This window comes from Ylistrum balloti, unplaced genomic scaffold (genome assembly GCF_031769215.1).
Source record: "Ylistrum balloti isolate Yb309-2 unplaced genomic scaffold, AGI_CSIRO_Ybal_v1 Utg371394, whole genome shotgun sequence".
NCBI lineage: Eukaryota > Metazoa > Mollusca > Bivalvia > Pectinida > Pectinidae > Ylistrum > Ylistrum balloti.
This window is the reverse complement of record NW_026782734.1, coordinates 1-69,674: the sequence shown is the minus strand read 5'-3', so window position 1 is coordinate 69,674 and position 69,674 is coordinate 1. Positions and strand designations below refer to the sequence as shown.

The window sequence follows — 69,674 nt, the reverse complement described above, 5'->3', positions numbered from 1 at the left end:
AGCAGAAGTTGAAACGTCAATATAACGTAACAAGACAGTTCAATTTAACACAGTGTGCATATACATCATTGTTCTTTTCATTTAAAGATTTATGGCAAGTGAATGTACACTTGAGAATAGATCAAGAAAATGTAAGTACCAACATGTAAACAAATTCTTGACACAATTCGATGAAGCGAGGGTGAAACATAAATAAAAGAATAAGTTGCGCAGGAACTATTAAAAAATACAAGGACAGAGTTACTACCAGGTGTACCAGAAGGGTACGCGTACATCGCTTCGTCGACTATACCAAACATTGAACAACTTAGTTATGACTTGTTCTCAAAGGAACGCAAGTTTAACAACAAGGAAACCACTTGTCATAGGATCGATAGACTTATATTGCACACTGAAATTGGTTATTTTCCCATGAGGTCATGGTTGAAATTACAAGGATTCTCAAAGCCTTAATCAACATGTATCTCTCGAAACCTCTGGTAAATTTATCTGTCAGTAGTTGATATATTTGATATGGAAATGGTGATATTAGGAACAAGACCGCGCAACTTTTATATGTAAACGCTACCGGTCGGGGATGTAGGGACATTACTATCTGGAAATGGCAAATTAACAACAGGGAAATACATCTTGTCAAAAAGGTGACGAATCTCTTGTGTGTTACTATGATGAGTATATACGATGGACATGGTAAATAAATATCCTGTCTTCAGGAAATGTATTACATATTATACTAAAACATTTTCATAGGCGCTGCAAAATGCAACATGCATGGATCCATAATGCCAGCAGTCTACTCTCATGCTCTAAATTTCACAGACCATTTCAGCAAACAGGTCTAGAACTGGTTACCTCATCATGCATATATGCTGCTGTCAAGTGGAACCTGTAAAGCAAAATCCCAAAGCATATTATTTAACTTTTCTTCACGACATGTCAATTTTAGCTCTTCTGTTTGGTCATTGTATATTGAACACAAATTCTTTAAATATTATGTTTTAGAGAACATTGAAAAATAACATTACCCTCAGTTCTATACTAAGGGATTTTCAATTTTAAAAAAAGTGCTTTGCGTTTCACTCCTACCCGGGCGTCCAGTCCTACCATTGTGACAGCAAAGAAAAATATCACAGCCCAAACATAAGGACCGTGAAGGTTAGTCAAAGCTCGGCTTCTTTCCCGGTTCGGACGTGACCTGAATAGGTATTAGATATGCATAGTGTTGACATGTAATTTTCATGGTAATCTCGTTTCAACGTTTTCGCGGTGAAAATATTGCAATATTATTTGTATGCATTAATAACAGTTTCTACATACACTAAAAATCACCCAAATAATATATACTAAAACGAAAAAGAAAAGCCGTGTAACCTAAAAAGATTCTTTTAAATGATATAATTTAATGTTACATTATTTCATTCATTTTTGTATACAATTTCATCTGTTTGGAACCATTTGTTGAAGGTTCTATCGATTATCAATACTTATTATGCCAAAATATCCCCCTTTTAGCGATGACCCTACTTGTATTGCGCAACACGGCCGGACATTTCAGTATCTTGTGTTGTCCTCCATGCGTAGCTGTCGCATCCCTGATTCTTCTATGCATGGAATTCATCAGGGTGTTAACCCTTGCAATGGGGATGCTATTCCATTCTTCATGCAAGGCACGTGTGAGCTGGACCAGATTAGTGGGGGCATTTGGACGTCTCCTAACTCTCCTATCCAATTCGTCCCACAAATGCTCAATTGGAGACAAATCTGGACTGAATGCTGGCCAATCGATTGGGATTACGTTATTGTTGGCAAGAAATTGCTGACAAACTCTAGCGACATTGGGCCGGGCATTGTCTTCCTGGAATATCAGGTTCCGTGCTTGCACACATGGCACGGCAACTGGGTGATGGATTTCGTCTCTATACCTTACGCCGGTTAAATTACCGTCAATCACGATCGGGGTGATTTAAACCCATAGGAGATACCGCCCCAAACACATACTGAACCACCGCCAAACCTATCCCGCTCAGCGACGCACGCGTCGGTGTAACGTTCCCCTCGACGTCGATATACACGACGTCGCCCGTCCGAACGGTAGAGAGTGAACCGGGATTCGTCAGTGAAGAATACCCGTCTCCATTGCCTCATAGGAAAATTTCTGGGCGAGTGTGCTTGTAACCAAGCTAATCGGCGTTGGCGACGCGCAGGAGTTAGGGGCAGACCAACATAGGGACGTAGGGCTCGTAGGCCATTGACGCGTAATCGGTTTCGAACCGTATCAGGATGAATATGGCGGTTATGACTACCTATAGTGTTATTTGAAGTTTCGGTAGCTGTGAGATGGCGATTACGTAAGTGAGAAAGTCTTATAAACCGATCCTGATGTGGCGTCATGACGCGCGGACGTCCACTTCGCGGTCGATCGATGACCCTCCCCGTCACTCGCACACGTTGGACAAGACGTTGAATTGTCCGAATATGCACACCAAAATGTGCAACAACCTGAAGTTGGCCCTGACCCTGCAAAAGCATTCCTATAGCCTGTCCCCTGTGGCATGGATGTAACAGATATTTTAGCACGTGCCTCGCACGGAGCGCGGAGATCAGGTATTGTGTGATTTTGAACACGTGTACCTAGTGACCAAGAACAACACATCAACCTGACCGAGTGTCATTATTCTAGGCCAAGCAATAAATCATTTGTAGTATATTTAGTGTACCCGGCATTTCTTTTTCGTGTTAGTATACATTACACAAAATAACTATTCGCTATTTTTTCTGTAAGTGTACGTTAAATGCCGTACTACAGATAACGTGCTTTACACTCTAAGATGACCCCTGCAGTATTTGTTCCACGTTTTCTATGAATAATGTATAATCGTTACAAAAGCTAATCTTGGAATCAAACAATGATTACTGGTTAGTCATATATCAGCCAATGAAAAATAAACAAGTTCATTGTAACATTTTACTGCGTTGCGATTATAAAACATTGAAAAAAGTGAAAAGCGTAATAGGCAAGTCCGCTTTTCTCGATATTCCAATCACCAGCAAATTAAAATCGAATTCATCTAATCCGTGTTGATTATTTACATAATAAGTAGATCTTTATCAAACGCAAATCGAAAATATCGGGAAAATCCCATTTGCATATTTAAATAACTCATTTAAATATGTTGTCAAACTTGGACATAGCCACCTTTAAAGGCCCTCTTTTTTCAAAAGCAAAGACACGCCCACCATCCTACCTTTAGTGCATTTCTTATAATGGTGTCATGACGTCGACTATGTGGTTTTAGAGTCATTTGCATACATGGCGAAAAAAACTGAAATATGGTGATATTTTGAAGCTATTATGCTCTGGTGTTGGGGGTCTCTTTCACATACGTTCTATATACGTTACCTATCCCGTGATACCTAATGATAGCAGGTAAAAATGATGAAATAAAATAAGTTAAACGGAGGTGAAGACCGAAATTCATGACCACAATTTAGAGAAACACAATGCCCGACATTAGTTCACTGTCTGATTTCATTGGTATTCTGAAATGAGTGCATTTGAAATGAATAGTTTGGAAACACCGCGATTAAGATTTGTCCTGTTGTATAAATACAGAATACAAGAGCATGTTAAACACGTTTTCAAAAAGAAGGCAAGTGTGATTTTCCTGTCAAGCATGGGTTGTCACATGAACAAAGCTCTCTGAAAGAGTGCTCCGCTTGTGCCCATTCTTAATCGCTTCTATAAATGCGGTCGTGCCATGTGCGGTACGGTATACTGAGGTTTTGTGCTCTGTTAGGGTTTCTTTTTATCATTTGTTGTAAATTGCATCCTGTCGATATAATGTATGATCTAGGGCCCCTTAATATGAATGTCAAGGTTATATAACTCGGATTGATATAACCTTAAGAAGCAGACGATCATGACAGGTACTTGTTTTCAGCAAATACAAATAGACTTCTCGGACAGTGGAAGAAAGTCAGTATGTATCCAGTTTCGATCAAAAATAGTAATAAAAGTCTTCACATGGGTTGCTGCATCTACATTCAGCCGTATTACCATTTTTCTGAAGAAAAAAATCGGGATCAAGAGATCTGGCAGGATTTCTCTAACGGAAATGAAGTATGTTTTAATTACGTAAATCTCATACCTAAAAGCATCTGTCATGTATCATTTCTGTCTTACTGATAATTGATTTAAGTGTATTGAGAGAAGGAGAGTTCCTTTTAGAAATATCTATGTCATATCACTTTTTTGTTATTGATGAGAAAAAGAATTTCGCACGCTTAAGAGATAATCTAAAGTTCTAGTGTATGAAAACCACGTGAGAATTAAAAGATTTATGTTAAGATTAAATTTCATATCTCAAACAATCAACAATTTAATTGTTTCATTATTTTTTTAATGATTTCTATAGAAACAAATTAGAAACAATGTCGTGAACGTTTCGATATCATGTAAGTTCCCTTTGCAGTTAAAAAAAAAAAAAAAAAAAAAGATGTCAATTGAGAATTCGATCCATGCACCTTTGGAGTCGAGAACGAAGAGCTCGTCACTGTCCTATCGCTACGTTACACATGATGAAGTGATCATTTAGAAATCTTATTAAGTATGTAGTTTTCTCTATCTATTGAGCATATTTTGTTTGTATTTGTGTATCATTCAAAACATGTGTCAAGAAAAACAAAAATGACAATGATATGGTCAGTATATTAATGACTGATTATGCTGAAATACCAAAAATTCAAATATGTCCATATCATCAAGCTCTGCGCCCCTTCTCTTACACTAAAAATCACCCAAATAATATACATAACACAAGTCTGATGTTTATTGAGGAAACAAAGTCACTTTTCGCAATTCGAAAATTTAGTAATCTTATTAAGTACATAGTTTTCTCCATCTATTGAAAATTACGCAAAGAAAGCAATGCCCAATGGTTGTCTGAAGTATTTTGAGCTGATTTGTGTGTGTGTGTGTGTGTGTGTGTGTGTGTGTGTGTGTGTGTGTGTGTGAGAATTGAGTAACTAACCGAATATTCCTAATACAATCACATCATCAAGGTTTATAGAAAATCGATTGTTTGAACAGTGCACATTGCTTCGATGACATTGGGTGTAATTAAAACAATGAGCTCAAACCAGTTTACTGATGAAGATCTGGTAGGCCTACACGAGTTTTGTCATGTTTGACCGCATCGAAACAAACCGAGCCGTGTCACAACACTGGAATGACGTTAGATATGCAAACATTGCACGTGAAAATACGATTACATTTGTGGTCATTTTTCAAATGTTAATTATATTTTAGCTCGTTGAGTACTACAAACATATATATATATTTTTTAAAATTTTTGTCTCGACAATTTCCAAGAGAGCACACGTAAATTCCAAGTGAAGAAAATTAGTTTTGTACTGCATCACTCCTGTAAGTTAGGTTAGAGACTAGAAGTGAAACAGATCAATCAGTTCACACGATTTGGATCGAAAATGTTTAATATATGAATTGAAAATACTTTTCAATCTTGTTAGCAGTATTGAGTTTGTTGGCGGGCTTCATGGCACATGGTCGTTACCTATGAACCTCCGAAATCCCTGTGGCATGGATGTAACAGATAAAGCGTAATAAAGCTGTAAAGGTTCATTTTGACTTTCAATTACTATTTAGATATAAATGAAGCATAAACTTGATATATTGACCTTTATTTACCAGTTGATTTATAACAGTTAATATAATCTTAGTGACAAAGGCAGCAACCAATGAAACACTGAGAAGCAATTGATTAAGAAGAAATACAAAAATGTACGATTCATGAGCCGATATATTCATGAATTAACAGAGCGCAACAGTTTCATAGTGCCTTTTGGTAGGATATCTTAATCTACCAGTCAAATTGTAGTACGCGATGTCTGTAAATGATCGTTTAGTATGTAACCATTCCATTAACTGACTTCGCTGAGCGCTGTCACTTGGGCCCCATGTACTGCTTGGCTGTGTTAGAGTTGTCCATCGCTGTATAAATATAAATCATATTAACCTCGTGATCCTAATCATTGATAAATAAATAGGTTATTGAAATCATCTTTAATGCCCCTTATATCTCATGCGATTCTCTCCATAGAATAGAAGCTTTTATAACACAACCAGTGGAAGATTGAGGTTTGACGTTTTTTATGATTACCTTCATCAGACACTGACGTACGTAGTGTGCGACAGGGTAAGGAATCGACCAACCTTTCAAGCTGTACTATAATTCTGCATAAGGTACACTAAGGTCCAAAGTTGTGCGACGGAATAATAAACAGGTCATAGACCAAAAATACACAAGATTGTAACAATAGTAATAGTAAATTCGGCTAGGCTTTGTCAGTGCTTGTGCGCTCCACGCTGGTCATTTGTCTGATGAAGGTGACCGTGTAGTCATCGAAATATCACGCTCTAATTTTCTAATGGTTCAATTATTAGAACTTCTAGTGGCATTACCGACTAGAATAAAATGTTTCCAAATATCCAAATAAGGATTCTCTCAAGACCGCAATATATATTTAGTATTTGAGTTAAAAAAAACTTGCTGGTATCGGACGATGTAACAATTGTAGGCTACGTAAGGTAATTTTATCGTTTTAAACTTCAGATTCAACCTATCTTCTGTAATACCATTACCATAATTTGATGGAAGTTAAAATACGCGTTACATACAAAAGCATCAATTACATTACCTGTTTGAGGGTTCCCTTCAGTTTAGTTAATTGCCAAATGATGTGAAGAGGTATGGGAATGACAACAGAGCACGAGATCACCCAGCCAATGACGCGAGTGTACTCTGGATATTCGTAAGAACCATACTTTGGAGGTCTGTACGTGACAAAGCTAGTCAAGAGGAGGAGCTGAAACGTCGACATAGCAAGTTATTTCAGTGTCATCCAGTGTGTATATGTGGCATGGTTTCATTTAGTTCGACATTTAAGACATATCCATGTTTATTTTTTTTAAAAAGAAGAAAAAAAGTAATACCAACAGTTTAACAAATTTGAAATTCAAAATCGATAGAACGAGGGTAAATCATAATCAAAAGGGACGTTTACGTTTACTCTTCCGGAATATTTGGTCTCACATTCTACACTATTTTTTCATGAGTTTCTGTGTAAGTATTTTGAGCTTTGACTATGATTTTGTAGACAAATTGATATTTTCTTTGTCTTTATTTACGTTCAACAGGCGATAACTGAACAATACGAGACAGTTATGACTAGTTGTTCCGGAAGAGTACGCGTCTTTTGCTTCATGGACGACACCCGATATGGCAAACCCAAATATTGCTATGAGCTAGAATGAACAAACGGGCATAGAAAACACTCCACACGGAAATGGAATATCTTTTTAAATGAGATTATGTTTGCGACCATAACTCGCATCTCTCATCTTTATTTGCCTGCTGTCCATATCTTGAATACAAAGATCCTCATATCGGAAACAAACCCGCACCAATGGAGCAACTGCGTCGCAGGTCGTGGAGGCAAGGGTATTACTATCTAAAAACGGAAAAATAAGCAATAGGGAAATTGAAATCATCACGCTTACATTACAGTTTGGTGGAAAGTTGCCGTTGTTGCCTTTCAAATGTATGTCTGTCGACGAAGACATTTGATCAGCTTCACGATTTCCACCCCAATGTATTTCTTCCTGGCTTCAGACGTACTTCTAACGAAACATGTTCTATAATTCATATCCATACACAAAATACTTGCTGCGAACTTCACATTTTTTAGAAAAAGAAGATCTTCTATTAACCAGATAGTGAAGGCGTTCCTGTAGATTTGCGTTGGTATGGAAGTGTCAACAGCGTAATAATCAATTTTTTGTAAATCATTTTTTTTCAGTAGAAGATATACAAGAGTCACGAAAAACGTTTTGAAATGTCTGTTAAATCCACATTCATTTGATGCAGCTCTCGAGTAAACAGTATCACCAAAAACGACTGTTGAACGCACTACTAAGAATGGTAATAGTTATTATCACAACTCCGGTTATTTAAAGTTACTTGTGTCATACAACTGAGACATAAACATCATTGTTGTGTTATTGTATTGTATGATACCAGGTGTCTTGATGAAACAAACACGACGTCATCAGTTTGTGCTGTGAAATTAAATTTCCAACATCGACTGGCACAACCAATGAAAAACGCTCCAGGGTATGTACCACTAGATATACCTACACAAAAATATCACATGGATGAATCCAATAAATAACAGGCAAATAATGTAATAAAACGTTTCTTTGTTCAAAATAAGAACACATTTTTCTATTTTCAACAGTTTTTAGTTAGTAAACATTTAAATGGCCACAACGTTTTATATAAAGCTTCATACCAGACACAATACCGGCGATATATAAGCTGCTGCCACGCGGAACACGTGCGGCATTTTTCGTCCAATCATATCTTGTAGGCCGTGGTCAACTCGATGGCCTCCTGCAAAGCATAGTCACAAATCCTATTAATTTTTTTCACAGGCGTGTCAATAATTAGGTCTTAGGATTGATCATTGTATACGAAGCAGGAACTCTTTCGCAACTATTTAAATTAAAGTGAAATTGATCTTGTAAATAAAGATAAATATATACTAGCGGTCAAAAGAAACGCAAGTTTATCTACGATAGTTAATATTTTTCATGATTCATTGATGATTAATCCATTGTTTGGGTTTCTCGATTATTTCATAATTACCGAATACATTTTGATGATTTTTGTTGTCCTATCACTGACGACATGGCCAGCTTTAAAAACAGGTACCCTACCTGACCCAAATCAGTAGCGTATGTGCCCACCCTTAGCTTCAGTCGCTGCCCTTACTTTCCTTAATATTAACCCCATCAAGGTGTTTATAGTCCTTTGAGGGATATTATTTCACTCCTGAATAGTGTCATGTGTGAGTTGAGCGGCGTTGACGCACTTCCTAACCTTCATGCCAAGCTCGTCCAACAAATGCTCGATTCAAGACAAACCTGGACTGTATGTTGGCCAATTAAGAATTGGGACGTTGTTTTGAGCCAAAAGTCACGACAAATCCTCGCAAGATGGGACCTCGCGTTGTCCTGCTGCAACGTAAGGATACGTTGATGGATTGGAGGAAGGACGTCTGATCTCAAGACCTAATTCTGATATGTTACTGCTGTAAGATTGCCATGGATAACCGCAAGAGGTGTTTTCACGCCTTGATATATCACTGCCCATACCATGTCAGACCCGTTCCTGAATCTGTTGCTTTCCGTAACGCAAGCGTCAGAATATCGCTCACCACGCCGTCGATAGACACGTTGCCGTCTAGCTGACTTGAAAAAGCGTGAAGAAAGCCTTATCAGTGAATGACATACGTCTCCAATAAGCCAAACGAATCCAATTGGAAGCAAGTGCAAACACCCACTGCATTCGACGTTGGCGTCACCTCTGTGTAAGTGGAAGACCATTATAGAAATGTCGTGGCCTTACACAAAACTCTCGCAACCGATTCCTAACTTTTCTAGGACACTGGCCGAATATGAGTGCCTATAATTTGGCGTGCCGTCTCCGTAGCCACATGAAAGTGGTTAGACGTATGCCACTATTTTGACGTCGCGACGTAACGTAAGGGCATCCGCTCCACGGACGGTCACCTTATCTTCCTGTAGCTGTGAGACACGGTCGTCTGCATTTTAACTGTAGAACACTTTCATAGTGCACGGAGGAAACTCAGTGTCAAATTTGACTGAATTTCGTCCACGTGTCAAAAAATAAAATTTTCAAAGACCGAACTTGCGTTTCTTTATTACACTTGTAGATTTACGTTAGAAGAAGCAGTGTAGATGGAATTTTTCATATCGACCATACTCTCTGTCTAAATGCGCATCAATATCAATGTTATGAATGTTCTGTTTTGGTTCTCATTTTAGTCTCAAAGGTATGAGGTAAGGCACTAACCATAACACCACATAATGGCAATAACCTCCAGAAGTGCAATTACTACAACTGACCATGTTGGCAAGTACCAGTCTACTAACTGGAACATGTAAGGCCCCGCCTACAAAAACAGAATCATTTTAAATTAAGATATTTTTGTCATAAACGTACTAACTTAGTAACATCATAACTATTCAGCCGCTAAAACTTTCGATCGTATTCTTTATTATTAACTTATTTAAAGGATTTATATTTACTATTCATTTTCTTAATTCAAAAGCGATGTTTGTTAGGTACATTAACGTAAGTTACTTACTGACATTTACTAATTATCAACTGTGCTCCTTTTGCCGGAATTTCATACCAAACTTTTTTTCAACTCTGCCGGATCCAACATTTCTTTTAATTGCTGCATCTCAGATTTGTATATTCTAACACCTATTCTTGGCATTTTACCTGTGTACAAAATGGGAGGTTGATGAGAAGCATAATGGCGTTGACCAGTAACACCAGGTATAGGTGACGATGACGACCCAGTCTATTACTAAATCCTTCCAGAAATGATACCACTGTCTCTGTACAAACGACCTATAACAACATTAATATCATATTTTAGAGAACAAAAAAAATAGCATTACCCTCAGTTCTATACTAATGGCTTTTCAATTTTGATAAAGTGTTTTGCGTTTCATTCCTACCTGGGCGTCAAGTCCTACAATTGTGACAGCGAAGAAAAATATCACAGCCCAGACATAAGGGGCGGGAAGGTAAGTTAAAGCTCGGCTGTAGCCCACCAGGCCGATAGACATACCTGTAACACAATACACATAAAATTAACGGGTGAATGCATTTACAATACCTTCATGATAAATTATGAGATATATGATATTGTATATGGGGATATCATGCTTTGCTTCTTTCCCGGTTCTAACGTATCATGAATAGGTATTAGGTATACATACTGTAAACTTGCATATCTTCGTGGTAATCTCCTTTTAACGCGGTGAGAGTATTGCAATATTGTATTATTACATTAATAACAGATTAAAAATGAACCTATCATTGTTTATCGTTGGACTTAAATTAAAATTTTATTTTTCCAAACTAAGTTCATCGGAATCCTTTTCACACGAATATGAACTAAATAAAAGTGTTTTAAACATATTATAAACATTTATTCAAATTCGTCTAATCTGACCCCAAAACCTATCTCAAAATGTGTTTTTTTTTTTAATTTCCGTACATATATATATATATATATATATTTATATAAACGATATATACCGGACTTAACAACATCCTGCACCGGTACCCCAATCTCGTTCGCCATCACACCAATGATAGAGAAGAGGACAACACTGCTGAACAACGCTATAAAAACATCCCCAATTATGCCTATCACCACATTTCTGCAACAGAAACAACACTATATTTTTAAATATTGAAGCTCAGGCACTAATGATAATTTTTGTTTATTGGGAGGTCGGAGAACAAAGTCATTTGTACGATGCTGTATTCCATAGTGTGTCTTATGTTATATATAACTTTATAGCAATCCGTTTTCTCGTGACAATTTTCGCAATAAAATTTTAGAGAGTAAAAATACTTCTCGTGATCTGAATAACAAAGAACATCTAATTTTCAAGAATTTTACTCCGGATGTCAAATTTCACATACGTCATTGATACTTTATTTATCGAACAAAATTCATAAGATGATCCATGCTTCCAAATGTAATTTTTAATTTCAATACAATTATTGATCAATTTTTTGCAATTTCCTTAATGGCTCTCGTATAAACCAAACATGTCTTCCCGCGGTAATAAATTACTATACGATACTTCAGTATCAAACATAATATAAACACTTAATTTACATTAGCTAACTTGTAAGATTTGGAATTTTCAATTCGATTATAGTATTATAGGATGCAAACAGAACTAGGGAAAAATTAAGAAATTTGGAGCCTAGATAAATGCACTGACAGTGTCATGTCAAACAGTGAAATGCCTTTCCTTATTCAAAACTCTTAAACCAGTTCCTAATGTTGCAATCCTTTCTGACAAAGGGATGAGTGAACCATTATATCATTTTAAACTATTTCAAAAATATCAAAATGTATCATTTTAGTAAAATCTCATATTTTCCATTTAGCAAAATATGAATTATTTGGACAAACTTATCGTCATTATGCCCAAAGACGGATTACATAGTTACATGGCAGAGATACATGTTGCTTTAGTTAATAATGCCAAGTAACCATGCATAAATGGTACCAATGTTATATCATATATTTCATAAGCTAGACATGTTCATTCGGTATCCAAGTTCGAAACATAATATGATCGGACTTTCTTACCTCAAACAGTTGGTGTGATATTTGGTATGACTTCCCATCATCATAATTCCGCCCCAACCTGGACCAAGACTGTAAAAGGCCATGAATGTTGCCTCTATCCATACCTGTCATATAAATTGGTCAGTTATTCAGTGTCAAAGTAGAATGGTAATATGTTTATTTCCACTGACAATAGTTCTTTCATTTAAAAATACTTTACAATAAATATATAATGTGTTTGCAATGTAAAGACATCTTATATGAGTACATGTATACAAATAAATGCAAACCTTTGAATTGATTAGTTTTGTAAAATCTGGCGTAATCAAGAAGAGTAAGCCATCAGCGGCACCATTTTGAGTGAATGCTTGGATCAGCATCGCCAAACCGAGTAGAGGAGGGAGGGCTGTAGTAAACAGCATCAACTGTAAAATAAGAGAGCAGAATGTGCACTTGCATTGTCTGATTAACGAATTTGGAAAAGGGAAGTATCTGCGAGTATTCGTTTTTCAGATGAAATTGAAAGGAAAACAAAGACAAACATTTTAACATTAACGTACAAATTCCTGTTATCCCTATCAAGCATATTTTTAAAGCGCATCAAATATAGATATACAAACCTTTCCAATAGTTTTCACACTCTTCAAAAGACTTAAAACAACAATGATTTTCATAATAATTGCCCACATCACAAGGAACCAGCGTACAGATCCAACCTCGTCTATACTTCCAGAAAGCAATAAAATGTTGTTCCTGTTAGAAGCAAAATCCTTATTTGACGGTTTGTGACATCTTTTACATTGCATTAATATTTTACATTAATATAGCAAATTTTTTTTGTGATATAACATTTAAATGGCACTTTTTAAATAGGTGTAATGAATTCATCATCAAAATTATGCAATAAGGAGTTGACTTGAGCGCTTACGATACTGTTATTATTCTTTTAGGAAGAACTGTTGCTATTTCAAAGGTGACGTATGTCATGCGATTGTTGAATTCAAATTCTGGGTTTTCTGTCGATTGTAACAAACACTATTGTATATATGTAATCTGTATATATTTTATCAGGAAACAAACGAAGAAGGTGGCACGTAATAGAAATACATTTGTATGTCTAATGTTATATAAGGAGAACAATTTAACGTATATCATATCAAGAATATTTAATCACGTAAAACATTGAATATTGTAAGATAATATTTCATGATAAAGAATTATCAAATCTTATTTTATTGCTGCATCTATCGTCTCTACCCCATAGCATAACATCAATCCAACAATGCCCCGAGTGTGTTCTAAATTAGACATATTTGATATATGTTTTACAGATATGTAAATGCTTTTTTCAGCACACTCACCTTGCGCTGTGGCGATGATGCACACAGGGTCAGATGTTATGTATTAATGTCTTCAGTTGACGAGAGATAATGCCACTATAGGGAATCAAATTATCTTGGCAGGGCACAGGTTAAGTATTTCATGTGCAAGTATAGGATTGTGCATGGTCATCATATCACTTATAGCCAATACTTTCACTCAACAGTCGTACTTTACAACAGCTTATTTCACAAGTATATAACACAAATACACACAACACAATTATTTAAAGATATTTAAAGACTAACCAATCGGTCAAAATATGATTGAATTATAAATATTAAATTCTGACTACCATGCAACCATCATTGAATAATTCAAGCCTACATCTGACTCTTATTCTTAAATATTCTCCGGCATTTACCTTCGTCTTATATATTATATATAGCTTAATTGTCATGTAAATCACCGACCATGTACAGTTATTTCAATGTTTGATATATTCAGAACTCGTATGATCATAACATTTAAAGAATTTTCAGAAAACGTGTTAATACTACCAACTACTTTTCACACCCGAATATATAATTATAATGCATGATTTTTTTTTCAGCTGCGCAACAAACAGATAAAAATAACTTACTGCCAAAATTCTTCTTCTGCTGAAACATCTTTGATGTGTTCTGGGTGACTGGTAGTATTCGCTGTTGTATTCAATAGATCGTCGTTGAAATGTGAAGACAAAAGTGTACGGGACACTACACATGAATTGGTGTTCCATGTGTTCCCACACGTTGTCCATGGTAAGTCGGTCGTGAATGACTGTCTTAGATACTCTAGTAGCCAGTAACGCATTGTAGATACGTAGCTGGTGTAACCTAAGTTTAGTAGGGCGATGGAAATACCTATACCTGTACGAAAGTGATAATAACATAACTCATACTACCATAAGTATTCGTCATATGCCAGTATTGTAAGTATATATATATATATTATTTATGACTAGAAGATTAACATTTTATATTACAAAAATACTCACCTTTGAAAATGGGAGAAAATTCCCAAATTTCAAATAATCCTTTTCCAGAAAATTGTCCCAAGAACACTTCAAGAAAGTATAGGGGTATGCCACAAGCAATAAACATTGTGGCATATGCAAGTAAAAATGCTCCTGAAAGAGACAAATATGTAATTGTAATGATGAAGGGAAGTATTTTTGTGACGACAGAAATGATGTTGTATTTAGTAAATAAACGATATCAGCTGAATAACTATTTCAAATGTACTTGATCATAAAGTTTGGTAGGCAATAGTATGATGTTATTTCAATATTAAATATTTCTGAAAGCGATATGAGTTATTTATTAAATGTTTTGATGTTTGTTGATGTTAGGTTACTTACCTCCTCCATTTCTCCATACAAGATATGGAAATCTCCAGAAATCCGACATCCCTGTAGAGTAGCCTATAAGTGAAACCACAAACTCGAGTGTGCTGCTCCATGTTACCCTCGGTTTTGTCTCACTGTCCTCAATTATTTCACCATTTGTATCCACATCTGTAGCTTGTTCGCTATGGCTGCATTTCATGTTGATTCACTCAGTATGTAGGTCTATACTGTATATTTTAACACCGAGTATGAAATAAGTTGTGAAACACACAAACTCAAATTGTAAAGTACATTTGTTTTCCTTATTTCACGTTTTTCTAATAAGATTTTTGATTTCATACTTGGTTATCTAATTGGCTATTGAGAGAGGTTCAGACAAAATTGAGAGACAATATATATTTGTCTTAAATGCTCTTTCCAATTTGCCTAATTTACACAACTCTAAAATTTATCACAGTCGTACTTTCAATTCCGTTCATGTTTCATATAAAACGATACATTAAGTTGAGTTATGTTTTTTGGAGTCTTTTGACAGCTTACAAAATTAAGTCATCATGATTTGGTATTACCATATATAAGGTATACCTAAAAACTTAACGCATCGTCGTATCCACTAGATAAAGTTTTGTTACAATGCTAAAAACAGCAAAATATTTCACACACACATTTAGAGATATAAAGATATACTCATATACATGGTACTGATTATTTCTTACCTTCAGAAGTCGTACACGTATTAAAGACCTTAGTAAAACACCAGTATTTTGTACACGAAAGCAATATCCCCCTTAGAGTATCCTGCTATTGTGAGTAATGATATTGGATTGAAATACCTGTCCATGGTTAGGTAAAATGAATAAAGATGATATCACGAACGCTGGGTGTTTTTGTGTGGAAGTGTAATGGAGTATAAACAGAAAAAGGTAATGTATTCCGGATTTGTAAAGGGTGAATTTGATATAAAATGTCACCTGCATTAAAGGGTGTAGAATGTCGAAACTTGAGAGCGTTCATTTTGGCTTTGTGAGGATTAAAAAGTTATCGTATTATTTTTGGAATAAAACATGAAGTGTTTCATGAAACAAATATTCCTAAAAGTATCCATAAATGGTTGAAATTAAGGAATAGTAATTTACTGACATAAATTACGTTTGGAATACTGTCAAAACATTAAGTTAAATTGCAATTAAGATAATCAGATTGTTTATAGTTATTTGAAATATACTTTGAACAGAATATCAACAAATTAGCTGTATATACTTGTCAACACTTAAGATAAGGCCTAAGGTATTGATAGTTTTACTTATTAACGTTTCTAATACTAAATAAACTTAATGACTTAATGATTTTCAGACATATATATAGTAGTTGTATATCATCATTTCATTCCAATATAGCTCTTAACCTAACAGAACGATCTTACATCAAATTAAATTGCCGCCCCCTTTTGATAAGTGTCAAACATAATTAAAATCTGTAACAAAATGGGGTCACTTTTAACGTATAAACTTGATATCCTGTTAAAAAATTGAAATTTGAGACGATTTTTTTTCTTTCCATATCAGGCAGCCAAGCGCTATAAAGCAAAGCTGAAAATGTCAGGGCTGATATGGGTCATCACTGGGTTGTAAAAGAAAACTGAAATCAAAGCAGAATCTGTCAAGTGTGTGGAAACATTTTATTTTTCAAAGTCAAGCTGCATAAAGTGACAATAAGGAGGACCTCTCATACACTGGCAAATGAAGACTTCATTCCCTGACACATACATTAATCGACAAATGATGATTTTTTTTACACACTTACACCTGTATAAGTTGTCTGACAACAATATGCAACGCTGACAAAAATATTGTATAATGTATTTTAACAAGACTCACAATGGGCATAGTAGCTTTCATATATATTTGAGGAGGAAAGTATTTTAGATCTGATGTTTTGTATAGCATGACCTGCTTTCAAGCGAGAATGCTTTTTTTTTTGTGGTATCGCGACGACTTTCTCGTCGTTGTTTACGTTGCTATCTGATTTTATCCCAGATGCCCGCCTGTACAGTATGACAGTGTTTTAACCCCAAAACCATATCAACTGTTAACTAAACGAAATACAATGAGTCATGATATGGATTGTTAAAATCTTGTTCTTAACGTTCTTAACGATTTTTAACGGTGGCAATACCTATGCCTTCCACTTATACATATTTTCGTGGGGTAAATGACTTGTAACATCACCAGTGATCTCCCTTTAGTTGTCGCTCACCGTAATGCTAGATATATCTTAAAATAAATATGGACTGCGTCCACAATTAAATACTTCCGGAATCTGGTCCAACGAATAAAGTATGTGTATTGTGAAAATTTAATATTTCTCTTTGAATTTAATGTTTTAAATTTGATTTAGATCTGTTAAAATGATAATCTAAATATCAGTGTTCAATCATTCATACTGATCATGTATTTTGTGCTGAAAAGAGAAAAGTCCTGTTTTCACCTCTATCGCATAACCCGTATGTATATGATTAACGTTGGTGACACACATGGAAGTGTATCTCCAGAAAAACGCCGAATATGCTAAGTTGAAACTTTAACATTTTGCTTCTCAGATGTTGATCTTGACCAGGCGAGATGGAAATTTGTAGATGAAACTTTGGGTCTTTGTTATTATTTTTAATATTACCATGAAATGTAAATTAAATTAATTGTGATCTCGGTCCTTGATTAGTGATATAAAGGTTTAAAGAGGTAGATGTGATATCTACCAAACATGATATACACTTAAGTTGAAAGTGTTGAATAATCTAAAGGGGACACATTGCATTATTTACATATTACATAATCTCCTTCAGTATATATATACTTGTGTCAGCAATGTTTAAGGGCCTACATTCCACTTTCAGAGAAGTGTTTTCTTGAATGTTCAGAACGTCTCCACTGCATGTATGGCGTCATCATCTGACCGAAAGAGGGTACCGGAAATGGATTAAAGATGGAGCGAGATCAGCCGAATAAGGCGGATGCTCAATCAATCGTTAATTGTAGACATGGCAATAATAGACTTTTGAACGGAGACATCGTCCTGCTGGAACACCACACCTTTACTGAGTTTTCCAATGTGATTAAATTTGATATTTCCTCTTAACTGCTTAAGCGCTGCCTAATATGTGCCATTGATATTTTGTCCCTTTTGCAGACAATCTACCGTCAGAATACCATCAGCATCACAGAAAATCTAACTGTACTGGCCATACATCTCTCGGTAACTAGCCTGTCAGCCCTTCTTTCAGCGCTATTTTCCATTTTTGCAAAAGTCGCTTGCCTTTTTTACTAGAGTGCAACCACTTCGACGTAAACTGATCAAATGACACCAGTCGTTGGGCAAACAGCCTTAAATAGTCAGGGAATAATAGCGCTGAAAAAGGACATCCATACTTATCTTCTTCAATTCAACGCTCACAACTCATCAATCAGAATTCGTACCTTATATGGAAACATCGTCTGTTGAAAAATTGCATCATTAAGTTTGCTTTCCTCTACCCGCTTCGTTTATCATCACCTCAAATCAAGTATGGCTACTACTTTTATTTATTGCTTATTCAACCAATGGCTTGGAATTCGCCAGCTGCCCATTCATCTATCCTGATCTTTAAATCTAATCTATTACAGGTCAGTCGTCTGTTAAATCAGAATCATAATTATGCGTACACCGCTAAAAGCTTCAAATCATATAAAAAGAACCTCAATTGATACTTCTTTATTACGTTATAACAAATTGTAAGAAGACAAACAAGAGAGCACAATGATAACGCCGGTTTTCTTTGCCATTCTCCTGAAGTTGTTAGGGGAAACGGGATGGATTTAATACACACAAATAACTTAATCACAATACAAATAAGTATACCATATCATTGTCAGAACTGCTATAACACACTGTTGCATACGATCCGCAAACAAAGGACCCTAAAGACACCGGTTGCGTTACCTACAATGCTTCCAATTTTCTAGCAGGCATTCATTCATACCACCATATCAAGATTTCCAAAGAGATTTTAAAGGTATATTCACACACCTGCTCAACAACGACTGTCCGTGTTATAATGTCCAATTTGTTTACATCGCTACCTTAGTATAATGTGATAACAAATACCGTCATCAATGAATATCATACTTGTTAAAATGCTGAAGATATTTAAAAAGAGTTGGGGGGAGGTCTTTGAGGGCCTTTTTCTCACTATTCTACCGTGCACTAGAATTCTAGAAACTATCCGTATTAACATGAAATGACAGAAATAATTGCCATGCCATCCATGTTTTATACCCATCAAGTAATGTATTTGTAGAATATGCGATTGAAGTATTCATATTGTGTTAAAATATATAACACTTCTACTAAGTATAAATCTACATAGGCTTTATTTCATACTTCAATTAAATATATCATGAATTTGGCGTTTTCTTATCAACACTGGTAATAGATTGTTTGCATGACTTGCAAAGAAACCTAGAAATATAGATAAGTAAATAATACAATTTTCGAAAGCAGAAAATTTTGGATAACGCTTAGCTAACTACAAATAATCGAATTGGTGAATAATGATATTATGTGCGATAGTAACATACGGTAAACAATTAATCTGGCCACGCAATAATTTTATATGCCATATTTCGATACACTAGTGTTTCGAGAATATACCACAATCAACGTATTATTGGTTGACATCATTTTTACGAAAGGAAAGAGTGACAAGCAATGACAGCTTTAAAATCCCAATGCCTGCCGATTACCGCACGAGACGAACGACGTTCATAACTCTCATTTTTTGAACGAACATCATCCCATTTGAAACGTGAACTTCCTGGCGCTCCGAGACTTCTACGCCAACATGCTCCGTGCTGGCAAAAGTACTCAGTACCTGCCCGCTTGACGGAGTGGTAGCCACAGTGGTTGGATAACTATTTCCGCCATCGTCATCATCATCATCATCATCATCATCCTTGGATGCCTTGTAGCAACCGTAGCACAGTAAGGCCATCTAGATAAATATTTACGTAAATGATCACCTTATTAATTTCTGTCAGCAATGACATCAAGCTTAATTCTCCCTACTCGTACAGTTAACAATTACAACTTTGATTCCTTTAACATGATTCCCTTTACATGTTCACTTTATTTTTCTCGTAAAAGTTTCAAGACCTATCACACATGTATCCCATATGTGCCTGACAAAAGTACCAGAAAAGGAAAACGTACCTGCAAAACAACATATATGCCACTTATAAGGCACATAATGTACGAGCTTCCGTAGGAAAAGTCAGACACATCAATGTTTGACATCTTGCTACATCCGACTAACGACAGAATACCTGCAATTAGACATATACGTGTGCATTATTATAACACACCATGTATTCAGTTATTTTGAAAATCGGCGTACATGTAGATAGCGCAACTAAATATGACGACTAGTATTATATAAGCACAATGCCGGAAAAAAAAAGAAAACTGCATTATGCAGATGCTGTGGCCTTTTGTACTCTTCGGTTGTGCTTAGGATTGAAGCTGTAGAAATACAGACGTAAAGGTAATCCTAAGTCTATTTAACAGACTTAACTGATAAATGATAGAAGATGCACCAAAATCATACTTACATTGAATCTAGAACCTTCAGTCATGATATCAATAAAAAATAAAATTAACATATTGTCATTTTTTGTTTATTAAAAAAAATGGAATCTACAACATCATATAGACATACTCCCCACAATGGCATTTAATAATCGACGAGTAGGTGGTGTAACAATGGATAAAAATGAAAACAAATTACCAGCCACTGGATAGAAAACAAGTGTACATCTCATGAAGATTTCACACTCGTCATCGCAGTCACAACAGCAGACAGAAAAGATTATGGCATTAAACACTATCAGGTGAAAAACAAAGGCTATGGCTTCCATTGTCAAGGTAGACTCGCTGATATCTGAAAGGGAAAAGCGCCTTAATTCACAAATACTTAACGAAGTGTTGCTTGTGACAAAGGAATTGTCGGAATCTCTCTCTAGCTGAAAACACAGTACCTGTAATGATCAACTATTTCTCGAGGTAATATAAAACTTGTCCATATAGACCAATCTGAGTTATATAACCTTGACATTCATACTAAGGGGCCCTATCGACAGGATGCAATTTACAACAAGTGATAAAAAGTTCAATAAACGAATTAAAGACAGAACCTTTTGTAATCAAGCATTTTCATATAGATAAACTTACGGACACGGACACGGACAATAACGGAAATTTATTCATAAATACCATAAAATAAAGACACGGTTAATGTGACAACCCATGCTTGACAGGAAAATCACACTTAGCTTCTTTTTGAAGACGTGTTTAACACGCTCTTGTATTCTGTATATATACAACAGGACAAATCTTAGTCGCGGTGTTTCAAATCTATTCATTTCTTATGCACTCATTTCAGAATTCCAATGAAATAAGACATAGAACTAACTAATGTCCAAATTTGACAACCTATTTAAATGAGTTATTTAAATATGCAAATTGGATTTTCCCGATATTTTCGATTTGCGTTTGATAAAGATCTACTTATTATGTAAATAATCAACAAGGACTAGATGAATTCGATTTTAATTTGCTGGTGATTGGAATATCGAAAAAAGCGGACTTAACTATTGCCTTTTCACTTTTTTTCAAGGTTTGATCATCGCAACGCAGTAAAATGTTACAATAAACTTGTTTATTTTTCATTGACTGATATTTGACTAAACAGTAATCATTGTTTGATTCCAAGATGAGCTTTTGTAACGATTATACATTATTCATAAAAAATGTGAAACGAATACTGCAGGCGTCATATTACAGTGTAAAACACGTTATATGTCGCACGACATTTCGCGTACACTTACAGAAAAAAATCGCGAATAGATCATTTGTTTCCTCAATAAAACATCAGACTCTCCTTCTCTCAATACATTTAAATCAATTATCAGTAAGACAGAAATGATACATGACAAATGCTTTTAGGTATGAGATTTACGTAATTTAAACATATTTCATTTCCGTTAGAGAAATCCTGCCGGATCTCTTTGATTACGATTTTTTTAGAACAAATGGTAATACAGCTGAATGTAGATGCAGCAACCCATGTGAAGACTTTTATTACTATTTTTATGTTTGTCCCCCTATACATTCACAATCGAAATCTATCACAATAAGACAGTTGCAACCTCTGTTTGAGAATTTGATTAGACTTACACGTATACGGCAATCAGAATATAAAGAAAGATGATGGCATCTCTTTATTGAAAAAAAAGTAAAATAGGGATTTGATTGAATTTGACTCTCTCTCTCTCTCTCTCTCTCTCTCTCTCTCTCTCTCTCTCTCTCTCTCTCTCTCTCTCTCTCTCTCTCTCTCTCTCTCTCTCTCTCTCTCTCTCTCTCTCTCTCTCTCTCTCTCTCTCTCTCTCTCTCTCTCTCTCTCTCTCTCTCTCTCTCTATTTCCACTTAAGATATAATTTGATTGATATAAATTGCATTTTGATATTTTGTTCGAAACTTAATACATACCGACTTTCTTCCACTGTTCGAGAAGTCTATTTGTATTAGCTGAAAACACAGTACCTGTAATGATCAACTATTTCTCGAAGTTATATCAAACATGTATATATAGACCAATCTGAGTTATATAACCTTGGCATTCATACTAAGGCGCCCTAGATCTGAAATTTAGGGTAAGAATAGTACAAGGAAACAAGTTTAAGTTCAAGCCCAACTGTTTTCTGAAAAGAGATGAAATTATGTAACTGTTTACCTCTTGTACCTTTGCTATCAGCACTTAATTGTTTACAAACGTTTGATAACATCATTTTGTGTTAGATAAAAAGTTATGTAAGAAATATTCAATATTTGATATGTATGCTCTGTAAAACATACAGTGCTGGGGTGTACATATTTTGTAATAATTATACAACGCAGCACTCTCACAGAAACGCGTTTTTCGTAATGTATGTCTAAATTCTTAATCCGCCAGTTCTTCTGTCAGATCATGGTCAGACAGAAGCTTTGATTTGAGGAACTATGTTGGTTTACGCTAAAAAATGCTTGTCAATGGTGGGTATTTTGCAATGTTTCGACGAATTCGCTATGGATCCGTGAAGATGGTGTCTTTAAACGCTTATCCTGTGCTCTTAAACTAACACTTAATAAAGCAACGCGACATTGCGACTCAGTTATGAACTGTTGTCGCGTTTTGAACTGAAGTGTACTACATGGCATTAAACTTTACTCAAACAATTTCTCATTTTAAACACTTTTCCCAACTCCCGTCTTGTAAATCTTGGCTAATCCAAGTAATTAAATGAGAATAGGGTATACAAGGAACTCACCAATTTGACAATTTGTGTGATATAGACCATTGTTTTACATTGTTCTCATTTGAGAACGTGACACTTGCTTCGATTGACCAAGGTTTACATGGCTGACGGTGTCAATTAAGCAGAAGACACTTACTCTTCCTGAACACATTGTCATATGATCCTTGTGCTATTTTAGAAGTTCCTGAGTACTTTGTCCATAGTTTGCCTTTGTTTTATGGAATTTGAGTTTGAATTATGATGATGTTGGTGTGTTCTTGATTTTTTTTTCTCTCTAAAAGCGTAGCCTGAGTGTAATTTTATATTTAGATATAAATTGGGAATGCCGTAAAAATAATGATAATGAAAACCCCGTCAAAATCCGTCGCCCCAGTGTCGCGTTATTAAAGCTCAAAGTTGTCGATTTTCACCTGTCCGCTCAGACCTAATCAGCGTAGTCGTCATTTCCGCGGAATCGAGGCGTCATAAGTTCAACAGAAATGGCAGCTAACATGACTGACAGTGACAACGACACCGCACCTGATAGCGATTTAAACATGAGTTTTGAGGAGTCTGATAATGGTTTGGATGATATTTCTGAAGACGGAATCCAGCCCTACGGATTTGAACCGGAATTACAAGACGATGTATCCATTGAGGAGGAAAATAACATCTTTTCGGCGGAGTCCGATCCATTGCTTTCATTACACTATACCAAATTGGAAATATTTTACAACAATTGCGAAACAAGTTATATCAACTTATATTAATCACTCTTGTTGGCCCGGATGTAAGCGCGCGAGGGGTCTTATTGTGGGAGGAAACCGGAGTACCCGGGGAAAACCCACGTGGTCGGGTGACCCCTTACCTTTTCACGTCCGTTCCGGGAATCGAACCCCAGTCGGCTAGGTGAAAGGCGAGTGCGTTACCACTGCGCCAACCGACCACCTATAATAGTAGTACGAAAATTCTCAAGACGAAAATACTCGAGACGGAAATTCTTCGGTACGAAAACTCCGGGACCGTTAGGACAACCGTATGCTGCACACCGCTTCCCTCCTCGATAGGAAGCCATTTTAGCGGATTTAAGCGCTAATTAACCGACCCTTCGTTCACTACCTTAAATATTGCGAAAATGTGAAGTACTTTCACGTAAATAAACAAAGAAATTACCCCGGAAAATCCCAAAACAGATAACAATCACATGTAGTACAGTAATGCCAATATGTCAGCATCAGCAAAAGCGTTGAACTTATGACGTCACAGGTTTGGATGCCCGAAAACGAGGTCAACGTATCTCAGCCAAAGGTATGTTTTTCAGAAAAGTCGCAATTTCTCATTAACGGAACATTCCACGGCATTCGCTTTTTCGGCAATGTGTATTTTATGTGCAGAACTATTTTTTAAGCTCAACATAGCTGACCTCTCAGGGTACACTTTAATGAGGATGAAAGAGTGAGAGTACATTTTTCATCAATAAAAAAATAACAGCAAATTATACATCTCAAACTCACAGTTGCCTGGGCCATAGCATCCTGCGGTCACATTCGAGTTTAAGTAGTAGAAGAGTCCTTGAGCATCACAATCATCCCATGAGACCCAATACGGTGACAAAAATCCTACTGCTTGTAGAATCATGGAAATAAAGATCGTGAAGAAAAAGCAACAACACAGTTTGATTTCTGCCATGTCTTGTATGCAGCGATCTATGTTTGCCGCCGTCTCCTAGATAGATATACAATACGAATTTGATAAACAATGTATCAGCATTTCTGAGTATATATAATTATAGTATCCAACCTTTGTTATGATGTTATCGCCGACTAACTTCACCTACTTTTATAGTGGTCGGGTGGCACAGTAGTAATGCCGTTCACCTAAAATCTAATATGCTTTGAAGAATTGTACATTGTTTTCATTTTTTGGTATCCTGTATTTACTTTATTTTTATTTACCTGTATTAAACGACCATGACTTTGACACGACAGCCATACATACTGACCACCTATATTAAACGACCATGACACGACATGCATACATATTGACCACCTGTATTAAACGACCATGACACGACATGCATACATACTGACCACCTGTAATAAACAACCATGACACGATAGGAATACGTACTGAGCACCTGAAATAAATGACCATGACACGACAGGCGTACATACTGACCACCTGTAATAAACGACCATGACACGACAGGCATACACACTGACCACCTGCAATAAACGACCATGACACGACATGCATACATACTGACCACCTGTATTAAACGACCATGACACGACATGCATACATACTGACCACCTGTATTAAACGACCATGACACGACAGGCGTACATACTGACCACCTGTAATAAACGACCATGACACGACAGGCATACTCACTGACCACCTGTAATAAACGACCATGACACGACATGCATACATACTGACCACCTGTAATTAACGATCATGACACGATAGGAATACGTACTGAGCACCTGAATAAATGACCATGACACGACAGGCGTACATACTGACCACCTGCAATAAACGACTTTGACTATGACACGACAGGCATACGTACTGACCACCTGAAATCAATGACCATGACACGACAGGCGTACATACTGACCACCTGTTATAAACGACTTTGACCATGACACGACAGGCATACATACTGACCACCTGTAATAAACGACCATGACACAACAGGCATACATACTGACCACCTGTATTAAACGACCATTAATTTGACACGACAGGCATACACACTGACCACCTGCAATAAACGACCATGACACGACATGCATACATACTGACCACCTGTAATAAACGACTTTGACTATGACACGACAGCCATACATACTGACCACCTATATTAAACGACCATGACACGACATGCATACATATTGACCACCTGTATTAAACGACCATGACACGACATGCATACATACTGACCACCTGTAATAAACAACCATGACACGATAGGAATACGTACTGAGCACCTGAAATAAATGACCATGACACGACAGGCGTACATACTGACCACCTGTAATAAACGACCATGACACGACAGGCATACACACTGACCACCTGCAATAAACGACCATGACACGACATGCATACATACTGACCACCTGTATTAAACGACCATGACACGACATGCATACATACTGACCACCTGTATTAAACGACCATGACACGACAGGCGTACATACTGACCACCTGTAATAAACGACCATGACACGACAGGCATACTCACTGACCACCTGCAATAAACGACCATGACACGACATGCATACATACTGACCACCTGTATTAAACGACCATGACACGACAGCATACATACTGACCACCTGTAATAAACAACCATGACACGATAGGAATACGTACTGAGCACCTGAAATAAATGACCATGACACGACAGGCGTACATACTGACCACCTGTAATAAACGACCATGACACGACAGGCATACACACTGACCACCTGCAATAAACGACCATGACACGACATGCATACATACTGACCACCTGTATTAAACGACCATGACACGACAGGCGTACATACTGACCACCTGTAATAAACAACCATGACACGACAGGCGTACATACTGACCACCTGTAATAAACGACCATGACACGACAGGCGTACATACTGACCACCTGTAATAAACAACCATGACACGACAGGCGTACATACTGACCACCTGTAATAAACAACCATGACACGACAGGCGTACATACTGACCACCTGTAATAAACGACCATGACACGACAGGCATACACACTGACCACCTGCAATAAACGACCATGACACGACAGGCGTACATACTGACCACCTGTAATAAATGACCATGACACGACAGGCGTACATACTGACCACCTGTAATAAACAACCATGACACGACAGGCGTACATACTGACCACCTGTAATAAACGACCATGACACGACAGGCGTACATACTGACCACCTGTAATAAACAACCATGACACGACAGGCGTACATACTGACCACCTGTAATAAACGACCATGACACGACAGGCGTACATACTGACCACCTGTAATAAACAACCATGACACGACAGGCGTACATACTGACCACCTGTAATAAACGACCATGACACGACATGTATACACACTGACCACCTGCAATAAATGACCATGACACGACAGGCGTACATACTGACCACCTGTAATAAATGACCATGACACGACAGGCGTACATACTGACCTCCTGTAATAAACGACCATGACACGACAGGCATACACACTGACCACCTGCAATAAACGACCATGACACGACATGCATACATACTGACCACCTGTATTAAACGACCATGACACGACAGCATACATACTGACCACCTGTAATAAACGACCATGACACAACAGGCATACATACTGACCTCATGTAATAAACGACCATGACACGACAGCATACATACTGACCACCAGTAATAAATGATTTTGACTATGACACGACACGCATACATACTGACCACCTGTAATAAACGACCATGACATGACAGGCATACATACTGACCACCTGTAATAAACGACATTAACCATGACGCGACAGGCATACATACTGACCTGATTTTAACGACTTTTTTCTTATTATCCCTATTAAAAGGACTCCAACTATTGAAAAGGCAGCGCTTGTTTGGTGGAAACAAGAGAATGATTCATATAGTGACGTTTGGTGTAATACATGACTGACTGTTTCTCCTCTAATCTCAGATAAATGATTATGGGATAATATTAAGGTATTTGTTTCCGGTTAAATCACTGTCAAAAGTTCAAGAAAACAAACAGTTTGGAACATCGGTAGTACATAACTCAGAGCTTGTTGAAAATTTCGATTTAATTTTATTTACATTATATTAGAAATTTTCAATTACTAATTATCATATCAACACACAATACAAATATATGCTAAATGAGACAAAGTTTATGACATTCTAATAACCACACTCGAAAGGAAAGAAATATTGTTATCGGACATCAATTATTAATGTTATACTGATAGCGATCACCTCTATATTGGTAAGAAAGTCATTATTTATCATTAGTTCTTTAACTAATAAACCCTCTGGACTGATTCAAAGATTTCGTTAGTGTTCTTATCAAGACAGTATATATTTAGTTAACCATTTGATATTCAATTAAATTTGTAACTATAACACATTCTGTTTCGGACAATGATACCTAATTTATATTACATAAGACATCCAGTATATGAATGGAACCACATGTAAACGTTTTCCTTCGTGAGACTTTTCAAGGATATATCCGAGTTTAATATCTTTAAATTTGAAGTAAAATAGATGTCATGTACAAAGAAGATAACATTACCAATAATTTACCTATCTTATATTTCAAATGAGCAGTTCTCCAGAAAAAAATATGTATTGGAATGACAAATGTTTTTCATTCGGAAATGTTAATTTTGTCGACCAGATATTATCTATGTGCCCTTATACATTAGGAGTAGAGCAACAATGCCACATGCAGTTATTACTGTATAGGACGACCATATGAAGAATGTATCCAGAATGCGCACTACTTCATGCCATGTCATTTCATACTTTGTTTCCTCCTCTGTGTCTTCTTCCATTTGGATCATCGGTCCTGTCTTGTTGAGATTTTTGTTTGAAGATTTTGGTTCAATTTTCTTTGGAATAACCGCACTGACTCTTCTCGACTTACATTGGCAATCGAGGATGTTCATGAACCTGACCAGCCACCTAGGCACCGGTATATTTTCGTCCCTGTAGTATATGCGAAGTTGGAAAATGTTGACGGATGCGATGATGCCACTGGCGACGAGGACAGCAAAGATGAAGTAGGAGAGTCTAGACATGCTTTCTGAGTTGGCTGGAAGGACCGAATTGACGATAGTAATAAAAACGGTAAAGGTGAGAAACACGGTCAGACTAAATCCAACACGTTCTCCTGAGTCGCAAGGCAACATGAATACCAGTGGATTCATCAACAGTAGCAAGTAGATAGGCATCAGTGTATTGACAATGTGAAAGGCCGGAAGTCTTGTAATTGTTATATTAAAAACAGCTAGACTAATATCGCTGATAACATCAGTACCAGTTTTAGTTTTATCCAAGGACCATTCTCCATTGGTTTCATAAAACTCCAGTGATAGGTCTGTTGTCTGTGGCATGAGCGTGACTTGTAGGTTTGAGTAACCCCATGGTGCTAATTGTATTGAACACGTTTGTGTATCAAACGGAAAGTACGAAACATCCGTGCTACATTTGACGTCTATGAAGCAGCCGGGTTTCCAAATGATTTCACCGTCGTTGCTTATCTTCACCAAAAAATCAGCGTTACTGATGGCAGAGAATGTGTTTGACGCTTTGATGTTGTAGAGTTTCGGAAGCCATACATTATTTTGCCCGATGTATGTTTCCAACAACCCACCATATAAACTTGGATTCCAAACCAAGGACGCATCATTCCAGTTTATAACAAATACGGCGAGGATACTCAGTGTTCCAGAAACTTCATCAAAATCCTTGATAGAAATAAGGAACATATTAATATATACTGGTAAACTGTCTCCCTGGTTACCGACTGGTCTGACCTCCTTGTTATAACCAGAAGATAAATTGTTGAAAAGTGCGTTTGCATCACTTATAGAAGAGGTGTCAGTTCTAGACGCAAATGTCAGAAGCAAAATATATGGAACCAAGACACGAACCATGCTTTCTTAGGGAGCCGGTACAACAAACAGTCTTTCATCGCAGGAAGAAACCTCTGATATGACGAGCAGGCCATTCATTGTTTATATGTTTAATCTCTGTTGTGTTGATAACACGTATATAGGATCCCTATTAAGCTGTTTTGAACGACAAGAAAATAACAAATTAAAGCACCTTAGCCTGAAAGATATATTATGATTAAAACCCCGGGATGACGTCAGTCCCGCCATATTAAGCTTCTCTGTGCCGACTATAGAGGTCATTATACCTGTTGCGTTCATTTTTCTAATATAATTACAAAACAAATGCAAATAAATCATTACGAATATGACAGGTCATCGGACAAACATTGTTCAGCTGGTACGTATAATGTATACATGTACATATTTTTTTAAACATTTTAAATATAAACAAATTTTTAAAAACGACCAACTGTTAGCACACTGATTTTATTATCCTTTATAAGAGATTAAAGAATACGATATTCAAATGTACATATTATGTACTTTTTAACGGTGCAGGTATTGATATCAACAAATGGACGAATGGACATCCAACTTCCTTTGTCGGGGAAAGATGTCGTTGAGTAAACATTTAAGTGCATCTATATATCTTCGAGGCGAGTTGTTGGTGAAGATCGAAGTCAGTTGCCATGTCAACGTTCAAAGACCGTTATTTGGATGTCTTAGTTACTTATCCCATTATAAGCACAATATCTCATATAAACTTCAGTATATCGATGTGAAGATTGAAAAATATGCTACTTGTCGAAAATGTACCCAATATATTGATGTATCTCGTCGTTTTACAATTTCATATGTCAATTTCACAGATAATTCAGTTCTAAAATAGTAAGGGCTATGTTTTTACATTTATAGCTTACCTTCATTCTATCAGATTTAATTGACAACTCTGAAGAGTTAAAAAGAAAATTTCAGATAATTCTATATTCAAATGCAGCATTAAATCATTCTAAACACATTGCTAAGGGGGGGTAATCTTAAAGAAAGCTCACACACTTTAAACACACATGTATACACCACATACGCGTACGCACCAGTAGAACAGTTTTAACATCCATATATATATATATATATATATATATACACATTGCCAAAGACAGATATGACGAACTTTTGATATTTCATAAAACTGCTGGCACAATTTGTAAATATTAAAAAAAGGAATATTGAGCGATTTGTTGGTATGTTATATATTTGGCTGTTTGCAAAACGCGACCGATATTTGAATATTTGTGTCATTCATCGGAGTTTAAAATGTGTCATCTTAGAAGGAGAGAAAAATGTAGTATCATACTATATCTGTCATACAAAATGAACTTACAACTATCAGCACCATTTTTATTTTGTATTTGAGTGTAAAAAGGTCAAGTCATTATTGTACGAAACGCCATGGTTAAGAGAATTGTCGAAGTACAAGACAAACCAATGCAAAAATATAAACATCCATACTATATGATAAACATTAAATAATGATGACGTCATTATCAATATTATAACTAATTTTGAAGTAATGGATTTGTGTATAGTGATTTTAATAAGTACCATTTTTTATCTCTCGCTTAGTTTATGAGAATAGCTGTATTCGTTACCGTGTTATTCACATTCTTAGACAGCACCATTCCTATATATTGCCTATCTAGTACATTTGTACTTGCGTTAAAGGGTCAATTCTATTACACCATAACCAAAATAACGCTTGTACTACCAACGATATGGCGCCAAATAAATATGTGCTTATACCTATATTTAAGCCGTCGAAAGGACTCGTTACGTATGGGTGACCGGTCAAGTGGCATGCATGGTACATGTGACGCAAATGTGACTTTGACTGACCGTGTCTGAAGTGTAAACAATAATATCGAGGGCAAATATTTCTCATTTAATCCTGTTTTTTCGCGATATCTTTGATTGACAGTGGTATGTTAAACTTTAACTAAACACCATATATCATTCTTTACAAACTTGAGCCAATAAATCGGTGAAATTAATAAATTAGTAGAAAATTCATTTCGAAGTACCGATTATATATGTGTGTATTCCTCTGATTACACATTCTGTCATTAAATATGGAATATGAATATAGAGTTACTTTAATACAGTTTTTTCATGATTTCAGTTTCGCAGGTGTAAAATTGTTTTGTAACAGACCGTGAAATATATACAAAATGACACGTGTACTCTGTTAATAGTGTACATGTGTCAGTAAACGTAGCATAAACAAGAGGTTTTACTGGTATCAAGACTGCTTAATAAAAATTTAAACCCCAGCGACAATTCAATAGCGAAACCATATATATTAATTGATTTAAAGGATTTTGCGAGTGAAATCCTGTATTTTTTATTTTTTTTTAATACGAATATCTATCACGTGTTTTGACAGGAGATACGAAAATGTAACTTTATATGTAACGTAACCAAGTCCGTATTTTGAAATTGCGTATACAAGTTTTCTTTAGAGTATTAGAAACAAGTGGAAATACGTAATTCATAGTCATGAAGATTGTACAAAAGATAAACAAACGAATATCACCTTTTGAAATTTAGAGTTAGGTACAGTGGAGTAAAAAATTGTACTATTTCAGCCTTTTATACCACTTCTATTTGATTTTTTTTAGAAAAGCAAAAAACGTGCCAAAGATTTCTACAATTCTATTATCAAACCAGCACCAACCCCTGCTGGTATACGGAAATGGAGTGATAATTTTGACTTTGATGATCAAAAGTGGAAAATTTATTTATAATTCCGTTTACTATTACAAAAGTGTTCTTAGCTACAGTAGTTTTTAAGTAAGGATTATATATCACATTCTGGTTACGAACTCCTTTCTCTTCAACATTAATCTAATTCCTAGCCCTTTATGTACACTGTGTAATATGGGAAGAGAAACAATCGTTCACTGTCTATGGGAGTGTATAGAGGTACAGACTCTATTGGAGAGATTTGAATCTCTTCTTGATATTCTTCTGATTCCTTTCTGGATAAACAAAAACATATTTATTTGGAATTATCCATCCCAATGCTAACACTGTAGATAACGAAATTTTAATTCTCATTAAACACTATGTTTATAAGTCAAGATGTCTACACAAATCTCTTAATTTAAATGCTCTTATAAATAAGATTTAGGATCATTTCCATGTTCAAAAGTACATTTCTAGCAAAAACACTATTATGAAAACGAATTTGAGAATGACTGGAAAATACGGATGCCCATTTTAGAACTATAGAATGTATGCTAACAAGTCTGTTCCTAATGGCCATGACCTTGACTTTACTAAACTGACTTCAAATTTATTTAGTTTCCACAAAATTAGTGCTGTTTTTATTTAATAATGCTTTTAACTCTCTCTCTCTCTCTCTCTCTCTCTCTCTCTCTCTCTCTCTCTCTCTCTCTCTCTTTCTTTGTTTAGGATATACAATGATTCTTTTTTATTTTTATATATGCATTTATGAGTGAGTATATATATGTGAGGAACTATCTTTGATAAGTGTAGGTGATATAATTTTGTATTTTAGCATTTTTTTTAAGTACACGTAAGTTTGCTATGTGAGTGTAAGTGGGTGTGAATGTTGATGAGTGAGTTTGTATTCAGGAAGTAGTAGATGCATGTGCATGATGATGATGATGATGATGATGATACATGTATATGTGTAAGAGATATTCAAGTCATAGCACACAAGTGTGAGAGTGTGGGTGTGTGTTTTTGTGTGGATTCTCTTGTATATTGTGTAATATGTAAAAACCTTGTCGAAAAAAAATTTATTTAAAAAAATAATAGATTGTACAAAAGACACATAAGTGAATAACACCTTTTGATATTTACAGTTAGATACAGTAGATTTAAAGATTGTACAAAAGACACACAAGTGAATATCACTTTTTGATTTTAGAGTTAGACACAATTGAGCCAAACTATGGATTAAACTGCATCATGAAATTATTTCCGAGGTAGAGTGAACTGGCGATTTCATATATACATTGTATATATAAAATAAATACATATCTTCTTTACAATATTTGTGATAGACAAATAGGACAAACTGTTTTTCATGTCAAGACAGTGTACACCAAACACGCTCTTATGTTTATTATTTTTTATTATTAGAACAGGTTCATAAAAGATACAATCATTTACTACAAACACGAAGGCTAAACAATACCACCAGTCATCACCTTCATTTCTATTGTCTGCCTGGAGGGGTTCTTTTAAAAACCCTCTTTTCAAGTTTGGTTCGGTCTTGAAACGTATTACTGTTATTGTTTCTGAGAATATACATTAAAATACGACAAAACTAAATTGCTTTCAATTAAATTTCTGATCACCAGTTTTATTCCTAAGTGTTGTTGTGTATATCCATTTGCGGCATGCTGCGACACAATAAAGTACACATACGAATGTACCTTGTGTAACAATTACATCTCAGTATATTTACATTTCTATAATTATATTTCACGAAATTATGTTTTTTTAGAAATCTAAATAAATAGATAAATAAACCACTTTGTTTTTTTGCTGTCGGACATCGATATGTGAACATTTCATTATATATGAAAGTAGCTTTCAGTTTAAAACGATTTTGAACGTATAATATCTAGATGATGTTTAAAATCTCATTCTCGAGGAAGAAACACTGGACTAATGGCAGGGGGACAGCCTTGCATAGTCATTGTTTTGTTATTTTCGATTAAAACATGGGTTCATGAAACGTCGTCACCAAAATCCTTTAAGCAATACATGTATTTTCCTTAGCAATCGATATCGTCAGTTACGACAGTTGGACAAGTGTTTTTGCTTAGTACGTTGTAAGGTGTCGACAATTGACAAACTCTCAACACAAGGTTTCGATAGATGCAGGTCAATGAATATGAATCAAAAGTCACTTACATTTCCGGACCACATGGTATCATTCTCCTTGTAGTTTTCCCAGTAGTGTCCTTCATGAGTGGAGTTCATACTTCGTTCTAATTTCTTCGAATTTGAGTTTGAAAAGATATTATTTTTATGTCAGTGTTTTCTTCATTTTTTATTAGAATATAATCATTTTGCAGGACACAAAGTTATCGTAAAGACAACGAAAGCGAAGGTCGACTCCGCGAAAATGGTTCCTTTATAGTGTACATAAGTATTGACGTAAATGCCTGTAGATTTCAAGCCAATACACCCAATACTTGTATCCTCATATAATCAAATACATAAAAAAATTAATTGTAGTATCCATATCAGTTATGTTAACCATAATGCTGCGATTATATTACCACATGTTTTGTGAGGTTGTTAATCATAATTGCTGGCATTATTACATGGTTAGTTAAAATGTTGATGCTTCAGTACACTTCAAAGTAGGGGAGGTAATACAAAAGTATAGATTTACACGAACAAACTCCAGAAGATCACCAAGGTCAAAGGGTTGTGAGACCTTAAAACTATTGATGACTACATACATGTTGTTATCTATTCCCTCCCAAATCTTTCAGATACAGGTACAAACTCCAATTTTTTTGTACTATCTTGTATGAGGGTAGAAAGATTTTGACCATATTTGGTCTGAAGTATCTTTAGAAGAATGAGAATTAATTTTCATAAAGCGTGGGCGAGAGAGGTAGACCGATGTTTGCTCAGCCTAAAAACTTACAACGACACTGATTAGCTACATGCAGGATATTATCAATATACATATATATGACATTTATCAACTAAACAATTATCAAATGAAAAAAGGCATGAAATAATGTAGAGCTTCCTTTAATCTGTAGTAGTCACCAAACGGTCTTATTTGACATATAAACCGGTCAACGAGTAAGGTGTCCTGACAGCTAAAGTTTTTATATTACCCTGTACTAGCTGGGAAGACAGCTTAAAATTAAAAGGTTACTGAAACACAAAGCACAAATTAAGTTACCACTTAACTTTCTCGCCATCATTTCACATTTAACAGTGTCCATATACAAATATCAATATATACCTGTAATTATTGAAGAAATATTTGCATAAAAATATTGATTATAACAAAGCTTTGAAATAGGTCAAAAGTTTTGCCAGACATTACACAAGGACAAACACGCCCTTTCCGTTATAAATGATATATTTCCGGCCGACCATAGGACCAGCCCATATGATATAATATACACATTTTGTCGGCGATTTGGGACAGCGTAGCTTTAATGCATAATATGAAGAATTTAAAACTTAGATAATCTATGTCCCGAGCATGGTTTGGGTACCCTATAGTAAGCAGTGTAGGAGATGAAGTTCTTACAAGATGAAGGAGGCAAGGTCGGACGGACACGAAACTATTGTCACCCGATTCTCTATGGAGGACTTAAGATAACGACAATTTTGCAATTGTGAATAATCACTTTCAAAGTTTATTCATTTGTTGATGTTGTTCTGTTCCTGTCGTTGTGTGTATGTTTATGAAAGACAAATAAATGTTTAGCATTTTATGGCAAATTTATGATTAAAAGCAACATAGTAAAATGAATGACGAATAAGTGATGCTAAAAAAAATATTACTGAAGGCAACTGAGAACACGGATCCCACAGGGCCATTTATATAAAGATATTCCTTACTAAATTTTGTCAAAATATCTTCACCCTATTTTACACCTTTCCCCTTTCTCTTCTCCATTTTTCCTATTTGGCCTTCGATCAGTTGTGATCGAAATAAAAACGTATCATTGCCCTTACAACAAATGAAAGATGTTAAAGCTTTTTATAAATATTATTGACTAAATTCTCTCGTCCATACTTTGTAAAAAAATAAATTCCCATTCCAAACGTACTTCAGACCAAATACAGTCAAAATACCTTCTTACAAACAAATTATAAAACTATTACTGTTTCTCCATATTGGTTCTGACCCATTTGACCCCAGGGGATCCAGACATTCAGTTTTAACATAAGGATGCTTTACACGAAATTTGGGCAAAATTCTATCATTTCTTAAGAAGACGGATTTTAAAGAATCGGCTATACATTTTCTGACACACCTCTCAGGCCCTTTGGTGCCGAAGATCCTCCATTGATACAGAATTTTTTTTCTTTCCACGGGAATGCTTCTGACAAATATGGTGACAATAAGCTGAGTCATTCATAACTAGTATCGATTTGTAGGAAAGGTTAAAGGAAGAAGAAACCCCGTGATTTCCATATGTAAACCGGTCGTTCAGAAGAAATGAAGTTAAACTCAGGTTTGGTCGAAATGAATATTAAAGATAAAATTAACTCCAAAATACATTTCATAAATTTCAATATTGAATATATTTTTAAAAGAATGTCACGTACATGCTTATATTGTAAATCGTGTCTCTTTTCGACTAAAACGTGGCGTGCAGGTTACAGAAAAATCTCGAGAACTTTGACCTTCTGCATTGTCTAACGCCTGCAATCATAGCGAATGTTCAAAAGACTAGAGTAAGTACTTCCATTATAACTTTAGTATATTTATTATTCAAAAGACAAAAAGAAAAGAAAAATGCGGTCACAACTGTTTGTCAATAATATAATGGTAAAATTGCAAGCAATATCAAGGGCCTAGTTTTAAACCTAGAAGGCAAACTAAGGAAAACCAAATTTTGCCCAGAAATGTCACAACCAGATTGGGAGGCGAATTGTCCTAGAATACGACAAATCTTTTAAAACTTCAATATTAAGTGATTGCAATGATTCTAATTCTTATCAACGGTTAGCGATAACAACTCAGCTTCATTTTCAGGTTCCAAAATCTCCTGAAAATCAATAGAATATAAGGATTATTTGTTAGAATAATATACATAGATACATTAATTTACAAGTTTGTTAGTGCATAGATCGTGTATTGATTTCAACTTTTTTTCTATTAGTTTACATCAAAGACGTTGTATGTTGCATACATTATTTTCGGGAACAACCATTAAGGGCACCTGGAACAGGACTGAATATTCTTTTTTTTTTCGCAGTATACAAATTGACATAGTTGTTAAATTGTGAATATACATTGATAGAATTTTGGCATCGTTCGTATTGGATAACTTTCAATTGTGTCCCATGTCATTCTTATTCCACTGGGGGTTTTTGTGTCTGATAGTGCCGACCTCTCATTAGATTTTTCTCTTGAAGGCAAAACTTATCATGAATTATAACCGACCGTGACACAATGTATCTGGAACATAATAATGTTTTAAATAAAAAAAACATTAAACTGATACAGAAATATAATTTACTCTACCGCAACGATACAAGAGACTAAAATCTATTTAGAAAATATTTAAAGCAAAGATAAGAAAAGATAATAACCTTTGAATTCAAATTCAAGACCTTCCAAACTATGCGATAAGAAATCAGGTAAGTGAGTCAAACGTAGATATGACATGAAGTCTAGACATTCCTAAGGATCAAACATTCGATTGAGCACAGATTCAGTCCAGATAATATATATCACGAGAAATTGTCAGTCGTGTGTTTCTCTCGGTTAACAATAAATATGATAAACATCACTATAGTAACGCGAATGCTGTTCATTTATGCATTGCTAGATTTAGTTTCTAGTGAAACGGAACATATGGAAAATGATCCCACATTTTCAGAAGCAACGAGTGACGCTTTTACCAGTGACCAGACGATACCAACTACTGATCAATTATCGGCATTGACTAAAAGAATGGATAAACTGGAGCTTTTACGCTATAATGACGTCCATGTGCTAACCAAACGTATAGAGAAACTTTAAGGGCTGCGTAAAAATGATAGGCTCGAAATAATGAGGCTAAATAAAAAAGTACAAATTTTAGAACGCCTCCGTTGGAACGATTTACAAGTGACCTCAAAGCTATCTCAAGAAATTGAGGAATTACAACGTAATTGTGACGTGTTTCGACACAATGTACACGATTCTTCGAACAAAATACCAATCCTGTTTCATAAGGAAAGCCTGTACCATAACGCTAGTGAGGTAACATTGCCTCGGCAATCACCTGAAGCGAAAGAAGCGAAAACAAAGTACGAGGACCAGCCATCATATGCTAGAATACTAAGCACTAAAACCAGCCAGAGGTCGGGTGGGATCCTGTCCAAAAATAACAGAATTCCTCGTGTCAGTAAGTGTTTCCTGTTGTTAAGTGGATTATGGAGTTGTTTGAATTTTATGTAAATATTGATATCAGCTCACCATAACAGAAAATGGTCATATATTTATATCTTTGTTTCATATAGAAATAATACGCAATGTTTCAATCCTTTATTATATATAAACATGTATTTTAAACCTTTGATTTACTCCACAAAATGGCATTTGTAACAAATTGCACCTATATCGCCAGGTCCGGCTGAAGACATTGTGGCCTTCCATGCTGTCCTTACACAAAAAATAAACGATCCAACGTCAAATCATCCAGTAATCTACGACCATCTTATAACAAATACTGGAGGAGTCCACTATAGCACCAGCACCGGCGTTTTTACCTGTACACAGGCAGGAGTTCACGTTTTCTCTTGGTCTGTATTTGTAATGGGTCATCATTACATTTATACTACTCTAGTACGCAACAATGAAATCATTGGATCTGCTGAAACTGGCCAAGATACGAGCTACTCTATCGCAGGCTCTGCAACAGCTGCTACATATCTGGCGGTCGGAGATGAAGTGTGGGTACGTGTAGCTGGTCACGGGGTTGGATCTGATATACTAACAAACCTGTCAATGTTCACTGGGTTTCGCCTTCGATAATTGCAGCAATATCTCCATTTCTTTAATTTATTGTTAAGATTGCTTTTAACATAAAATAAATGAGAAAAAGGTTTTGAAAAGTATATTGCAATACCATATATATCCTATGTATACTTAATAAATGATAATGATAAAAAAAACCATAAAATACACGCATGTAAATAAAATTTGAATTCAATATCATGTTCTATTAAACAAGGGTAAAATATAAACAAAAGAAAAGATAACACAGGGATTCCCGATGAAGAGGATAAATAGACCAGGTGTTACAGAAGGTTAAGTCCTTTCTGGTTAATGAGCGGTGCAAATACCCGCCACTAGGGAAAAATTACCCTTTTGCAGACACAGGCCAATGAAAAGAGAGAACACGAATCATCTGAAAAATCATAAAGCCCAGTGTAACATGGTATTGTGAAGCATGGGGAAATGAACCGGGGTCATAATACCATAATGGTGAAATGAACCCTCCATGATAAAGTGAAGTCACAATATGTTTTGTTTTCAACTGATGTATATTCACTTGATAATTGATAACTTAGCAGGGCCGTGGTATAGTAAAGCATTTCACCTTTTTCTTACTGATTAACTTTTCCTCACCAATTTCTTCTCTAATTATCACTATTCTGGTGTGGGGAAATTTAGGATGAGCAAAACAAATTAGTAAGAAAATAGTGTATGTTAGGTTATAGGGGGTTATATCACCTAACTGGTGAAATGAAACGCGGTTCATTTTACATTGGGCTTCACTTTATCATACTGCACCTGTACAAAAACAAAAAAAAAACAGACATCTGAAGGGGTTATTGTTGCCGCCATACTTTCATCCGCATAGTAACTTGTCACAGATTAAACTATCTTTTTACAGCAAATTTTGTATCTTAGTAACATGAAAAAGCAGCATTTTCAAGAAAAAAATAAATTGAATTTATTTTTGTGTTTATATATTTTTAGCGATAAAAATGGCTGTAATTTTCGCGTTATAATGAATGAGTAGTGTCCATGAAAAGCCTAGTCAGCTCGTTCTATATTTGTTCTAAACATGCCAGTTATTTGTGTAAATGTAACAATGTAATAGTGTCTTCAGTCGTAACAAATATGTTTCACTCTAGTGTCTAATATATTTGTTTTTACTGAAGACACTATTAGATATAGTCTATCATATAGGATACGACCACCATGCTTATAATGAACACCAAATACATCCAACTCTACATCGCCGAAAGAAATCTAATAGTTCCAAGTGAGATCAGTAAAATTGAAATAACCGCGCTTAATGAACAGTTTGGGTGGGAAGATGTAAAAACAGGTCGAGGTTACCGACAGATGTAGAAGAATCTGTCGTGTCTTACATATCCGTTACTCTAGCAAATCCCTCCAGTATGAGTTTCTTTTTTTTCTCTCACAACGAAATTTTCCTTTGTGATAAGGTAAGCCTGATGACATTGTGGCATTCCATGCTATCCTTACACACACAACATATATACTCCGATAAGCATTTCAATGTTGCAGCCTTCCATGTATACAAATCTTTACAAAAAATGCATATACAGGGCGCGTTAATTGTGACTCGTTTGATTATTCCATCAAATCTTTATCAACACGTTTTACTTCCATTATCAATACTAACAAATTCAACAAGAAAAATGTGATCAAAATCAAATTTAATAAAACTAGGGCAAAGCATAAGAAAAAACATTAACAAGGACTCTCCTGCAAACGTCCCGGAAGAGTAATCGTCTTCTACTACATAGACAACACTTGTCATAAACATCGAGTAAGTAAGTAACGTCACGTTTCCAAGTAAGGAAAAGGTATACATTACAGAACAAACATGCAAACGCGTTCAGTTTAATAATACACACAGAACTTTCTAAATGAAATGACTAAGACGATTATACACCCTCTCCATAATTTTCTTTATTTGTCGAAACCTTGGGTTGTGAATTTGTCAGTTGTCGACATCTTCATGAAAATCATGATATTTGGAACTGGGTCCTGAATATTGAAGCAGCATGTAAACATTATATGTTGGGGATGCAGGGTCGTTGCTATCCAACACTGGAAAACAGTCAAAGTCAGTGGAAATTTTAGCAACAAGGTATTAAAAATATGCCCCTGGATAATATTCATCCTGGTCAAGTTATATTTGAATATACTGATTTGGAAAATGAAAAGGGGAAGTTATCTTCTTAAATCAGCAAATCAGCATGAAGTTTTTGATCAGGTTGGATGAACGTTGACTGATTAATGTATTGAGCGCTTTCATTTTTAACTTTTAATTTTCCCATTAATCCAAGAGCTTGGCTCTCAGATTGCTATCCCCTTTTTAACAATTTTGGACGATCGCGTAAAGCGTGCTCTATCTACAAAATTGATAATAAAAATGAAATGAAGCTGCAAAATCAAATTTAAGCAAAAATAAATATGTTTTCCGACAACTTTAAATTGTTCATTAAAGACATATTTTCGATTAAAGTTTTGATAAAATCCGAAATGGTTTATTCGATCAACAGCCAACCTACGTTAAAACCAACCAAGAAAAACAAAAGAAGAAAATTGGGGAAAATGTTCTTTTAACAAACATATATTGACAGGTCAAAAATAAAGGCATTTCAATTAAAGGTATACATTAGCTATTAAAACATTAGTTAATACATATAGAAATGAAAATAATAAAATTGGGAAACTCATACAGAAAGTGACATATATTCTTTTGGTGCTAATACACTAAAGTTCTTTTGAATAATGTTTATTGAAATAGTCTTGAAACTCAAACTTGTGATGTATGGTCAACCAAAATGATAGTTCAGCAACTGAAGTGATTAATGCTGAACTGACCGACACAAAAACTCTCGTGATGCTTTTATCATACCGGCGAAACTCAAAGGTTCTCTTACAACAATAGAAACGTTCAATCTGTCGTTTTATTTCACATACATGTACATGTATACTGAATGACTCAAAAGCCCACTCATTTCTATATTTGTTTTATTTTTATTTGTATTTTGATTAAAGTAATTTCGACAGCTGATCACACACCTCCTCCTCTCCTCCTCCTCCTCCTCTTTCACATAACAAGTGTGAGATAGGTTGATGTATCTTGTTAGAATTACTGAAAAGAAAGATAGAAAATAAAAAACGTATATAATGTATGTAATCTACTACAAACTGCGGTAATCCAAGGTGATGGATTAGCTGAAGTGGGACCAGGTTAGCGATTAGTAGAAAGAAAAAACACAAACCAAATGAAAGCGACTATAGGCCTTACTCTTGTTGGAAGTACTTTTGAAATATCACAACTTAATCCATATCAAATCATTTTAATTGTCCTTTTATTCACCATCTTAATCCTTTCCGAAGAGCACCTCTTTGTTTCCAACATATATCTTTTTACCTTTGATAGTATTACTATGACATGTGGTTTCGTAAAAGAATTCAGACTCCACAATGTCTCTTTTCGTTATTACTCTCTGTTTTCATAATTTCAATTCTGCTAACAATACATTCTGTACTTTGTAGCTGTTCTTTATTGGACGAATATCCTCTCCGTTTGTTGTCAACCTCTTTTTAATTTTGAATGTTTTATCGCAACAAGATAAGACTGTGTTTTGCAGTGGTATTTGGATAAGATAATTACATTTCCTAATTGGTATCCATTTTGATAGAATACTGTATTTCCCGTTCGTGTACTGCTCAACCTCGCGGTAACTTTATACGGCCTGCCAGTATGACTTATAATTTCGGTATTAATCGGTCGATTTAAACCTGGTTTGTTTGATTTTCGATTAGCAAATAGATATAATTCGCTGTCATATCGGGTTACTCTGTCAACAGTTTGTTTCTTTGTATCTTAACCTGTATAATAATGTTTTGAACATTCGTGAATATAATAAAGATAATAGGACGGGTCGCTTCCTTTGTTCAGTTCTCGGTAAGAATCCCACAAGAAGTTTTCACGGAATCGTTTAAAAGTATGTATATAAGACTTATGCTGCATGTTGTTAACATTCCATAGTTACCTGTGCTTGTCCGGGGTCTAGCCGGTTTGCTACAATACACCAGGAGTTACGAAACCAGGTAGGTGCATATTTAACGGAATTTGAATCAAATTCATTTGAAAACTTTCATTGGGTGTGAATGTTGAGTATCCAGAATATAGTTAATAATGCATATTTCAAAGCTTTTCTCCATGCATTTATCAAACGGTAGTATGTTTACTGTCTGTAATAGCAACAGTTAATAATCACTATAGATTAGTCATTTTTCAATGTTATGGTGACAGAAATGGTTGGTAAGCTTATTATTCGTCCAATGAAATATCGGTATTTATCAAAGTTATTTTTAATGCTGAAATAAGTTCATTTTGAAACCGATCATGATTTGTGATTAAATGACTTGATCATGCAAAAGCGAATTGATGAGAAATTGTGATATCCTTCTCTGCCGTGTTCAAAAGTGTGTCTAAATTTGTTATACTTAATGCTAGCAACTACCCATTCAAACGTTTTATTGACATTATAATGAGGTGATACTTCACAATTAATTCACACCCGTCTGGTACTATTGAATTGGATCATATCACGTGCACGTGATTAACTACGTTTCGCTAGTTTCGGCAATAGACTTGAACCCTAAGCTCATCCATTCAATACTGGAATAAAAGTGCTTGTTTTTTTGGTTTTTTTTAATCGTTTAATAACATTCATCAGCACCATTTTTAATCCTCGAAAAATTATGAACTGTGTGGTCGCCAAAGTGGTATCATTGAGAAATATTCTATTTCTTTGTATGGTATGAAGCTCGTTAGTTTGCCAGCTGGTTCTGTTGTTTTATAGTTTGTGCTCATTTGAGAACATGACATTACTTGCATTAATTGACCAAGATTTACATGGCGGGTGTCGTCGTTGATGCTGAAGATGCTTACTCTTCTGGAACAACTGATCTTATTCTTCTTGTACTTCTTTTGTTCATATTTTGTCATAGCTTTATGGAATTTGAACTTGAATTCTGGTTATGTTACCGTGTTGGTATTTTCGTTATTTTTCATCAAATTTTCTATGAAAAAAAGGAGAAAAATATAAAATGAATATTCATATTTCAAATGTGTTTTCATCTGATGAGTAATAAGGTATATAACATAGCCATTGGATTGTGCAATCATCAAAAAATATTTAATGGATTTAAAAGACAAATGACTGTGTCTGCTCGTTATTTCTGATATCGTAATTGATTTTTTTGTTGTGTAAAAAATAGACTTTTGAGAACTTGTTAAGAACGTAATGCAGATTTAAAATCGGTTTAACAGACAAAATTAGGATAGATTTACATAAAATCTCTCTCTCTCTCTCTCTCTCTATATATATATATATATATTTTTTTTTTCAGAAAAAGTGGTTCCACCGTTTTTCGGAGCAATCGCTATTGCATAAGGATAATGGATCCAAAAGTTATTATAATTAGTGTCATCTTGACCTTATTATTCATTTCATTGTTATTGGGACTTGGACTCGGTTTGGGGTTGCCTTCATCCGACATCGTGAATGAATATTCTGGTAACTTATTTAAATACTCATTCCGGGCTTACTTTAATATCAACACACTGTCCCAAAAAATTGAGCAAAATGAAAGAATCACAACCCAATTTCAGATCGAATGGAATTCTTTTTCTAACAAAATGAGGTTACGGCAAATAGAAAATTGGACTTCAGATTCAGCGGACAGAGGTTTAACCTATTTCACCACGGTGGACAACAAAGCAACGATAAGCTTTTCTCATGGAAATGATACGTTACTGTCATACTGTGTAAACGGCAACATTGACAATGAATGGACAATAATTTTCCACAATATCTTCGTCGAGAACAATACTATGTTTAGTGGAATGTCAAACCTTTGTTCCGGAAACGTCTGGAATATTAACCTTGGTGAGAAAACAATCGAGATCTGCATAATTAAAAAACAATTGAAGTACGTGATGTATAAAAATATTCGGGCGAAAGTGACATCGTGGACGGAAACTTCAACTTCGACCATTAGGACAGCAGCCGTTGTTGAGGATGGACCATGTGGTAAAGCGATTTTAGAAACAGAATGTAACAACTGCAGTATCAGTAACAATATAGAACCAACAAGGAAAGATCATCGTGTAGAATTAACTTGCTTATTTGTACATGGAGCAGGTGAGATACCAGTTGGAAATTCCACAGGTTTTATCAGTAAGACTTCCCTTCCTGAATATTGGGGGAATGTTAAGAAATATACACCAAACTGCAAATCTCACAGATTCATGCATTACGACAGCAAGAATAATGGTTGGGATAACACTCAACTGCATATTAATTTTTGTGACTTTGCTGCCACAAATGGAGTTATAATGAATAAGGTGATATTTTCACATTCGATGGGAAATTTGGTAATTGCAGCTGCGTTGCATAGAAATATCTGTAGCTTCGATCAAACTACAAGCCGCTGGTTCTCTCTTCAAGGACCTTGGCGTGGAACACGACTGGCTGATAAATTAGACTCAATATGTAGAGGTAAACAGAAAGTTTTTAAATCTATCTTAGAGATAAGTAAATTTTGTAAATCTTCTGACAATCGTGCGTATCCGGCATACATTTCGCTGAAAACAACGTATGCCTCACCATTGGGAATAAGTTATGATACCTTAATTATGACTGGAAGGCAGTATATATCGGGGGTCCTATGTGGTAGGAAATCAGTTCGCCTTCGATTGAAAGGTTTACTGGTTTCATTTGGCCTCATGCATATAGCAAGCTCTAGCGGTCTAGAAACACCCAACGATGGAATCGTGTCGTTGGCGAACTGTATGATAAAGGGTGAATTTCAAAGTAGTTATAAAGCTCAGTTTTATACTGGCAAATTTAATCATTTCGATGGAACTTGCCGGAACGGAGAACCACTAATTAAGAACGAAGCAAAAAATCCATGTAAGTGGTTCTATTACATGCACACTTTGCATTGAATTTAATGGACTTCATAGTATAATAATGGAGCTCTGTTGCACACAAACACAATCTTAACAGATGTTGTAGAAAATATTCCCTTGTGCATTTCGTATTAAGTTATCACTTCACACACAAACACAAGCAGGTTTACTAACAATTGAGTAAACGCACTATCCGTATAAAATAAGGCCGTAGTATTACCCATATGCTGAGAGGTTTAAACGAGCCGGAAGCTTATTAGCCGATATAAACTTATGTTTAGTGTTAAGTCACATATATTGGATTAACTGATAATGATACTCACGCTGAAAGCTATTGCAATTCATCGTGATATTTCCGTTCATACTCTTTCCTTACCCATTTGACATCCTTGTGAATTTTGTTAATGAATATGAGTGAATATTTTGTAGAGTTGACTTTGCTGTAATACAATGAAGATGTACATACTATTTATTTTGAATTGTTTCCTGAAAACTCTGACATATAGTTCATGTATATACAGTTAACTACCGATAGCTGTGTCGGTACATGTAACAGAAAAAAAACCGTTATTCTCACATACTTATATTTTGTATCATTGATGACGTCAGGTTGACAATATTGACGTTTTGTTTTGTTTTGTTTTTGTTTTTGTTTTTTTTTTTTTTTTTTTTTTTTTTTGCGGGGAGATGGGGGAGGGGGGGTTGTTTGTTTTTGTTTTTTATTTTTGGGGTTTTTTTTGTTTGGTGTGTGTGTTTTTTCTTTTTTTCTTCAACTTATTCGTAAATAACAAATTATATTATGCAGCCATATTGGACTACTATTTTATTTTTCGAAAAGCATAAAAATAGCAATATTTCAGAAATATATGTTTACTATTATCAATGCCATTGGAATTTAGTTACTATGTGATCATTCCTGCATATATCTATTGTGTGTAATAAAAGAAGTATATAGTATGTTGTGTATTTGTGTCTTTATAAAGCAGAATAAATCGAAGACGTTGGATGCAGACCATTAGGAAACCAGTGGATATCGATCAAAACCCAAGTTAGAATATAAGTTGTGAAGCTGAACAGGTCTACAGCTACCCTTATTATAATAAAGCGACAGGAATTAATGTTTAAGTGCCTATAAAGCGATTGTACAGTTACAGCAGAAGAAGTGGCGAAGTAGGTCTGTCTACCGGATATCTGAATGTTTAGTAATTTTGAGCTATTTGTGGATAACAACCTACATATCTCAAAACCTTAGCAGATCAAATATTCGACACACTTTAACCAATCAGAGGCTGCGGTATCCAAAAATAGTAAAATTAACCTAATAACAAAAATAGTATCAAGGGTATCGATAAAAAAAACCGATGTTGGAACGTGGGATAACATCAGTCTATTGTATTCATCTAACTGTATTCCTATAAAACAGGTAATAAGATAGTTATATTGGTAATACCGGTAACTAAATTGTATCATTCACACCAACTGCTGTTGAAATTATGGAGAAATGTTGAATAGTAACTGAATAAAAGACCCATATTAGAAAAGATATCGATGGAGTTTTAGTTATAGATAAAGTGTAATATTCAAATTAACTGTGTTCTATTTTAAAAACCGCCCTTCTACTATATATAATACCTACTGCTAATGACCTAAACCTAGGAAATCTGGTTGGTGAGGTACGAAACAAGACGAAATGAATGATCATTTGCCTACTTCTATCTTTTAATGACCAACTTCAACAGGTGGAACACTGTCTTTTGGAAGAGTTCAAGAAGTTATAGGATGACATGTGTACTGATTCTATCGATAAATATATTTTGAAAAAAATTAATATTGATTCTTTCTAAAGTATAAACTCTGAACTATGATTGTGTCATTTTTTACTATCCACTGTCAAGCTAATATGAGTCTTCTATCTAATACAAGTACGTATTTATACATGTAAATAAAGAGTGTATATTAAAAATAGATTAAAATTTTTTATAATGTAATGAACAAAAAGTTTGGCATTTGCTTTCACTGGTGTGGCATATTTGAATTAAAATATGAAATAAGTTATCAGTAAAGAAGCGTATTATTCCTTTGCTTTTTAAAAATTCTAACCAGTTGATTGTAATGATGGGGAACTTTAATATTACTTGATTAAGCAATTCTGTTAATCCATCAAATCAAACTAATTATAGAAGTTATCTTCCAGTCGACGTGCTTTCTAGATGAAAATATCCATATATTCGAAGGCATGTGAAGCTCTTTGTGAAAACTGGTTGCCCTGAAAAGGGTCATTTGTGGAATCAGTGAACAAAGTTGACTTTCGAGTACAATCTCCTCTGAAACGGCAAACAAGTTGTTTATCCTTTGGCGTCCTGGTTACATGCTTGGCGTGGTTGGCGCATAGGTTAGTATTCTTGGAAAGTGCTTCCTGCAGCGCCAAGATAGCAGAACTCTAAAATCTCATATCCGTTTTGAAATTGTAATCAACTTCACGGACGTGCCGATGGAATCGCAGTTTTCTAATAAGCAGCGGGGTGCCCTTCTGGTATCGACGGATTTCACGGAGTGAGACAGTTCCAGGCCTGTAACGGACGGGTTTCCTCACACCCCTACCGACTACGAATTAACGAACTTTGTAGACAAACGTTTAAATGCAGCTTTGCCTCCCTTACGTTTACCTGGGAACTGTTTAAACGAGCCATTTCTTTTGCGTGGTAACCGTTTCTTTTGGTGTTTGGTAGCATACAACCCTATGATGATAAGATCTATTTTCGTGGTCACCGATTTGTTAAATAAAGATCATGGCCGTCGGAACACCGTTAAGGAAATACCATCGCATTTTCTCGGACGAATCACTTGACTCGTTTTCATATCATACATCACAGGATTCCGGTCCAGCACGCATTGGCATGTATCACTTAAATGGGAATATTCACAATTCAAATACTGCATCAGTGATAGGCTCTTCCTTATCTATGATGCACAACGTCCGGTGAAAGGAAGCGTTCGCTTTACCATAAACACTTTCAAAAGAAGACTGAATCTGATAACAATTTTCTGCGTAATAACCTCTTACCTTCTTCCGAAAATAATTTACATACGCCTTTTAGGTCACCGACTGGTTACTGCAAACGAGTCAGATAGTATCACGGGATACTTAGAAATATCTCTATACTATGTTAAAGCTATCACTGACATGAGAGGCTGGTATGTTTCCGCGGGACTACGTACCATCTCGGTAAGATACTTTATTTTCTTTTAGTTTGAATAAGTTTTTGAAAATGATGTCATATCTGTATCAAATACATTAAGCAATATGAACAGATTGAAATTATATTAGCTGTTTCAAATATAATCAGCATTTCTTATATTTTGTTTATAACGGTGAAGATTGATATGGTATGTTGTATTGTTATGCAGTTTGTTGATAACTTTTAGAAATTTTTATCAAATATGAAGACCGTGTACAACAGTGTACGATTCAATTCCGTATTTTATTACTATTATTTTTTACTTTTCAATATGTAAGTATCTTTGATTTAGTAGATTCAGTAGCACCTGTCCCTTTCATTGGACGGTATTTGAAAATTTTGAGAAATTTGTTTTTGATAATCAAATTTTTGCATATCCCCATGGTTTACATATGTTAAATTGTGGATATTTTTGTGCCTTGCTGCCCTGTTTAACAGATTATTAACACTTTGTTTAAACAGAACAAATAGATTATAATTTAATCTTTTCATTTTTATAATTTCCTCCGATAGTTCGAATTTTCTTATAGTAAAATAGAGTTATCCTCATACATGTTCGAGCTAATCTTACGGAACACCTGTATATTATGGAACAGCTATCTTACTCCTCACCTCACTAAAAACAAATACGGGTGTTCCAACTGAACACCTGTACATTACGGAATAGCTATATTACCCCCACCCCCTCTTTTTTTTTCTCGTACATTATTTTCCATTGCACGCTAAATGGTAAGAAGAACAAGAACTTCTATTAAACAGGACAGGATAAAAATCACACACAAATTTAACGCATTGAAATTCCAGTTTTACTCCTTAAATTTCCAAATAAGTACCATGTTTAAGTTCAGAAATCAAATTCATCACTTTAGTAATCACGAATTTAAAAAATGAATTGACCTATCAAACAAGGAACAGGTTCCATCACTATTGTAAAACATCATCAATGAGCGGTGTTCTTATTTGATCTTGTTTGTTTATGAATAGATAGTTACGAATGAGTGATAGGTACTAAAATTAAACAACGTAAATATATGTTATTAAAGGATTTCTAAATGAAGTTCAAACGTTATTAGGATTAAGGAAAGTAGAGTATGCATTCATAAACTTATCACAATAAAGTTTATCTGGCATTAAGAAAAAAAGACATTTGATAGTCTAGACGGAGTACTTATGATATTTTGTAGTCTAAATGAAGTACTCATGACATTTTGGTAGTGTAAATGGAGTACTCATAACACTTTGTAGTCTAAACGGAGTACTCAAGATATTTGGTATCCATATCGGAGTACTCATGACATTTAATGTCTTAACGGAGTACTCAAGGCATTTAGTGTCTAAAGGGAGTACTCGTGGCATTTTGTGTCTAAAGGGAGTACTCGTGGCATTTTGTGTCTAAACGGAGTACTAATGTCATTTGGTAGCTTAATTGGAGTACTCATGCCATTTGGTAGTCTAAACAGAATACTTGTGACATTTTATAGCCTAAATTCGTGAAATTTGGCACTCATAAAGTTGTATTCGTGAAATTTGGTATTCTTGAAGAAACATTAGTAAAATTTGAAGTGTGACATTCAATGAAATTCAAATGTCTCGTATCTGCACTTCTATGATAAGTACATGTGTGTTTGTATGTACTCCTAAAGATGTAAATAAATTAGAAGTTATTTATTTTCATTTTTATTATTCTATCCACTCTTCGTAAAGGAATCAATGAGATTATTTACTCATTTAACTTTATTTAAGTCTGTAGCTCGTTTCATGATTTCCGTGTAATAATCATCTTTGTTAAATACATTATCGGCAAAACTTTGAAAATTTGAGTCGCCGATTTGTTTGTTTGGGATTTTTTTCGGAATTCAGCATAAAACAACAAAGAAAAACATCTTATGGCACATCCGATAATCTGTCCTCCAGTAGCCGATAATACTTGGATACCTTGGTGTAGAACAGTATATAAATAGCCAGTTATTATTACTGTACTGAATGACCTACGAAGTTCACCAATAGATTACTCAGAACTATGTACTTCCCTCTATGTAGTGCGAAAAAGGACATTTAAAGACCGGAATACCACTCGTGTTGTCTAACTGCTTTACGTATATAACACTCGAAAGTTTATGACCTCAGTATGAACGTGCGAAACACACTTAAGGGGTTGATCAATTACATCGTATATGTACAACATATATGTTAGGAAAACCTAATGGAACATTTGTTATAAAGTATGTGCACAATTGAAAGAATACATAGATATCGGCATATGGTCGTCAATAATCTCAACGACAAAACATACAAAAAATAAAAAATCAAGTTAAAAAACAAGAACAAAAAAATAAAAAGAAAAAAAACAAAAAAATAAGAAAACACAAAAAAACACCCACAAACATAAAAACCAAGAAAACATACATACAAAACAAAAATAAATACATCCTTTATTTTAACAAAATTTCTATTCAAACAATTGATAGACCGAAATATTAGTAAAGAGTTACACGACGATCCCTTTACAGTACAAGGACGAGAAGGTCGGGTGTTTCGGAACAGTAAGCGTTTTTCTTTCGTCAGCGAACCATGCATGTCGATTTTAGTAAACATAAGTAAGTTTCGTGGAGAGGAAAAAGATTAGCATCAACATATAAATTACCCATCATACTGATGAACGTCTTACGTCATATCGCATAAGGAAATCAATATAAACACGCTTTATTACAGTCAGCTTCAGAGAGAAAACCTCTGACAGTGAATACTTATTGGAAATTAATCTTTTCATATATCAGTTAATGGTGTAATAATGCGATCGGTTACAATTTTGATTACACAATTCAGTGAGGAATATATAGATTATCATCAACAGTCAGGGTAACGTCTTACAAAAGTTAGCCTTCGGTACTCTTGAGTAAAGGTATATCCGTCTTCATCAGATGACGGTAAACGTTTCCATTAGATTACAAATATGGGAGCTTGTTCTCATAAAGATTTTTAGATCAACAAATTATAATTTGAAGGATACATTCATGTATTGGACGTGTCCTAAGATTTCCTATGTAAACCATATACAGCGTTGAGAAAGAGACGAATGACTTATTACAAGTAATAATGTCATGCGAATAAGCATTGATAAATGAAATTTTCTCTTTTCAGGAAGACGATCTCACAAATATTGACAAAACTCTACATTAAAGGTTCTAATTCAAGTGTTCTTCTGTAAAGAAGGTAAAAATGAATCGTTGGGCTGTTTTCACATGTGCCGCCATACTTTCTGTATGTTTACTTGGAGCGGTCGTCGGGATTCTGTATGGTCTGAAACCATTTTTAGAAAGCAAACCAAGCCACAACATATTCAATGATCCATTCACTGCATCTTTTGACGTTGATACAATTGAACGGGAAGAGCTAGGTACTGAAAAGACTTACCTGAAAGTAGAGTGGCATCCGGCATCCAGAAAAATGAATTTTCAACACACTGAAGTGTTCTCGTCGAACTATGATTTTGATTATGACCTTTCTCTTATTATGGCTGATAGTAAAGCAACTGTAGGTATTTCTCACAAGAATATGTCACTAGGGTTTTGTATAGATGACATGTCCCTATCGCGTTGGTACGTCGTTTTCCAACAAATGGTATCAGAAGACAAATGGTTCAGAGGCGATCTGTCGACAGATTGTCATGGAGATATTTGGTCTACGAAACACAAGAATGACGTCATTGAAATCTGCGTGAAAGACAATCAGTTAAAGTATATTAAGTATCAAGAGCGGCGCGCAACGATTAACAGTTGGACAAAAGCCAATAAGCAGATCATTCGTATCAAAGCTGATGTATTAAATGGTCCTTGCCGTAATGTCACACCAATAACCTGTAATGTGGAGAACCATCCGAAAGTCAAAAGAGATTCAAAGACATCACCAACCAAGTGTTTGTTTGTGCATGGAGCTGGTAATTTTGTTGATAGGAACGATGTTAAATCATATATGGAAGACTATTGGGGTGACATAAAAAAACACACATTAGATTGTGCCTCACATCAGTTTTTGGTTTATAACAGCAGGGATAATGGATGGGATGAAGACCAAATACACCAGCACTTTTGTAATGTTGCTGCCACGAATGGAATTATTAGTAACACGGTGTTATTTTCACATTCAATGGGCAACATGGTAATTGCAGCTGCACTGCACCGTAAAAAGTGTGCCTTTAATCAGTCCACGAGTCGATGGTTCTCTGTTCAAGGTCCATGGAAAGGAAGTGCTGCAGCCAATACACTGGTAGATATTTGTAGAAATCCAACAAGTTCACAGAAGTTGATTCGCCGCTTATTGCGGAATCAAGGGTACTGTAAACCTACTGAAGACATTGAATACAATGTTTATACGACACTAAAAACCAATTATGTATCTGATACCGGGATACGACATGATGATCTGATAAACATCGGCAGGAGATACGTATCAGGTGTAATGTGTGGCACTAGCAGTTGGGGACTAGGACAGGATAAACAGGAGAGCACTGCCCTTAAGATGATGCAGTATTACAGCGAACTGGGGAAACCTAATGATGGAATGGTGGCATTTGATAGCTGCAAATTAAAGGATGAAGTGTTCGAAGCAAGAAGCTCTAATCCATATTACAAAGACAAAGTCAACCATGCAGATGGCACTTGTAGACATGGCGGGTGTCCCTGTCGGTGGTATCATAATATGCATTGAATTTGTGAACTTGTATCCTTGTGCAGTATACCAAGACTTACATAGTGAGTGTGTTCGAAGACATGAAGACGCTTACGTTCCTTTTGGAATACCCGATCATATTCCTCTTGTACATTTCCAATGGTCTTCGTATCAACAGTTGTCTTGTTCAGGTTTTGCATTCGTGATTTGATTACGGTTTGGTTAACTTGGCGTTATTTGCTGTTTGTTATTACGATACCAAAGTTTTAATGTAGATAACAGGATTGATCTCTTAGATACGAAACGAAATGTTTGATTTGATAACACGTTGTATGAAATTTTGGTAAATAATGAAAAGAAATTGAGAACTTATACAAATACCATGAAGCAATGCGAAAGTGAGATATTTATGAAAATTCCGCACTTCTATGCAAAATGTGCATCCTTGTGTCTGCTGCCTTAACAAAGTCGCCATGAATCTGCTAATATATTAATCTAACAGTGATAATAACAGCTATAGGAAAATGCGCAAAAGTTGATAAGACGAATATTAGATAACTCTTTACGATACTTTTGAATAACGTGTTGTTTATGCTATACCATAAATTAGCGCTATGAGTTAAATGGGTATACAGCTAATTAATAATGCCATGTAAGAATGGTAAACGCCTTACTTTTTCAAAGTGTACAAACAAATTTGTGATTTTTGGTGATAAATAAATTTTGTTGAATATATATATTATTTTCAAAGTCCGGGAGTTAAGTTTAATTAAGAGAGAAGTACTTTAGCGACGGAAAATGTTTTTATTGTTAACACTATCACCTGAATAACGACATCAAAGACGCCTTCACAAGAAGTCCGCAAGAAAATGGTCTACACAAAATTATATAAAGCGATAAAGTTACAGCTATAAGTATAACAACTGATAACAAAGTATGCCCAAAGCTCAAAAGTCTCAGATATTACTTTCACCATTATTCTTTCTGATTTCAAATCAAAATAATATCAATTAAGTTTCAGAGATTTGTTTTATTTTTCTACCATATCATACTATATCAACAAAACATGCTACCAAAATATAAGATAATCAGAATTTACATTAAAAACTTAATCTTACTCTATCAATTACCAATTTGTACAATGAATAATTCTAATTCAAAGAGACTTCATTGTTTTTATTAGTAACAACAAATACAGTGTTTTAAAAACGATCCCTCACCTAAGTATTCCAGCTTCCTCGTCAAAACGTTCCTGTTCACCTATTCATCGAAATACATAAGAAAAAAAACGAAAACGAACCCTCATAACTCTATTTCTCATACTGGGCTTACTATCATCTGCGCTAAGAGAACATGGGTTCACATTTACGTAAAGAACCCGTTTACCCAAGGATATTCGAAATGACCACACACACATGTAGGGTCTGTAGGGCGGTCAGATTTACTGTTTTCGAGAAACATAGTCTCCTTCATCAAAGGAAGTTTCTGACCAACATACTTTTATTTCTGTATATTAAAAATAAGTTTTTTAAGAAATGACTAAGTTCGAATATTTGTTTCTCGCCCCTTTAGCCACAAGAGGCAATCAACTAATCTTAGCGTCCTCTACCCCAATGATAGTATGATATAGTTTAGTCCAATGTCCATCCCAATATAATATGGGATTCTTTTCTTTGCGATATGCGGCTCCGCCCTCTTTCCCGGGGAATGAGTGTCAGACGCAACGTTCATACAAATTAAGCCTGAGCCTGTTTCAGCCAAGGATACTTCAGAAAAAAATTAGACAAAATCCAAGGGGAAAAAGGATTTCTTAACATATTTCGCCCCGGATAGGGAATGCTGTTGGGGTGGGGTTGGAGTTGGGATCAGATCTACCGTACCGTTTATCTAAACCAACGGACTTTTCAGGCCGAATTTATATATTAGTTTCTTACTCTCAGAATGATCTGGCCAAATTAAGTTGAAATTGCCTTCGTCGTTGATGACAAATAGCATTTTTTCTGCAAATATTTGACAGACGACTAACGACGGGACACCAAGGTATGGCAAAGGCTCATCGGTCGTTGGGATCTGGTTAGTTAATGACATTGTAGTAAGAAAACATATATATAATATTTTGCATACAAACAATTTATTCAGTATATATGTTTCTTGTTTCTAGCACCATTTCTGCATTACGACATTTTGTGTTTATGAGTGTTTGTTCCTTTGCTTTATGTCCACTTATGCAAAACTGAACAATGTGTTAATAAATGTACAGGATGATTTATGCTACAGATTGGTACATTTGATTAAACCACAAAAAGGAATACGTTATTCAAACCTTTACGAAGAAGTGATGTCGATATAAGTTGACAATAATTCCATTTAAACCTTGAAAAGAAGATGTAAAATTTCATTTCGCAAACCAATGTAGATCTTTGGTTAATCTTAACATGATTTTTGTTTTTCAAAATTTATTGATATCAAAAGAAACTGTTTTTCCTTCTATGTATTTTGACATTTTTCGAATCAATTTTTTAGTTTCCACATTTTCCTCTCAAGTTTAATAACTGTAGGCCGTCAGTATAACTGACGAATCCTAGAAAGACACTAATTAGTAGTATTATTATTTGGCTTAACTACATCTAATTCTAATTTGTATTGAATGGTGCCATTCTTTCTATGTATCCTTAACATAACCATTTTGACCGACATTATATAACTCAGTTATTTCAACACAGTGCATACATACGTAACAGTCAAATATGTAACAAGGTTTATAATACATTAATTAAACGCTATAAATTTCTTGTCGAAAAAGTTCTTTGAGTAACTGCATCATATGTTGCGTATTTTTCCTCGAATTACTACTTATCTCCCTTTTGCAACACAAGACTCAGCTCGATGCACCTGCTCTGATAATCTTTGAAAATAAGTTCACGTAATTTATCAATCGGACATTATTTTAAACTTGGCATTCAATTATATATGAAAATATAGATCAAAATACAAATAACAAGTACTAATTGAAATGGGGACCATTACAAATGTCCCCCAAACGACCCTTTCAGCAGTAAATTATCACAATAATCAGATCGGAAAATATCTAAAGGTTGGCCAAATTTTGACCACAGCTGACCACTCAAATGACCGATCGATGGCCGAATGAAAAATGGACAACGCCATTTTGCTCCTAGTACCACCTAATACATATATATCAATTTTCTTCAAGAAAATCGGACAATATCTAAAATTTGGCCAACTTTTGACCTCAGCTGACCGATTGCAAAAATTCAAGTGACCTACACTCCGCCTCGCATATATGAATATCTGTGTATAATGTTAAATTCCAAGCAATAATTTTTGAGAAACGCGTCGGAAACCTCGCCAGTTTCGTTTGGGGGACATAATAACAATGTGTATATTCATATATCAAAATGCATGTCATGGATTTGTTCAGTATTGACGTAAAAAAATATGACACGCATTAACCAGTATCTACCATTCATGTAGTTCCTGCATAATGAAATAATGAAAAGAGTTGTTCGTTTGGTGCTAATTACTTTCAATAGCAAACTAAATTCCGGATGATTTTAAGTATTTGAGCAACCCAAAGCAAAATATACGAAATATTTATTGAAATTCTCAATCTGATCAATTAATTATTATTGGTCTTTGTATAAATGCAGTACCAGATTTTAACTTTGAATAAAGTACCTTGTAGTACAAATTAATATAAAAATAGAAACATATCTGTATATTCAAATGGCACATCAACATATAGAGATAATTGTAATGGGGAAACATTTAACCAAGAGAAATTGGTTTTATTTTAAATACTCAAGCAATAGGAATCCAGGCTAAAGCAATATTTTTGAATTTCTAAGCGTATGAAAGATCTCAAAATGTTTTGTTATATACGATTCCAAAGACTTTTCCACCATGTATTCTCACTGACGAACGTTTTATTTGACAATACATTTATCACTGACATAGCGACCGAAGTCCTGTTTAATTGTGCATCGGATAAACTTATTTTAACTAAGGAAAATCAGTTTCTCGTGTGTATGAGTAAAAGGTTATTTTTCAGATACAATCTAGCGAAAGCTGCTAGCTTAATTGTCTGATAAAGAAAAAATAAAAACAAATCCAAAACAAACTTGCTTTGACAAGTGCTGTCTAGTTAAAATATCGTTAACATTCGCATTTAAGGCATAGCAAATTACGAATATGGAAACATTGAAAACATTTATCTAAATATCATTTAATCAACAAATGCAATTTAAAGAGTGTATGTGTTTGTAAATCAACACAAACAAACCAAAACAGATAATAACGTTTGTAACATAGTTCAATATCATGCACAGAATAATAATTATGATATAGTAATATGAGAATATATAGTAGTTCTTATATACAGCTTTATCAAAGAAACATTGCGGTTTCATAACAGTTCACTAAGTATCCATAGTTATGAAGTCTCTTACTACTTCGGATATAACCTCATCAAACGGAGCTGTCATAAGGCGTTAACATCGTATAAACATTTTCAGCATTCCCTTAATACGTAACCTTTTACAACTAAGTCGACAAGAAACAAGTAAAGTATCTTGTCCCAGTAGGTAACACGGCGCCCATGTTAGGAGAACACGTGTTCCTCCATTCACTAGCCCAAAGCATTTACCTAGACTACCATACCACTTGTAGTTGCAAAGAAGAACCTTTTATAAATACTTACTTATAAATACCAGTACATGTATATATCAGTAGCATATCGTGCGGTATGGTCTTTTTGAGAAATATTGATACATGTGAATTGCAGTAGTCGATAGGTAGTTGAACCATTATTTACAAATCGATAATAAACGTATACTCTTTTGTTAAATGAATACACATTTGCATTGCGATAGTCGGTCGCTAGCTAGTTAAGTATAATCTACTAGATGATGAAAAAAGTCGCATTCTATGGTACAATTACAGTCGTAGCAAAAGGACAGTTGCCGACTCCACGGGCTCAAATCGAATTTTCCGTCTCCAGGTTTTATTCACTGTCTTCTTAGTTGATGTACACGTCGGTTGCCTCTAGATAATCTTTCAAGAGGGCATAGCAGAAGTAATACTGCTCCTGTGAATGAATGACATTTTAAATTTATCTCCTCGAACGCTACCATTGTTCTTATCAAGTTCCAGCTAAACAGGAAGTTATTTTTTCATTGACATATTTTGACATTCTTTTGTCTTTATGGTCAATAAAAGCGTTGATGAACTTTGGTATATAAACGAATGTTGCCTCGTGTTTTTTTGTCTTTTTTTCTCTCGAAATTTTTACTTACAAAACTGCTCAAAAACTCTGGTCGCCTGATAAGAAGTTGTCGCGCAGCCTGAAATACATCCACCTCCTCGTCCATTTTGATCTGGTCGCGGGTGTTCGCCATAAGGCAAAATAGTCCACATTGAGTTGATCCGTCCCTGTCAAATTAAAAACAATCAAGTTAAAAACATGTGAAACAAATGTAACCATGCCGACGATCATCAGGTAACCATCGTGCATATGTGTTTCTGGTGATAAGCAATATTTGAACTTTGAATAATAGATAATCACTGGCAGTTAACCTATATGGATAACAATCGGCCAAAGGAGAAAGAGGCTATAACTTACTTGCAAGTAACAACAACAGGTTTATTCCCACTTGACCGGCGTCTGCTATCCACCTGTTCCAGAAGATGAATAATGGATTGTTTTGATGATGGAACCTGTTCATCTGTTGTCCACTCCTTCAACCGGAATATTCTCACACTGTGAGCTGCCTTTGCTTTCTGAAATTTCATTCCAAACAAAAATCATTAATTTAATATATATGCATTCTCATTCTTCTCCAAATAAATGCGATACATTGATATCGCAACATTTATAAAAAAAAAAAAAAAAAAAATGTAAAATACACTTTCATGCTGACCAAGGGCACTGTAGCATATTCACTTATGATCTCAGAGATACAATAAGCAATACCTTTCTCTTTATTGAAACATCAATTACATCTACGTCATTACGCTCTGTTGGTCTGGTCATTTGCTTAACGTTGAAATTACCAACATCAATACCGGCTTCATCTTCCGGCATCCATTGTGTATCCTTTGAAAATTAATCATAAACATTATTGTAGAAATATTTACAGACACTATGTCAGCAAAAAACACAGGTTTAGATTTGTATTTATTTCATAACCAAGAAAGTGTGCGATTATTGTTCGAAGGACAAAATTTAGTTGAGGTTTACGTTCATCACGTTGTACCTGTCCAGTGTCCTTTTCGTCCCCGAGTATGACAATAGTGTCACACTGGTTGTCCATCACAAGGGCCAAGAAGTCAGCTCTGGTGTCCGTCAGTGGAAACTGAGTAACGATGTATCCTTGTCTGCATGTGTAAGACTGAAAGAGATATTCATATATTATAAATGCGTGTGTGTGTATGTGTGTGTGTGTGTGTGTGTGTGTGTGGGTGTGTGTGTGTGTGTGTGTGTGTGTGTGTGTGTGTGTGTGTGTGTGTGTGTGTGTGTGTGTGTGTGTGTGTGTGTGTGTGTGTGTGTGTGTGTGTGTGTGTGTGTGTGTGTGTGTGTGTGTGTGTGGTGTGTGTGTTTTGTGTGTGTGTTTTGTGTGTGTGTGTGTTGTGTGTGAGGGTGTGTGTGTGTGTGTGTGTGTGGGTGTGTGTGTTGTGTGTGTGAGGGTTTGTGTGTGTGTGTGTGTGTGTGTGTGTGTGTGTGTGTGTGTGTGTGTGTGTGTGTGTGTGTGTGTGTGTGTGTGTGTGTGTGATTAATATAATTACCTAAAAATCATCTCAATTTGTAATGAGATATAATTTAACTGATTTCCTTACAAATTAAACGATTTGCTTGTGGAGCTACCCATAGAAATTTTCGATAAGTGTTATTATGGGTATATAAAAAAAGGAGAAATGATTGACTTGTTCAAAGTTTAAAACAAATCCTCAGCAAACAAGGCCTCCAAAACTTAAAAAAGTCCATTTACAGATGATCAAATAAGTCTTTATGGGTGCATGCTATTAACAAAACATGTAAACGATGAGAAACACAAGAAATACAACTATTAAACTAACATTCGGTAATTTGTAGCCATCATATGCAATGTTATGTTATGAATCTGCATACACCTGCCAGACAGATTTCCATTCCTCACAATATATACAAAACAATATAATCAATCGTTTTATAGTGCATGGTGTCTTACCTGTGTTATAACAGCGTTGATATGGTCGTTCCGGCTAGAAGGAAACGATTTGGTGACAGCCCTTAATCTATTCCCTGGAAATCAGGTTGATATCGCTCATATTAGATATTTAATGGAATTTTACACTATCACGAATATTTGAGTGTTTAGCTCAAGTAAGGTAGTGATATTAATGATGATGTAAAATTCAATACATTGAAGAATTTATTTATACATGTATCATTAAACATTATCAGTTACTTCATAGCATATGAGTTTTTGCTCGATCAAATAATGTAAGTTTACATTCACCTGCCAATATTCGCTTCGTCCTGTTTTTTGTTTCGTTGTCTTGAAGTGAAGAAGAAAAGAAGTCCTGTTGCTGCGTGTAATCGGGCTTGAGATCCAAAATCAACTGAAAACAAGTTTAACAGACAATTGTAATGCCAGTGATTCATAACAGAAATTGTATCGTTTGCAGTTTAATGCTAATCATATAGCATGATATTAATTATTCACAAGAGTAAAGCGAGTGAAAATAACAGTAAACTTTTGCAAATGAACCAAAAATAATAATATTCTTATTTTCATATTTCATTCACATTGCCTAAAAAACTGCAAAGATGAAATTTAAGCGGCGTTATTTTGTCTTATTCTTTTCTTGACATATTTAATAAACACAACATGTGTTGTTCATCGCTTTTTCAAAGATGTAAAAATGATTGTCTTGGTTGAAATTATCGGAAGAAAGCGTCAAGTTTTTCTTCTGAATGTATGCCATTATGACTTCTAGTTAGTTAAAGGTACTTTGAACTCATTCCTCAGCTGTGTCAAGTTTTGAAGTTGTCCCGTCAGAGAGAGAGCATTGTATTTTGCAACAAATGTCGATTTCGGTATAAGGGTATCTTCAAGGAGAAAAGCCTCAGTCAAGATTTCGTGAAGAGCAATGTACTGCTCCTGTAAAAAATACAAATGTATTGGGCCTTTGAAACATATTTTGGTGATATCATAAATGATAAACCTGATTATAGGTTTTATATTTTACGCATCAAAAAAACAACGTCATATTCTCTAAATGTTGGTTTTGTGTCAACGTCCGTAGTTGTTTTATAGGCATCAAGAAAACGATCAGTCTGGACAAGAGAGAATTATTGCTTACATGGAATATCTGCTAGCTTCATACGAAATTGATGCAATAAAGAAATTGATAAATCTGAATGTAATAATGCTTTAACCTACCACTGTGTGAATCATATTCATTCTGTCCTTCATCATCTTATTCACGAAATGTCGGACGTTGATACGATCATACTTTTTACCGAAATCTAACAAAGCGTCAAGGGCAATAAACATTCCTGTCCTTCCAATACCAGCGCTAAAATATGAATTTGAACCTTTCTGATTGAGGAATTCCATGTGTTAAATTGTTAGGTATCTATTTCATATATAAGTGTGATCGGTACCATATTTGACATATCTATGATGTAATCTATATATGGATATATACGATTTACATTATTAAATTATACTTATATGTAAATGAATTATACAGATCGTCCGTTCCTTACCAAGCTATTTTCCAAAGGTTTTGTAATTTATTCATATAAATTAATTATATTCTTACATATTAAAAGAATACCGACAAAACTACTAGACTGAAAATATTCTGTATTGTATTTTGCGAGTATAATCTTGCTTTTAAGCGTCTTCTATTTTAAATGATATAATCAATAATATGATTCTATGAAACACCCAATACCGATAGTGTACCTGCAGTGAATAACCATCTGGCCAGGAAGGACAGTTCTGTGAAGTTTTACACGACGATGAAACAGAACAAATTCTAACGTGTTCGGCGTTCCGTGGTCTGGCCAGTTCGTGAAATGAAATTGCTGAATCTCTCTTTTTTCCTTTGACTGATTTAAAAAAGATATTTTTAAAATTGAAATTACTTTAGTTCCTACAATAAATACTTTAATATGTAAAAATATGCACAAATACCAAAAATCATACAAACTTTAATTCTAAATTGAAGTTATTTTATTTTTCAGTTTTAGTAAGACAAACAAACATTAAACAGTAAATAATTGTTTCTTACAAATGTAACATACTTAACCTTATAATTTCTATTCACTTAAAGAGAATATGAAAAGTATGCCACAACGAAAGTGTGCCAAAATTGATCAGTTGGTAGCTTAGAAACTTAATTCTGAAGACTAATTAATTTTATTGGGATACCTTTCGTTCGATAAGCGTGATACTCCTGACGACGTGGTAAGCATAGTCTCGTTCCCTTTGGAGTGTTATGTCGAATGTTTGTGTTGTCATTGGATCCCCTTCGTCAGGCCAGTACTTGACACATTTTTCCTAAATGAATTATGATAACTTCTATTAATACATGTAGACGTCGTATTTGTTGATGAACAAGTAATATACAGGTTGAACGACTGCAAATCAGATACAAAAAGCAGACTTTGGTGTTTTACCGTTATCTCGTCTGCAAGATGTTCAGCTTTATAAGAAAAAGATGCATTACTTTTGTGGAAAACAACAAATTTCGTCATAGTTTAAAGGTTCCGAAAGATGCATTTGGTCCATGAAATTGTTTTCACGATCAAATTGAAACAACCGACGTCGCCTGTCGAAGCCAAAGATTCGAAACCTAATCTGTTATTCAGTGCATTCGACTTGTGAAATCCATTTACATTTCTCGAATGCTTTATTACACCAACATACCTGATTAGATTCGCGAGAGCTGATATAGAAATGACTATATTTGCGAATGATGAGCTATTAAAGACAGGGACTCTTCAACACTTCCTAAGTTATTTTCGTAATAATGATCGCAAAAACAATCAATTTGCGTAATAACGCGAAAATAAATCATGGGATTAACGACAGTTGTGAACAACATCTCATACGTGAGGTTTTCTACATGATGGCATCGCTTAATATCTGAAGCTGTATGATAACCATTTTCATTACTCTCACATATTGCAGCGATTCTATGAAATTGAGTAAAATCTTAAGTATTAAAATTATAAAAGGAAAATAATGAAATAAGAATGTTGCATTCGATATTAAAACAATTCTCAAAGATTTACAATGTAAAAACGGTGAATTGTTATCCAGTTTGGAGAATTATTTGATAAAGTAACATTATTTCATAAAATGTGTGCAAAATCATACATAATTTGTTATACATAAGAATGTAATTACCTTTCCACCTTCTACTAAATTTGTAAGCATCACTATCTTTCCGGAGTTAAGAATCCAGACCATCCTCCAAAAATCATCAGCCGAATTTTGCTTGGGTGCTGTATTAATGTAAAATGGGTGAATGAAACAGGGGAAAGCATTTTAAGAAAAGTTTGCACTAATTAACAACATGTAACGCTAACATTCATACTTACCGAACCCTGATATCGTATATCTAGCATATGAATATTGCATGTATATCTTGTTTTACTTGTATCAAACAGAATACATGCGGCCTGCCGTTAGTCATCTAGATTTATTAGAGAAAAGTAAATTGTACATTGACTTGAGTATCTCAGCACCCGAAAGACACAAACCATTATGTAAAGTTCGGACCACACAACTCAGATCTTCAGCTTTTCAGTGCTATAATTGGCCTTCCTAATGACCTATTATGACCTCTGTCATCTTAGTTACCTTGGGTTGCAACATAGACTTTCCTTTCTTCAACGCTCTGGAAAACAAACACATTGGATCGTATTAAAAACATCGTATTGAGAAATTCGAATATCTTGTATTTGTGGAAAATTGATATGAAAAAAGCTTGAAAATTAAATAGAAAATATGTTATTATCTGCCTAATTATGATAACATATGAAACGATAAGAAAGGTACTGAAAACGTATCTGTTCCTTTTAATTTATTTCTAGAACACTAAATAAGTGTGATTTACAGTCTTTATATTACAGGGTAAATACCTACGTCTATGTAGTTGGCGTTTATATAGTCTGATCCTTTCTCGCCTGCACGGCTGTCAAGTATAACTCTTGAATGGTCATCTGAACATGATATAAAATATAAATAAGTTTATGTGAGTTTATACTTGATCAATAAATGATCAGTACTATCGTAAAGAAAAAAACTTATTGTGAATTAAATCATAAACATTCCTTAAATTACTGAAAATAATTTACATGGCTACTTACATGGATATACGGATTTGAATCTATTTTTAGACTTATGCTTTTCTGCAATCGTATGAAGATAAACGCCTCCTACCGGAAATGTCTGTAAAATATGCATTCTGAATTACATTCCTTGACATAAATTTATGTAAATTTAAAAATAAACTATATTTCGGAACATTTCTTCACATTTTATATTACATTAATTTCATTCAAATATAAATACGCGCATTCTAACATTCCTTGTCAATATGGTATAGATTAAGGAATTTCTGAGAAAAGAAATGCGTTATACTATCTCATCAATATTTTTAAAAAATATTCTTAAGACGTAATTTAATCATAATAAAGTTAAGTTATACACGTTTGTCGATATTATGTATATGTGTATATACATTTCATTTGCCTCTATTGAAAACCGAGTTTTAGTTTGAATTTTAATGATTTTGTAAAAGGGAGGCAATTAAGACACCTGGAAACTTCATTATCAATTAAATAATTATAATTTGGAAGTTTAAGAGGTTCCTAAATAACTCTCCGATGAACTAGAAGAATAAGACCTAATGATCTAGAAGAGCAAAACTCATTTTTGAAAAACGAATGCGACACCTTTTCGTTGATTTATGAATATCTGTGGCATTGAATATATATAACACAAATTCAATTAACCATTACAAAACATATGATAATAATATCCATGGTATTTCAACAATATGGTTTTTACTTTGTATAAAATATGTTTTTACTTCAAATTGCGCTATAAATTCCTGTTTTCTATTTGCCATTTCATCAGTAATCATTGCCTTCAGCCTACTGACAGCAAACCAAGTTGGTCCTTCGTTGCAGTAACTATTTTCTTCTGGATAGTCTTGTGCAATTTCATCCACAATATTGATATAGGTATGCTCTTCATTTTTATCTGAAATAGAATCAAGTTCTATATGTAGGAAAAAAAAAGAAAAATGATATCCTGGAGTAATGTACATATATTTATGAATGGTTTATTTTCCAATTATTTTTTCAATGAATACTTGTGATATTCGAGAACATAATTATATCAATTTTCACAGGTTCGCAATGAACCATCGGGTGGCGCAGTGGTAACACACACGCCTTTCAACAAGCCGTTCTGTGTTCGATTCCCGCAATGGATGGAAAAAGGCATAGGGTCATTTGCTCGACCACATTGGTTTTCCTAGCGAACTCCGGTTTCCTCCTACAGTCAAACCCCTCTCGCGCTTCCATGCTAATATAAGTTGGAAAAAAATTGCTTCGCAATTGTTGTCAAAGAAATAAAGCTTATTATAATTTTGGCAGTCGCACAAGTGGCGAAACAGAGGGAGGCCTGTTTCGAACGGTATTAAAACCTGTTCGAATGAGGTTGACTGTGTTAATCTTGCCTCATCTAGAGTTGAAAGAGTTGGGTCTCAGACATCAAAAGTGCGAGCCCCCGCGCCATGAGTTCTATTCCCTTTGTCTTAGAGTTGGATCCATGACCTTATAGGGGTATTATGCAATATCGCTGCACCGTGTAGCCATAGAGAGAAAGGGAGGGTATATCTAGGTTAGCAAGTAGCACATTAGAGTATAGACTATGGGTGACCGTTGTGTCTGGTTGTAGAGTTGAAAGGTCAGGACTTTATCTGACTGCTATATAAAGTTTCAATAAAACTTATTCGATGCCGTGTATCTCCTCTGTCCGTTGTGCCCTTATCGGATACCAGTTTTCTTTGAAAATCTACCACGAATATTTATATATATATTCAATCAATACCGTAGACGGTTTTATACCTGAATGCTCGTTTGAATTGTTTGACGATGGTGGCTTTTCATATAATATTGTAGGCTCTGATGTGTTTTCTTTCGAAGTGGATGATCTGAAAAATAGAAATTAATCACTGAGAAATAAATCTCAAAATGAAGACATTGATTGTTATCTTTTATGTTTCATCCATAGCTGATAGCTATATTCGTATACTTGATAAATAAAGCATCATGCGATTTATTTGACTGACTGAAATTGTGTGCACTTGCATTTACGTGCCTGAGCAGCATTTAACATAGTTTAGATAATATCTATATTCAATTACAAAGTATAGGTTCTGTTCACCAAATGAACACTTAATTGGTACTATCTTACCGTTTGACTTTACACATTGTTACTATGATCACAACAGCCAGTAGAACAACAGCTGCTCCTCCTCCAGCGTACGTTCCTATATTACCGCCTTCATCTCCCGACTGTCTGGCTCCTACAATAAAAAAATATTGAGGAAACAGTTGTGATGGCCACCATGAGTAACATTTGTAATTGACATTGAAATGGATATTTCGCAATTTTCTAGATATTTGGTATGTTGGTATTTTCTTCTTGTTTTCTTACATACATTTCCATATATAGCAATAAGAGTTGTAAGAAATTAACTTAAGATATCCTTTGAACGTATCAGCTAATTTTGTCCCTAGTTAGTAATGTGTATATATAGTTTTAACCTACAATTTGAAACGATACCTTTGACATCACAACGCTGACCGGTCCAACCCGTCAGACATGATTTCTCACAAAATCCTGTTGTCATATCACAGCGTTTGGCTTCACAGTTACCACAATCCATTGAACAAGAAGTATTGTAATAACCATCGATACAAGCTGAACATATATGTCATATTGGTATACTCAAACACACGAAATTCAAGAGATACTGATTATTTCCAAAGTTCCAAGGCTTTTTCTTATTTACACCACCAGATTGAAATTACTTTTGATATATTCATTGCAAGTGATACTTTATAGCCTTACATTGAAGAAAATACTAATGAGTAAGAACAAATATCTAACTGGTATAAAATAAGATTAAGAAGCAAAACAAAGATAAAAAAATGACTGAGTAACTACTTAAACACTGTCCTCCATCTTGGGCACAGGTCGTACAGTGATCTGAACAAGGCAGACTACAGTTGTCTCCATATGTACCGTTAGCACATCCAGCTGATATGTTAAATGTAATTCACTTTATTACAGAACACTTTGAAATGAAATAACGTGTGAACACTGCTGTATATATCATGATAAATCGCAAAAGTGATTTTGATTAGTTATGAACATATTTACTTCTATTTCACAAATATGATAACGATTTTACTAATATTGATAGTACATATAATACCTTGACTACATTGAAACGATCGTCCAACAAGATTTACTGTTATTGTAATTTTTATATGTATCATGTGTATTTCAGTATTTTCTGTTAACTATCATACTGACGGTAAGTATTGATATATATTACCTGTACAGCGACCACTGAAATTGCAATCTGTTTCCAAACAATTTTCCGAACATGGGGAGCAAAATGGACCAAAATAACCAAATTTACAATCTGAAATATTAAGAATTTACATTAAGCATATGCAATGATTCAGAAAGAGCTAAACAAATCTTGGAAAATAAACTATACAACGTAAATGGCATCCGATGATGGTTGTCCTGTGATTTTTTAAAATAACGAATGTCATCTTATAGAATTACGTTATTCAATTCACTTAAATGTCGGGTTAGATACACATGCAAAAATGCAAGCTTTGTACATATCTGGTTTTATGTAGCAACACATTATAGCATTTGATTTCATATACGTTAGTGTAGCATATTTCCCTTACCTC

General features: G+C 34.9%; 5 protein-coding genes across 6 annotated transcripts; 2 read left to right on the top strand and 3 right to left on the bottom strand.

Moving 5' to 3' along the window:
* Positions 1-5,830: 5,830 nt before the first annotated feature.
* LOC132562347 (sodium- and chloride-dependent glycine transporter 1-like) lies at positions 5,831-15,146 on the bottom strand. The gene is made up of 13 exons (XM_060227085.1): positions 14,996-15,146; positions 14,633-14,764; positions 14,237-14,504; positions 12,894-13,026; positions 12,564-12,698; positions 12,295-12,398; positions 11,220-11,344; positions 10,634-10,746; positions 10,392-10,523; positions 9,957-10,056; positions 8,371-8,471; positions 6,718-6,885; positions 5,831-6,010 (listed from the first exon to the last, which is right to left on the bottom strand). The coding sequence occupies exons 1-13, from the start codon at positions 15,042-15,044 to the stop codon at positions 5,831-5,833; spliced, it is 1,740 nt and encodes a 579-aa protein (XP_060083068.1). The 5' UTR covers positions 15,045-15,146.
* Positions 15,147-28,806: 13,660 nt separating this feature from the next.
* Positions 28,807-30,060, bottom strand: LOC132562326 (neuronal acetylcholine receptor subunit alpha-3-like). The gene has a single exon (XM_060227064.1). The coding sequence runs from the start codon at positions 30,058-30,060 to the stop codon at positions 28,807-28,809; it is 1,254 nt and encodes a 417-aa protein (XP_060083047.1).
* A 6,283-nt stretch (positions 30,061-36,343) lies between these two features.
* Positions 36,344-39,787, top strand: LOC132562324 (complement C1q-like protein 4). Its single transcript, XM_060227063.1, has 3 exons — positions 36,344-36,357; positions 38,812-39,158; positions 39,381-39,787. Exons 1-3 carry the CDS (start codon positions 36,344-36,346, stop codon positions 39,785-39,787), a joined length of 768 nt encoding a protein of 255 aa, XP_060083046.1.
* Positions 39,788-49,886: 10,099 nt separating this feature from the next.
* LOC132562337 (uncharacterized) lies at positions 49,887-55,378 on the top strand. Of its 2 annotated transcripts, none has more exons than XM_060227075.1 (2): positions 49,887-49,962; positions 53,117-55,378. In XM_060227075.1, the coding sequence occupies exon 2, from the start codon at positions 53,195-53,197 to the stop codon at positions 54,680-54,682; it is 1,488 nt and encodes a 495-aa protein (XP_060083058.1). In that variant the 5' UTR covers positions 49,887-49,962; positions 53,117-53,194; the 3' UTR covers positions 54,683-55,378. The 2 variants fall into 2 exon arrangements, with proteins under 2 accessions (XP_060083058.1, XP_060083059.1); XM_060227076.1 differs by lacking the exon at positions 49,887-49,962 and adding an exon at positions 52,481-52,518.
* A 4,162-nt stretch (positions 55,379-59,540) lies between these two features.
* Positions 59,541-69,339, bottom strand: LOC132562344 (receptor-type tyrosine-protein phosphatase kappa-like). The gene is made up of 21 exons (XM_060227082.1): positions 69,302-69,339; positions 68,908-69,000; positions 68,524-68,661; positions 68,152-68,263; positions 67,803-67,888; positions 66,758-66,930; positions 66,033-66,114; positions 65,809-65,885; positions 65,524-65,560; positions 65,068-65,165; positions 64,087-64,215; positions 63,619-63,764; positions 63,088-63,223; positions 62,656-62,805; positions 62,161-62,263; positions 61,870-61,943; positions 60,919-61,053; positions 60,636-60,758; positions 60,285-60,442; positions 59,959-60,094; positions 59,541-59,750 (listed from the first exon to the last, which is right to left on the bottom strand). The coding sequence occupies exons 3-21, from the start codon at positions 68,624-68,626 to the stop codon at positions 59,682-59,684; spliced, it is 2,127 nt and encodes a 708-aa protein (XP_060083065.1). The 5' UTR covers positions 68,627-68,661; positions 68,908-69,000; positions 69,302-69,339; the 3' UTR covers positions 59,541-59,681.
* Between the last annotated feature and the right edge of the window lie 335 nt (positions 69,340-69,674).

Bases quoted from the DNA above. Each gene is read 5' to 3' on its own strand.
- LOC132562344 (XM_060227082.1), bottom strand. From the start codon at position 68,626: ATGGATTGTGGTAACTGTGAAGCCAAACGCTGTGATATGACAACAGGA. The intron at 68,264-68,523 runs GTATCGTTTCAA...TTTTTATTGTAG, and splicing joins TCAGCGTTGTGATGTCAAAG to GAGCCAGACAGTCGGGAGAT. The intron at 64,216-65,067 runs GTAATTACATTC...TAATTCATTTAG, and splicing joins ATTTAGTAGAAGGTGGAAAG to GAAAAATGTGTCAAGTACTG.
- LOC132562347 (XM_060227085.1), bottom strand. From the start codon at position 15,044: ATGTCGGATTTCTGGAGATTTCCATATCTTGTATGGAGAAATGGAGGA. The intron at 12,699-12,893 runs GTTTGTATATCT...CTTATTTTACAG, and splicing joins GTGTGAAAACTATTGGAAAG to TTGATGCTGTTTACTACAGC. The intron at 10,057-10,391 runs GTAAAATGCCAA...CTGTTTTTGTAG, and splicing joins ACCTCCCATTTTGTACACAG to GCGGGGCCTTACATGTTCCA.
- LOC132562324 (XM_060227063.1), top strand. The intron at 39,159-39,380 runs GTAAGTGTTTCC...CTATATCGCCAG, and splicing joins TAACAGAATTCCTCGTGTCA to GTCCGGCTGAAGACATTGTG.
- LOC132562326 (XM_060227064.1), bottom strand. From the start codon at position 30,060: ATGGTTCGTGTCTTGGTTCCATATATTTTGCTTCTGACATTTGCGTCT.
- LOC132562337 (XM_060227075.1), top strand. From the start codon at position 53,195: ATGAATCGTTGGGCTGTTTTCACATGTGCCGCCATACTTTCTGTATGT.